This window comes from Coenobita brevimanus, chromosome 26, assembly GCF_032717465.1.
Source record: "Coenobita brevimanus isolate Jiangsu-jjx chromosome 26, ASM3271746v2, whole genome shotgun sequence".
Classification (NCBI taxonomy): domain Eukaryota; kingdom Metazoa; phylum Arthropoda; class Malacostraca; order Decapoda; family Coenobitidae; genus Coenobita; species Coenobita brevimanus.
In genome coordinates, this window is record NC_136979.1 from 5290001 (window position 1) to 5355000 (window position 65000).

The 65000-nt window shown below is 43.5% G+C and overlaps 2 protein-coding genes across 2 annotated transcripts; both read right to left on the bottom strand.

Annotated features, from left to right (window-relative positions):
• Nucleotides 1-10485: 10485 nt before the first annotated feature.
• LOC145394168 (myosin heavy chain, muscle-like) lies at nucleotides 10486-24129 on the bottom strand. Its single transcript, XM_080268148.1, has 22 exons — nucleotides 24051-24129; nucleotides 22223-22792; nucleotides 22059-22086; nucleotides 21793-21895; nucleotides 21426-21515; nucleotides 21071-21233; nucleotides 20849-20952; nucleotides 20138-20275; nucleotides 19753-20022; nucleotides 19452-19622; nucleotides 19003-19330; nucleotides 18303-18352; nucleotides 17354-17441; nucleotides 17013-17130; nucleotides 15627-15744; nucleotides 14905-15378; nucleotides 13899-14785; nucleotides 13697-13775; nucleotides 13128-13373; nucleotides 12219-13006; nucleotides 11579-12032; nucleotides 10486-11457 (listed from the first exon to the last, which is right to left on the bottom strand). Exons 2-22 carry the CDS (start codon nucleotides 22728-22730, stop codon nucleotides 10945-10947), a joined length of 5718 nt encoding a protein of 1905 aa, XP_080124274.1. The 5' UTR covers nucleotides 22731-22792; nucleotides 24051-24129; the 3' UTR covers nucleotides 10486-10944.
• Nucleotides 24130-35311: 11182 nt separating this feature from the next.
• LOC145394164 (myosin heavy chain, muscle-like) lies at nucleotides 35312-49283 on the bottom strand. Its single transcript, XM_080268143.1, has 22 exons — nucleotides 49228-49283; nucleotides 47138-47716; nucleotides 46968-46995; nucleotides 46686-46794; nucleotides 46466-46555; nucleotides 46178-46340; nucleotides 45932-46035; nucleotides 44301-44438; nucleotides 43781-44050; nucleotides 43393-43563; nucleotides 42790-43117; nucleotides 42161-42213; nucleotides 41519-41606; nucleotides 41056-41173; nucleotides 40315-40432; nucleotides 39662-40135; nucleotides 38649-39535; nucleotides 38269-38347; nucleotides 37736-37981; nucleotides 36800-37587; nucleotides 36222-36675; nucleotides 35312-36078 (listed from the first exon to the last, which is right to left on the bottom strand). Exons 2-22 carry the CDS (start codon nucleotides 47643-47645, stop codon nucleotides 35566-35568), a joined length of 5727 nt encoding a protein of 1908 aa, XP_080124269.1. The 5' UTR covers nucleotides 47646-47716; nucleotides 49228-49283; the 3' UTR covers nucleotides 35312-35565.
• Between the last annotated feature and the right edge of the window lie 15717 nt (nucleotides 49284-65000).

Consider the following 65000-nt stretch of genomic DNA (forward strand, 5'->3'; position numbering starts at 1 on the left):
TATATATATATATATAGATATCGACAGCTGTCCTGTGTTATCGCCATATGTGTGAATGCAACTACAGTACTTTCTTTGATGACAATTCACACACACCTCTATCATGGTATAATCTGAAATGAATAGCTACTGTAACTACAAATTAAGTATTACATCATAAATCAAATATCTGCAAAAGGAAAGTTGAATTCTAAGCCGTGATTTGGTGGAAGGTGGTGGAGACCATCATCTGCTAACTTGTTGTAGTTCTACCTACTTCGTCCTTCACCTTAATCATTCTTTTTCTGTGTCTTCCCTCCTCGCTTTCTTTTTCTCCCATCTTTCCTGTCACGTTTTAATACTCCTCTTTCCTTTTCAGTTGGCTTTACATTGAGTGACAAGCCCACTTCTATGTTCGCTATTGTTTGGTCACGTTCGCTCGCCTAGTGCAGTGGTTCTTAGACTGGGGATAATTACACGCAAAGGGATAATTTTCCTGTTAGTTAGGAAACCATTTTATAACGCTGGGTGGTTACCATATAACCAACCCATACATGTTCCCTGCGTGTCAGCAAGTGGGTTGACAGAGAGTTAGTGCCCCTTTCCATAAAACAGAATTATGGAATCTGGCTATAGATAGATAGATAGATATTCTTAGAATAACTCCAGTGTGGATAAATAAATTCATTCGTCCATCCATACATTATCAAATCATTCAGTTCCCCATCAGGAATGTAGAGGCACGGGGCTAGATTATTTACTCCTGCCATTTACGGCTGGGATAACCGTTCAGCTTTTTTCAGCTAGGTGAAGTCAGTGGCGTTTTGTCTCTAATTCTCCTTCTCTTACCAGCTCCATGGCGTGACGAAGAGAAGAGAGTTAACGAGTTTAATTAAATTTTCGGTCGTTTAATATTAACAGTAAAGATGTATTGCTATTTTTATTCAGGAAGTTTTTATCAACTATTCAGCTAATTCTGTATGGAATGTATTAATGGTATACGTAAGGGTCGTGAACAGTGCCGAGTGAGCCGTCACAAACGTTCGCTTTTATGATCATATACCCTCCCGTAAGCATTCGTTCTTGTTCTGGAACTTCTAGCAGGTGAAGGCTTCAGTATTCCCACTGCAGTCGCGTACATATCATAATGTCAAGAGAAGAAAGGTAGTTGGATGTGCAGGAATTGTTCTCATTTTCATGGGCTCTTGAAAAAAATAAAAAATAAATAACGATGTACTGACACTCATTCGATCTTTCACACAAGCTCGTTCCAGTTCGATTATGCTCACCAGATCGGCCGAGCATGCCCACTTCCATGTTCGTTAATGTTTGTTCACGTTCGTTCAGCTAGTGCAGTGGTTCTTAGACAGGGGGTAATTCATTGAGCTGTATAACATCAGTGGGGTATTTCCACCCAAAGGGATAATATTGCCTTTTCAAGGGGGTAATATTGGTAAAACATTGCATGGCGATTTTTCTTTTCTCCTTTTTATAAGGCAGTAAAAGAGATTATCATAAGCTAGATCTGGCTACTTTCTAGATAAAGCTTGGTAGAGAATACACCATTCTATCGTAGCACACAAGATCCTGATGCCTTTCGCAACTGCATACCGATGTGAATTGGGCTTTTATGCTATGCTTAAAAAAAAAGAAAAAAGCAGGTTTTCTATTGACTTTGATATGCGATGTGTATTGTCTGTAACTGAGCCGCGCATAGAAAGACTGATTCAAGAAACAAACTGCTTCACCCATCACATTAGTAGCCTACCCAATCTAATGTTCTGAAAACAGAGTATGGAGGAAATCGGAAGAGACGGGGAGAATATTGAACCAAAACAATTTTCCTTAATAAATCTCCATTGTTTCCCTGGTGGTCAAGTGGTTAAAACACCCTGGTCGGAGTGACGGGCTTGTATAATTTCGGTTCCCCAAGAAGCGATCAAAGGTTTTCCTATCATATATTGTAACCAAAGCCAAAGGGAGTTGGCTGATCACCTACTTTTAAATATACCGGCCTACGCGTCAAATGAGGTAAACTGTGATTGGCTGATAAGCGCTGTGTTATGTATTGCCATTCAGAACATGCCCCGATATTCTAAAAAACGATGTCGCTGAAGGCCGAGTAGAATGGGTAGAAAGCCAACTTTTAGAAAATTTAGCTCCTTTATTTATCATTCAGTACTATGGGGAACGTTGTCACTGCGGGCCAGGCAGTATGGATATAAGTTCAAAGGGATACAATGACTCATACATGGGGCAAGAAGATCATACTGGACGCACTTACAGGCACAAGAAACACCGTACGTCATGGCAGAATAGAAGACAAATGCAACAGCAAAACATATAACACATACATTCTCAAAAATTTTAGTCTTTAGTTACCGCTCAGTACAAGCCCCGACTCTATGGGGAACGTTGTTGCTGAAGGCCAAGCAGGGAAAGGGCATGAAAGCAAAGGGATAGAAAACCAACTTTGTCAGAAAAGTGAAGTTATCCCTTCCTTGTAATCAGAGAGAGCGGAACTTAACCTGTACACTGCCATGGTCGGACTTGGATATTTTACTCTGCTTAACTTCTTGATTATCATGCTATCCCTTTCTCTCTTGTCCCCCCCAGCACAGTTCCGACCACTTGAAATGTACAGAATCGGGCGATGCGCCTCATTCTTCGCTGCCCCAGGTCTGCCAGAGTAGTCAACATGCTCCACGAACTCAATCTGTGTCCCATCACCGATTGCATCCATATGCTCGGAGTCTGCTTTGCCACACAGTGTCTGACCACAACTCCGTCTCCTGCTTCATCCTTTTCCTCCCGACTGGTTGACATTCTCTCAGATTCCACTCACCTAGATCGGTTCCGGCATACTCACGTGCCAGGCCTGGCATCCTGCCTAAAAAGAATTCGTTCGGCATTCACCTGTCCTCTCCAGCTTTCTGGTCGTGATCCCGCCAGTATCCGTGTTGATCTTGTTACTCCCATCCCTACTGACCCTTTGCCCCCTACCTGGACACGTACGACCCCTGCTGTGCACTGCACACCTTCTGCCAATGCTTCTGACCGCTCACCAATCCTCTCACAGCTCTCCATCATTGAAACCCTAACTCCAGAGCCGGTACCTACCCTTCCCATCCTATTCACGTCTACACTGATGGTTCTGTCCTCGCTAACAGCCGGGCGGGAGCTGCTTTGCATTGCCATTACTGACTCTGCTTTCCCCGTCTTCTCCACCTCCCAACGCCTTCCCAACTGGGCCAGCAGGACCCAGTGTGAACTATCTGCTATACGCTCTGCCCTTGACTTCCTTATCTCTCATCACTTACCAAGTCTCATCATCAGCGATTCCCAAGCTGCCCTTGCCCTAATTCGCAATCCCTCTCCCCACTCCCCCTCTCTTCGCCTCCCTCTACTCCAGCCTTCATCAGGCTCGTGCTCTTGGGCTCAGGGAGTCAGGGTGTCTCTTACTTGGATCCCAGCCCATGTTGGTCACATCCGCCATGACCAGGCAGATCGCCTGGCCCGAGCCGCCTGTAACCTCCCCCTAGCTGCCATCCGCCTCCCTATGTCCACGACAACTGTCCGGAGAATCCTTCTCGAGGAGTCCAGGGAGGACCTAGCCTTGCGTACCGATGTTGAACGTGCCACTAGTGTCACCATCCAGCACTATGACACCTACCGTGGCGTGAGACACACCTATGGCAAGCACCCCACCCACACCCGCCGCTGTGATGTGGCCGTCGCCCGCATTCGCCCGGTGTATCGCTTCCCAGGGGAAATCACCGGACGACCGATCGCCAACAGGCCATGTAAACTCTGTCACAGTCCCATGGATGAAACATTACCGGGGTATCCCATCACATCGTTAACTACCTAGTTATTGCCCCCTTCAGACCCCCTGGACTCATGTTTTCTGCTTTGTAAACCTACTCCACCACACATCTTGATGTACTTGAAGACATTCTCACCCTTCACCCCGACTTCCTTTCATTGTAATGCCCTGGCGCTAGGACAATGATGGGACATTTTGATATATATATATATATATATATATATATATATATATATATATATATATATATATATATATATATATCTATATATACAGCATATACCTTATCACACCACTCGCTACCTTCTCACACCACACGATTCACTGCCTCACCTCACCACACCATGCTACACTACACCAGAACGTACCACACCACACCCTCCAACTCACTGCCCCACTACACCACACCACATCACACCACACCACACCAAGCTAAATCACATCGCACTACCCACAGGCTTTTTTTGTGTTATTTTGTTGCATATACTTAAGCATTTTTTAAAATTTAAGTTGAAACCCCAAACTATGTGGTTAATTATGCCCTCCAAATGATTACGACATTTTAGGCACACACATCTGGTGGAATTTATTATTTTATACATGCTATCTCAGGACGACTTTCCTTTCTCATTTTTCAGGAGGTCTCTCTAGCATTGAAGGGGTCAATAAAGGCTAAATCTTGCTTCCCAATGATAATGAAAATTGGCTGAAGGAATTAATGTTTTTTTATATCGAGAAAGTCACTGCATAAGCTTCTCCTTAACCTTTGACTGTTTGATGTTTTTCTTTGCTGAATAAAATCGTCTCGAGCTTATTTTAGTTTTTATTCAGGTCCTTTATTACCATTCAGTTGAGGAGCAAAATAGTTAAGTGTATCCGTCAGAGTGAAAGGGTAAAGTGTCGTTTTCTGTGGCAGGGAAACAATGACGTCACCTGTCTTGCGTCCCTGTGGCGTGCCGTGTGATTGGTTATATATTTTACTGAAAGCGATAATAATTCTGTGGACACTAGAGCAGTTGGTTCTTCCGTAATCGCTGCTTTTTTTTTTTTTTATTTAATATACCAAGCAGCGAGACCTTCATTCCTCTACTTCTCCCACTGCATTTAAGTGATGTAGGTGAGTACGTGAACCATCACCCCTCTCATGATGGGACAACTCTAGTGTTTAGTTCTGGCTAATATCTGATGATTCTTGTCAGCTAAGTATGAATCACAGGAACTGGAGTGATTTAAGTGTTGGCATATGCAGTCTTAGAGACTTAGAGTGGGTGCCATGGAATCCTCGTGAACTCTATACCTCCCCATCAAAGCTCACCTTAATGGGGATTGTATTCGTTAAGATCAAAAGGAGTGTCCCTATAAAGTCAAGTTCTAATATTATAACTGAGTGTGACCTTGTGTATAAACTGGCCAAACAGATCAGCACTGGCTTCGTATTTAACTACGTCACTCTGAGGAAATATATGTAAATCTAATTCTTCTTGCTCCCAGACGATTTCATTCAGCTGAAGAGAGCACCTGAATAGAAAAAGGTTAATGAGGGTTATTATACTGAGCCCTGAACACCTTGGTAATGAGAGGGTTAATGAAGATGATTTTATTCAATTTAGGAGAGTAGTCCAGTAATGAAATAATTAATGAAGGATGTAACAAGCTATCATGTAAAATGTGACCTCTCTCTCTCTCTCTCTCTCTCTCTCTCTCTCTCTCTCGTGTTTATTTAAGTCTAACTTCACGATATTTAGCCAAACTACGAGACATCAATCAAAGACCTCAAACACCATCTCGATTAACCCTTTTGTTACAAATACACCTGGAAATTTTATTCAGGCAAACACCTGACGATTTTGTGCAGTTTAGCAAAATCCTACCTGTCAGTTCTGAATTATTACCTATCGTAGTAAATCCTTCACTTCGGTGACAGATTTTAAGTTTATATATGCAGTTTCAAGACGAGTTCCTTAAGCAGTGGAGGGACATCTCAGTATTCATGAAAGGGTTGATGAAGGCATCTTTTTTTTTTCTTTATGTGACCGACTCTGGGCATAGGCTTCACAGCCTGCTTTCAAGGCCCATTAGTCCTCTTACGTACCGCACACCTCTGCATGTCACCACTTCGGCTCTAACACCCACCGTCCATATTGAATACATGCTAGGGCTGTCTCATACAGGACTGGTGTACTGGTATTGGTGGGGGTATTTTTACATGTAGACGGGTCTTCTGGTAGATCAGTAAAGTTTGATATTTATGAAATTCAAATCCTTAAACTGTTCCTTGCCCCAGCCGGATTTGAACCCGGGTCCTTTAGGACTGCAGGCCAACTCTCTACCGATTGAGCCACCGCCTACCCCATAAATTTTACTGAAGCATCAAAAGTCTCTTCGAAGCTGAGTACTGTTGCTTAATTCTGGTTTGTGTGGCCGAGCAAACCCGTCGACCACCGGTAAACAACTGCTTCTGTGGGGCCCACCTACAGGTACAATACTGTATATACACCATGCAGGCAACCGACGCCTCCTTGTGATATAAAGTGCCTCCCCAGGGTCGGATCAGGGTCCTTCCCACGGCGAGGTGCGAGAAAATCATGAAGACACCACGTATAGGCTCGTCTGTAAGTTGCAAGAATAAACTGGCATACTGGATAGGGATGCCTACACGTGGTGGCATCAATATAACCGGGCGGCTCCTCTGTCCCGCTGTATAAACGTCCCTCATCTTCCTCCCTATCCCCCCGAAAGGAGGATGGACTACAAGAGCAGTTTCAGCCTTCAGTCCACCAGGATCATGTTCAGAAGAGCCACAGTGACAGCAACAGCAAAAACGACAACAACAACAACAACAACAAGATTACAGAAAATTAAATACCTCATAGGACTGAAGGGGTTAACTCAAATTTCTTGTAGGCCTACTAATTGATCTGTCATATTAACCTCTTAAGTACGGTGGCGTCTCTCTCTCTCCCTCTCTCTCTCTCTCTCTCTCTCTCTCTCTCTCTCTCTCTCTCTCTCTCTCATCGAACCACCATCAGACGATTTTGTCCAGATTAACGAAGATATCCAGTAATGAAGGAGTTGATGAAGTCTGTTTCTAATCTTTTCAGTGGACTGTAGGAAACGAGTCACTCCAACCGGTCGCCCCCAAAGTTTTTTTTAGTGTTTTTGTGTTTTGTTGAACGGCTGAATGAGTTGTGGTTGTGTGATGCTTGAGATGGGTAAGTGTGTCGTGGCGTCGCGTCGGGGGTTGGATTGTTGAGTGGACATAGTGGATTGTTTGTGAGCTGTATTTTGTGTTGTAGCAAATAAGGATGATAACCATATCGCAGTCTGGCTAGGTGTTCTCTTGTATCTACTGGTTAGGTAATTTCTGAATAGTGTACTGTACTCGTGTGTCAGGTGATACCTCGAGAAAGTGCTATTTGACTGAAGGTTTGGAGTGGCAGTGGTTGTTATGAGTTATATGTGGGCTTATAAACTGTCGTAGTTGGTGGAGAAGAAGGGATGTTGCTGAGGTACTGTACATGTGTAGTGCTGGACGGTAGAGTGTTTTCTGTTACATAATGGATGGAAGTGATGCTGCATATAGTTACAAGGATGGGATGGGTCATGAAGCGATGCACTATGTACCAGTACCTTTCATATTCATAAGGTCTTTGTAAGTATTTTTGTTTCTTGATGTAGGTGATCCATGTTTGTGGTCTTATTGCATGCGGTTATTACACTTAAGACTTTGTATTGTGCATTTTCAGGCTTATCCATGTTTTTCTTGATTAGTGTTGGGGCACAGCGTGGGCTAGCGTAATTCAATTTTTTTTTTTTTTTAATGAATTATTTTGCGACGGTTTTCAGGGATTCTTTCTGTTGTCCAGAGATTTTGCCTGTGAGTGCTTTCAAGGCGTCGAGTTTTCGTGAATCCTTTGCACTGATGTTATTTGCATGCTGGGTAACGGTCACGTGTGTGTTCAAAATAAGTCCAATTTGTAAAACCTGTCTTTCCAGTGAGGGTTGTTGGGTAAAAAAGGAAACCTGAAGGGATATCTAAGACTCATATCTGTCGGACGTGAAGAGGGTATTGGTTGATTTCTGTTTTGTCCAAGCCAGTTTTCTAGTGAGTGTAGGCACAGATGGAGCTGGGTTGCTGCTTGCTGAGTTTTGAGATGTTGTCAAGATGTCGGCGGGGGTTGGTAAGCCATGGAGGAAAAATTTAAAAAGTGAAGGTGAAAAGACTGAACCCTGTGGAACACCATTGCGCAGTATTTTGAATCTGTCACTCTGGCTTGGGTAGCGCACCTGGGCTTGTCAGCCTCAGAGGAAGTTGGCCAGCCATTTCTTATTATTTTCTTCCCGTTTGTGTCTAAGATTTTACTTACTAGGAAGTGTCTTAATGCGATGTCAAAAGCTTCGTTTATGTTTATTGGTACTAAGATGGTTCATGATGGTGGCTGTCTCACACTAAAGCCATATAGGATGAACTGAGTCAGCCTGGAGAAGTAGGTGGTGGCAGAGTGTTTAGGTCAGATTCTATGCTTGGAGTTAGGCAGAGAGATTTGTGCTCTGATGTAGTTTAAAAAGACGGGGATATGCTTGGAAAGACTGAAATGAGAAGGCTTTTATGGATGTTGGGCGTTCTTCTGGGAGATAGGCTTAGACATTAGGAAGTGAGAAGGAGAGCAGGCTGATGTGTATCACTGAGATCAGAATAGCAAGGTTGAGATGATAGGTCGAGTGGTCAGAAAAGAGGAACAAGAAGCAAACAAGAGAACATCGAGAAAGCCAGTGGAAGGAAGAAGGTCGAAAGGAAGGCAACGGAGTAGATGTGGTTCAATGAGATCTGAGAAACGGTGTGCACGTGGAGGTTGATGCCATGGAGGGACAGATAAGGAGATTGCCCTTTGTAGATGTTAACTCTGACAATAAGAAATGAGTACTGAGGAAGAAGGCGAAAAAAAGAAAAAGATGTGCAGAGCAGGGATAGTGATTTTGTATAATATGGAACTATTTTTTTTTTTCCTGTTTTGAGTAGGGGGATAATTGTTGCTTCCATATATCGAGTACATGACTGTCTTCTGGATAATTTGAATATATAGGTAAGGGCATTTATTGTTATAGGGCCGGGGTGTTTTAAATGGATGTTTGGAATATGATCTGGTCCTATTGCTTTGGATTTTTTTTTTGTGTGTGTGGTTTCGATAATTTGCTGTGCCTGTGAAGTGAATGGAGGTGGTGTCTGTGTTTCCCTTGATTTTTTTTTTTTTTTTTTTAATGCTTCTCATTGGAGGATTCGTGTTTTTGTGGCTTACTGATGCATAATACGGTAGGTTATTAGGTTGTCTGCTTGGTCTTTCATGCTAGAGAATTGTTTGTAGGCCCTCGTGAGTTGGGGAGGGTGAGGTTTTGGATGTGTGAATAATAATGACTGTTTTCCCGAATTTGCTGTTGTTCGTTCTGTGATCAAGGGTGTCCACAAAGATTTCCCAGCTTTCTTGCCTGAGTGTTTTGGTACGCTCATTTGTGGTGTTGTTCAGGTCGTACAAGGCCCAGTTTCTGATAAGGTGAGTCATATTCTACCGTTTAATCTGTTTATGTCCTTGTTAAGATGTTTTATTTGAAGGAAAAGTTTTAGGGCTGAAGTTTTGGGTGCTGTCTTTAGGGATCTGACATTTGCTGGATTTTGTAGTGTTTCTGTTAAAGGTGTAAAGTTGGTGAGTGCTTTGTCAAGGTTTGGAAAAGAATCTGTATTGAAGGTTTCTAATGCTTAGTTTGTCTAGAGTGAACCGTGCCCGATTTGTCTTCTTGTAACTGATGACGGTTTTCCTTGCTATGTCCGTGTTGCTGTTATTGTGTGTGATACAATAATGGGAAGGTGGTTTGTTGTGAGATTATGCATTGCTTTCCAAAAAGTTTCGAATGGCTAGTGTGGGGGTACGTAAGGTGATGCCACAGGAGGAGGCCGTCTCATTTAGTCTGTGTGGAGGTGGTGTTGGGACATGGTGGTTGTTTGAGATGTTTAAGTGTTCAAGCTCGTCTGCATTAAGGATCCTATTGACGAAGATTTGTACGATATTGTTTTAATACAGACTATCTTAATGTATATGTATAATTTTCTGTTACTGTAATAAAATTTTAAATGCAAGATTTTCGTCACTGGATAAAATAGGAAAAAGTGTTGGAACTCCAATTTTAGCAAATCTTGGATTCGCCCCTGGGACAGACACTAGAATATGATGCTATAGTTCTTTCACCTTAACATGGCTCATATCATCATTCTTTTGTAGCTTATTTCACGTCGTTCAGTGGCAGAAAAACACAATCCAAAGCCTCCACAGCTTTTCCACAACACGTCTTGGTGAGCAGCATCATATTGTGTTCATGTTTTGTTGCAACTGAGCTTTCAAGGTGGAGAGACGACAGTTTCAGACGAAGTTAGAGTAAGAATAATATAGTCAAAAAGAACTGCTATGAGAAGGGTAAAAGCTAATGTATTGAGGTTTTTGCCATTGAACTATGGGAAATAAGTCGAATGAAGACGGCAGTGTCAGCCAAGTTGAGAAGGGAAAATTGTAGTAATGTGCAGATTCACGTTTTCTCATCAACACATTCTTGACGGAATACATAAACGCAAAAGAGGAATGTAGAGACAGATGTTTTATTTATCTTTTGTCACCTGCATCCGAATGTTAATGGTTAGATGAACAAATGTGCATTGTGAAAAATGAACAAGGACTTCTGGGGAGAGCAACTTTTAATACCTTTCAGATCTTGGTTATTATGTTGGATTGTCATACTCATTATGCCTCGATCTTGGTGACAACAGTCTTCGAAGTGCGGACAACTGAGCTACTTTGGGTTACAGATGATACAGTTGTCACTCCTGCAAGATGGAGAGGTTGCTATCAGGTCCCAACTGTTACACCCCCCTCTTGGACCTGACGTGACACTAACAAGTTACATTTTCAACAGTAGGAAGGTAGCTTTTTTTTTTTTTTTTCTTATAATTCATTATTTGTACACTAAGCTTTGTTTATATTAAAGGCTATTAATATCAACGTACTCCCAAGGAGTGGGAAAAATTACACCCATCCTACGAATATTTAGGGACCGTAGCTTTCATGATAAAGTATAGGATATTTACTTGGTGTATTTTACGCAGTACCTTCTTCCAGCTCCTGCTGGGCCTTGCGGTACTTGGCCAGGTTGAGGGCAGCGATCTCCTCAGCCTCCTCGATCTGCCTCTTGTAGGTCTTGATCTTCTGCTGCAGCTTGTCCACCAGGTCCTGCATCCTCTCGTGGTTCTTCTTGTCCTCGTCTGACTGGAAGGTCAGCTCCTTGATGCGCCTCTCACACTTCCTCAGGTTCTTCTGGGCGTCGGAGTGGCGACGAGCTTCGTCATCCAGCTGACCCTCCAGCTCACGGATGCGGCCCTCCATCTTGGCAACAGCCTTCTTGACAGTCTTCTGAGCGTTTCCTTCGCATTCCTCGAATTTAACCTGGAGGTCCTTGTAAGAAACCTCGAGACCCTTACGTAGTTTCTCCTGGGTCTGGGCGTGCTCCTGCTCAGCACGGAGTTCGTCAGCCAGACGAGCGGCGTCCACCATGGCCTTCTTGGCCTTCTCCTCAGAGTTCTTGGTCTCGTTCAGCATCTCGTCCAGGTCGGCCTGTGGGAGTGTGTGGTTAAATAATGTTCTGTACTTTTATGTGAATTTTGTCATCAATTGCTGTGCTTATTCTGTGTGAATCACGTTAAAAATGTAAAGCCTCTACATCTAATAAACTTACCTGAAGAGTCTGCATTTCACCTTCCAGCTTCCTCTTAGCAAGAGTGAGTGTGTTGTACTCAGAGTTGAGGTTGGTGTACTGGTCATGGGATTCAGCGAGGTCATTCTCAGCCTGGCGGCGTCCACGGTCAGACTGCTCCAGGAGGGTGCGTGACTCCTCCAGTTCACCCTGCAGGGCGTTGGAGCGGCGCTCAGAGATACCATACTGTTCACGGTACTCGCTGGCGATACGGTGCTGTTCCTCCACCTTCAGCTCCATGTCCTTGTATTCCATCTGCATCTTCTTGTAGCCCTTCTGCAGGTCGGCATAGGCCTTGTTGGAGTGGTCAAGAGCAATCTCAAGCTCGTTGATGTCAGACTCAAGCTTCTTCTTCAGGCGCATAGCCTCTGCCTTAGCCTTGGCCTCAGCTTCAAGAGAAGCCTGCATGGAGTCCATGGCTTGCTGGTGGCACTTCCTATAAAAAAAATTGTGAAAACAGTATAATGGAGCTTTATAGTTGCAAGTAAGGCAAGAAAGAGCGCTTTATAACATCTGTAACATACTAGTATTGTTAGTTTCTAACATATAATGATCAGAATGAACTACATTGATGTGCTAATATTTTATAGCTGCAGAATGGTTGCATTAATGATAAACCCACCTGGTATTTTCGAACTCCTCTTCTTTCTCCTGGATGCGCCTGTCGATCTCCTGCCTGACCTGGCTCAGCTCCAGCTGGCCACGGAGCACCTTGTTCTCCTCCTGCTCAAGGGCGGCCTCGGCCTCCTCCAGAGCTGCCTGCAGCTCCTCCTTCTCTACTTCAAGACGCTTCACATTCTTCTCCAGCTCGTGGTAAGAGCGACCACCCTCGCCGATCTGATCCATAAGATCCTTGATCTCATCCCCAAGGTTCTTGTTCTCACGACGAGCAGCATCGAGATGTTCCAAGTTCTCTTCATAGGCAGCCTTAATGCGGAAGTGCTCTGTAGAATAGTTACGGCACTCCTTCTGAGAGGCATCCAACTCTGCAGCCAGATCATCCACCTTCAGCTTCCATTCGCCAATGATTCGGTCGAAGTTCTTCTGCTTCTTTTCAGCAGAAGAAGCGATTGTCTGTGCACGTTCAGCAGCAATCTGGGCATCATCAATATCAGAGATGAGTCTCTGCTTGGCCTTCTCCAAGCTGAGGTTCTTGATATTAAGCTGCTCAATCTGTGATTCAGCTTCATCCAGACGGGCAGCAAGCTTCAGGCGGGCAGCCTCGATCTCTTCGGCACGGGCGACACCCTCGGCCTCATACTTAGAGCGCCACATCTGAGCGTCGGCATTGGCCTTCGACAACAGGCGCTGGACATCAGCTTTAGCTTCGCTTTCGGCCTCCAGTTGCTCACGAAGACCAGAGATATCGTGCTCCAAGTTGCGGCACTTTCCAAGGAGAGTAGCACGCTCCTGAGGGATAAGTAATGCATTCAGAATTTAGTACCTCTTCGAATCTGTGTTATTACATTTTCCTGTAAAATTTGTTCTAATAGCTGTTGACATATAAATTATATAAACAGATATAACTTACCCTGCTCTCCTCATCAGACAGCTTCTTGTTGTCGTCGAGCTGATTGGTAAGAGAGAGCTTGAGCTTGGACAGCTGACCAATTTGGGCCTCAGCCTCCTCCAGCTGGCGGATAAGGTCACCATTCTCAGCAGCCAGCTTCTTCTTGGTGGCATCGAAGTCACTCAGCGTGCGGTTAGATTCATCCAGCCTGGCAAGAACCTCAGCGATCTGCTGGTGAATCTGCTTAGCTGTTTTCTCAGCAGCAGCCTGAGAAGGAAGGGTTCAGTTAGAATACAATTATGCCATCATAAGATAAATGATGGATACGAGTATTGTCTAGTGCCACAGTTCAGGGCATCATTCTAGGTGGCATGAGAAGATTCGTTGGATCTCTTCCTTGGCCAGATTTTTTTAACAGAATACGGAATCTTAGTATTCTCTTGTAAGTCATTTAAGTTGCTTTAGTAAAGACACAGCTTGGATCAATAACTGCAACAGAATGGTGAGATAAAATCTGTAGAATAAATCGCTATGGAAGAGGTGTTACAAAATTTCCGGTCATTTATAATACGACCCAGTCATATGCTCACCTTATCACGGGCCAAACCGTCCAGAGTTGCCTTGGAGTCCTCAGCATCACGCTTCAGTGTGTCCTTGTCCTTCTCCAGCCTGTTGACATGTTTGCAATTTAATTAGCTCTCAAACCAGTATATAAAACTATGATAGATGATTGTAAAATATAAAACAGTAGTTTAATACTTCATAAGAAATCGTAGTCTCCTACAAACCCACCTGGCCTTCATCTTGTTGAGATGATCAATCTGTTCTGACAGCTCTCCGATGGCATCGTTGTGCCTCCTACGTAGGAGAGTGAGGGCGGACTCGTGCTGGATGTTGACTTCTTCCAGGTCGCGACGCAGCTTGGCCAGCTCACCCTCACGCTTCTTGTTGAGTTCGATCTGGGCAGCAGTGGCACCACCAGCCTCGTCCAGACGGTCACCCAGCTCTGACAACTCACGGGCCAGGTTGGTCTTTGCCTTCTCAGCCTTGCCGCGGGCCTGACGCTCGTTCTCAGCTTCCTGCTCGAGTTCCTCAATGCGGGCCTGCTGTTCCTTGATTTGCCTCTGAACCTTGGAGTACTGCATCTGCTCCTCTTCAATCTTAGATACCAAGGCAGCATACTCCTTATCCTTGCGGTGGATGGTGTTCTCAATGTCCTTCTGGTTACGTTCCAGATCGGAAATGGCTTCCTGAGTGAGCTTCAGGTCGCCCTCAACTTTCCTCTTGGCCTTCTCAACATCATTACGGAGCTTCTTTTCGCGCTCAAGTGAGTCCTCGAGCTCATCGAGAGTATGTTCGAGCTTTGACTTGATATTTCCGAAGTGATTGCACTTGTCTTCGAGGCTCTGCAGGTCCTCAGAGATTTTCTGGTTGCTCTCCTGCAGGTGCTTCTTCTCCTTGTTGACCTTGTTGATGAGCTCCTCCTGGTGGGCGATCTCCTCGTTAAGGTTGTGCATCTGCTGGTCCTTGGTGGCCTTGTCCTGCTCCTGCTTCTGGATGGTCATTTCGAGGTCGTCTAAATCTTTCTTGAGGTTATTGATTCCCTGCTCAGCCTTCTTCTTGGCCTGCTCCAGTTGATTACGAGCTTCCTGTTCGTTCTGGAGGCGCTCAGTGGCTTCCTGAGAATACATAGAAGTACATGAGTATTAAGCAATTGTATGCAAATAGAGCTAATATCCATTACTTATTTTTTTTTATTACTGTAGTGTGATTGATACCTGTGTACTAAAATACTCACGGCTAGCTGGCCCTCCAGTTCCGCCTTCTGTCCCTGAAGCTTAGCCTGCTTGTCGAGGAAGTCCTTCAAGCCACCCTGGGCGTTCTCCAGAGCGATTAACAGCTGGTTCTTCTCCTCCTGAAGTGTGGCATGAGTAGCCTCCAGCTCCTGGCGGACCTTGGCCTCAACCTCGTATTCCTTCTCGGCCTTTTCTGCCTTCTCCTCGAGAGCGATAAGTTCGTCCTCAGCCCTGGTGACCTTAAGTGTAGGCTTGAGGGTGATCCAGAGAGAATACCAGAGCCATGAGCGCATCTTCATGTACTTCCTGATGTTGCGCTGCACCACCAGGAGGGAGACACGCTGCTCCTGCATCTTGGCATAGTACTTCCTGCTCTTCCAGCCACGAATCCAGGACTGCAGCCAGGTGATCAGCTTACCGATGCGCTCATCACGGATGTCCTCCATGTCACCAAGTACGCCGGCACGGAAGAACACCTAGGGCAGCAGGTGAGTGCAAGTTTGAGATTCAGATATGACAAAAGATGAGTACAGGTGAGACTCAGATGGTTTTTAATTTTTGCTTTTCTCTTTAAGGTTCACTCTTCTTTGCTTGTGAAGTGTTTGGTAGCAGTGTGAATGAACAGAAACTGTTAAATATCAGTCATACACATTTCAAGCATAGAAAGTTTATAAATGCGGCCGTTCATATGCTCAAGAAAAGAATGAAGTTCACAGTAAATTACCTTAGTATTTCCAAGACGGTAGGATTCCTCATTCAACTTGCACTTGTCGAAGCAGACCTTAGCAGCAGTCTTGTCATCCTTGCAGGCACACATTTCCTTGGAGGCCAGGATCTTGTAGCTGGAAGGAGTTTGTTGCTAATTAGTGACAGTTGGTAGTTAGATAGTTACTTGGCTGTTTATATAGTTGAGGTATACCAGATGTTTACCTGAGTTTACATAGAGTCTACCGGTATGTTCTGCTAGATGTTTTACTGAATATGTTTCGTTAGAAGCTATGATTATGAATTAATTACCTCCGCCAAGGAGGTTATGTTTTCACCCCTGTCCGTTTGTTTGTTTGTTGGTTGGTTGATTTGTGAGCAAGTTTACACAAAAACTACTGGACGGATTTCCACGACACTTGGTAGAAGAATGAGCCTTGGCTCAGAATAGACTCCATTAAATTTTGGTGCGGATCCTGATAAAGGTGCGAATCCAAGAATTTTTTTCCTCAACATTGCGAGATAGGGCGTTTTTCGACACTTTCGTAAAATTGACAGTGAATATTGCATGGATCTTGATGAGAAAAAAATCAGGCAGATTTACTACGTTGTTATCTACGAATGTGTACAGTTTGGCGCGGATCCATGTAAAAATCCTGATCTAGCGGATTAAAAAATCCGGAACTAGCTGATTTAAATATGCATATTGGGCCTTGTCGGAGGTATGCGCTGTACTGAGTGTCATTCTAGTTCATTCATTTATTTGTGTATTTGAGATGAAGCTGAACTCGACTGTGGGGGTTTTATTTCTAGGTTTCTTCTGGGATTTCGTAACGTCTCAGAACAATTTACTTTGCACTTCACACCTTAATAACTTTTTTGTATGTTACTGATGCAGGCTGTGTCGATACTGAACAGATATACGTAACATACAAGGGAAAAAGTGTAAGATGAAAAATAAATCACTTAGCAAGAGACACTACGAATTAAATAGATATTCTTAACATACAAGGTGAAGTAAAGTGTACGAGGGAGATTAAATCGCTTAGAAGTCACTACGAACTGAACAGGTATAGGCTACATAACACAAGGGAAGTAAAGTGTACGATGAAGAATAAGTCACTTAGGAAGGGACACTAAGAAAAAAAACAAATACACATAAAAAACGCAAGGGAGAGCAAAGAGTAAGGCGGAAAATAAATCACTTAGGAAGAGGCACTGCGAAATCTTTGTCAACGAGAACGCGGCCAGAAGTCATAACTGTGCTTACCTGGATCCCTCCCACCTCATGTAATTAGGTAAAGGTGAAAGTGATGATGATGATGATGATGATGATAATGAATTTGATGATGATGATGATGACGATGATGTTGACGATGATGATGATGATGACGGGCAAACTCACCGGTGCTTGAAGTCAGGGTAGATCATCCTGTTGGGAAAGCCCTTTCGGCAGATACGGATGCCCTCAAGCACACCGTTGCAGGTCAGCTGGTGCATGATGAGGCCTGCGTCAGTCAGCCCTGGAGAGGAAAGAAAACGGAGAACAAGGATAAGGAGTTTTGTTTCTCTCTCTCTCTCTGCATGTATGTACGATTCTGCATGTCTATTAGTGCATATGTATCTATCTAAATCAACCTCCCTCATGAGACTGTCCCCAGGTAACGTAGCTCCTCAAGAAACACCGCTCATTCTAACCACAAGGCTAAAAGAAGCACCTGAATTTCCCTTCATCTCTCTACTTACTAGGCGTCTTGGTCTCGTTTGGCACAATGCAGCGGATGAAGTGAGGGTGGGTGGCGTTCAGGGTCCTCATCAGGTTGTTCAGCTGGTCCTATAGGGGGAAGGATAAGGGAAAAGGGCTTAGATTTTGGCCTGTCGACTCCACGAAGGTCAGTAAAGCAGACATCTAGTTTTCCTCCGTAGTAAAGCAGACATTTAATTTTTTCAAATAGTAAAGCAGACATTTTTTCCCTACAGTAAAACATACATATAATTTTTTCCCCATAATAAAGCAGACATTTAATTTTTCCCCACATAGTAAAGCAGACATTTAATTTTCCCCCATAGTAAAGTAGACATTTAATTTTTTCCCCATAATAAAGCAGACATTTCATTTTCCCCCATAGTAAAGCAGACATTTCATTTTTTTCGTGTAGTAAAGCAGACGTTTAATTTTTCCCCATAATAAAGCAGACAATTTTTTTCCACAGTCCTAATATTTCCCTCGGACCGCAACACGCGACCGTCTGCTTTACAATCCAGGTCCCTATCTCAGGTTAGGTACGAACAGGCTTAGAGAAAGAAAGACCTCGTTCAGAAGTTTTTATATCTGGAAAGCGAACCCATGTCTTCTAGGTTGCGGGAGAGGACAGGTTAGGCGCTATCAGACACTGGAGACGGCAGAAGGAAGCTACACTTTGTCTGCGATTCGTTTAAATTTTTGTAGTTATATGCAAATGACGTTTAAACTAATTCTTTTCACAAACATCTAGATTAAAGGTACAATTGTAGACAGAAATATCGATCCACTTTTGAGTCGAACAGTTATGAGACTTTTACGCAATATTTTGAGAAATTTGTTTGGTTCCGAAGCTTGCGTTACTGTGTTCCGAAACTCATCGTTCACTGTTTCGTTATTTATCGTAAGGAAGTGGATCGATATTGATGTCCACAATAACAGGCTTCAACTCACCCTGTAGCCAGAGGACACAGTCTTGAAGGATCCAGACTTGGCACCGCGACCTGTTGGAGGAGGGAGTTGGTCGATTAGGTCTTAGTGTCATGTGGTGGTCCTTAGCCCTAAATTCTGTGCTTTGAACTTACTAAAGGAATAACAGTAATAATGATAATAAAAGAACAACAACAACAACAACAACAACAACAACAACAACAACTACTACTACTACTCCTACTACTACTACTACTACTAAAAATAATGATAATAGTAATGACAACAAACTACTACTGCTACTACTACTACTACAGCACTACTAAAATAATAATAATGATAATAATCATCATCATCATCATCATCATCATCATCATCATCATCATCGTAATAATAATAATGATAATAACAATAGAAGTTTCCTTCCCCGTTTTTTTAAAGAGTGAGAAGAAATTGCTTATATTCTGCATTTGTGGCAAAGTAAATACGCATCATAGCAAGTAATCCCATGTTGGGGTGAGATAACTAAATAGGAAGAGGACCAGTTGTGATAGGAAACATGTGTATTCGTTGGATCTGATTGGAAGTGACAATAATTGGATTAAAAGTGAGAAAAATATACCAGTAAGATACCTTTATTCTACTGTGAGCTATTCTACGGTGAGCTAATGACTGGTTTATAATTTTCGTGCTTTAAGACTAAGTATAGGACTGATACACTTACCACCCTTGTCACCGCCACCAGACTGGCCGGGATGGTCAGCGAAGATGGTGACAGCCAGTTCGTTGGAGGACTTCTTCAGCAGGTCCACAAGTGTGTCGTTGAGGGGATCCTTGTTCTTCTCCAGCCACCCACTCAAGTTGTAGCTCACAGTGCCAGCGTAGTGCACAATGGCGAAGTGAGACTCAGGCTGGCCGGCCTTTGGTGGCTTTGGCTTGATGAACACGGGTGTCTTACCCAGGTGGTTGTTGTTCAGCTTCTCAGTAAATGACTTGTCGGTGGCCTTAGGGAACATAGACTCTTCCTCAAGAATGGACAGGATACCCATTTTCTGTTGGATATTAAAGTTTTAATTAGTTGGCAGCAAGTTTGGTAATACTGTAGTAATACGTCATGTTATGATCATATTTTGAAATTGATGATTTGGTCATTGGCTGGATCTCTGCTCTCACCTTCTCGAAGAGCTCGATGCAGGCCTGCAGGTCCATACCGAAGTCCACGAACTGCCAGTTGATGCCTTCCTTCTTGTACTCCTCCTGCTCCAGCACGAACATGTGGTGGTTGAAGAACTGCTGCAGCTTCTCGTTACAGAAGTTGATACAGATCTGTTCGAACCCGTTGAACTGCAAGAGAAACATGGAACATTAATTGTGATGTTAATGCTGAAAGGCATGATACTGGTACTCGTATATTGACATAAAGAAAGAAGATTCTTCTGGAGATAGCAGAACGTGCTGAACATCTACTACTTACGTCGAAGATCTCAAAACCGGCAATATCCAACACACCGATGAAGGAGGCGCGCTTGAGGCCAGTGGCGAGGGTCTCATTACACTTGGACACCAAGAACTTGAAGACGCGATCGAAGAGCGCCTTGGCCATGGCGCCCACTGAGTAGTAGCACTGGTTAACGTTCATGCCCTTGGACACAAACTCAGCACCGACCTTGATTTTAGGCTTGGTGATGGCCATGTACATGTCATTGACATCAACGCCCAGCAGGTCTGCAACTTTCTCACCGACCTGGAATCAAATGACAAAACTATGCTTTGCAAGGAGTGTTAAAGATGCGAAGTATCTCGCACTATAGCATGTATATTAGTATATAGCACCAGAAAAACATATAACCTGAGCTTACCTCAGTACCGTCGGGCTCGGCCTGCTCTTCGCGACCCCTTTGCTTGAACTTGACCTCACCAAGGTGCATGACAGAGGCGGTGATCTTGTACACGTCAAGGATTTCTTGCTTGGTGAAGCCCAAGATATCGAAAGCATCCTGAAAATAGAAACTAATTAATGAAGTAAAACACCGTTTTCAGTAATTGTCTCCCATGTTTTGATAAAGGTTTCTGCAAAAGTGTGAAATATTGATCAGGTCGCGAATTAAGCCTTATGAACTTCAACACGTCATCCGATCGTGGTAGTGCTGATCATTACCCAGCTGTACTGGAGCTGGATCAGACTCGTGTGCTTCCTGATGTCCCGGAGAGGAAGCAGAGTGAGTCGGTTTGGTGCGAGTCTCATCCGATAGACTCTTGATCACAGGTATAAGGGGAGGATGGAGTGAAGGAAGACTGCCGAAAATCATGCGTTTCATTTCTCTATTATCAGTGTAAGAGGGTAACTCTAGAAGAAAAGAGGTAAAACTACCTTTGATCCATTGTATATGTTAAGTAGTTTGCGATAGGGATTGTAAAAAGAAGAAGATAATTTTGCCATTGTCTTCAGAAAGTAGAAACCAGGAGAGAGGGAAAACATAATAAACTAAAGTCATCGATCTCTGAGTTCCATACTCCGTCAATGGCTGTTTCTTGAGGGTACAGTCTGGATGTGCCAGTCCGAGACTCACGTGGCAGAACTGCATATCCTCGCCGTCATCAATGGAGGGAACGGTGACCTTGCCCTGGGACACGTAGTGGTAGTCGTAGATGTCGTTGCTAAGGTGACACATAGCTGCCGATGACAACACATACTGTATGCAAACTTCTGTGTAAATTCATGACACTAATGATAATGAATGATCCTTATAACATTCTTTTGTAGCAATTCGTAAATATCTTCCTAAACTTACGCTTGATCTCCTTGATCTGGTCAGACATCATCTCGTAGAAGATGTGGTAGGATCGCTCAAGCGACTGCTGGGAGATGACACGAGCCTTCTCCAGCAGGTACACCTCGATGTCAGCACCGGACAGCTTGCCGTTTTGTTGGAAGTGGATGCGGATGAACTTACCCTGTGAGAGAGAACAGTAACTTTGTGGTTGGGGATACAGAGAGGAGTCAGATTCTAACAGAAATATTACTGTCATATATTTAACATTAGAATACTGGGGTTACTTATGAAGTGAGTATTGATTGTTAAGGTTATTCATATTAAAATTCTAGAGTTACTCATAAGGGGGAAAGAGAGTACTGAGGTTACTTACGAAACGGGAAGAGTTGTCGTTACGGACGGTCTTGGCGTTACCGAAGGCCTCCAGCACAGGGTTGGTCTGGATGATCTGGTCCTCCAAGTTCTGTTGAAGTTTAACATCTTTTTGTGATAAAAGAATTTGTTATGGAAATATAATTCTAAAGATTTTTATTTTTTTTTATGAAATTATTAAAATTAAAGAGAAAACAAAATTTACAGGTATTTCATGAGGGGCTGACCTCAGTCTGATAACATTCTAACGAAAGTATGGAAAGGTTGCAAAATACCCTACTGATATACATTATAAAATTGTCCATATCAACACTGGGTGACACCAATACCATTATTAACTAATGCTCTGAAGGAAGACTATAACAAACCTGCTTCTTCTCTCCACCAGATGCCTTTTCGTTGGCGCCAACGTTGGCGAAGTATGAAAGTACCTTCTTGGTGTTCTCAGTCTTGCCGGCACCAGACTCACCGCTGTTGAAGCATAAGGAAGTAAATTAGTTGCTGGAATTTCTTTTACTAATCAAGGAGAATGTAATGTGGCAGAGAACATCATATTTTTTATACTTCAGTATACAGGTATGAGGATAAACCATGACATATTTATATGTTGGAACAAGTGTGTGTGTTTACTTACGTAATCAACATCGACTGGTTGTCACCAACTGCAAAGACATGAAAAATATGATTAAAATGAGACATTTGATTCGTGGTTACATACGACTATCATATATTGTATCCAGTAGTTCATTTATAAGTAATAATTCATATACTCGGTTCTGTACAAAGCAAAGCACTCACGCTGCAGCATGTCCATGTAAGCGCCGTCAGAGATGGCGAAGAGATGGGGCGGCACCTCATTACGCCTCTTGCCCTGGTAGATCTTGACTGTACGGTTGGTGTAGATGGGGAAGCGCTTGTAGGGGTTGATCACAATACAGAAGAGGCCGGAGTAGGTGTAGATCAGATTGTTAACGTAGCGAGCCTTGAGAGTGTATAGGACAGAGGGATCGTTCAGGTAGGTCAAGTTGGACATGTCCTCGCACTTCTCGTACTTGGGAGGGTTCACCTGGTGGACCTGGTCCTTCTTCCAGTTCTTGGTCTCACCATTGGCACTGACAGTGACCAGGTCACCTTTGGTGCCCTGGATCAAACCTTCAACAAAACCCTCCTTGGGGTCAGGGACCCAGCAGGACTTCTTCGAATCGTAAGGCTTGGTCTGGTCCTTCAGCCTCATTTCCTGAGAAATGAACAACCATTCGGAGGGGTCGGGGTCGGGACCCGTGCTCTTCTTGACGTGGCCAGGCATGTTGGTGGTGGGTGCCTAAAGCTGTCTTAAGTCTCAATCAGGAGTTCTCGGTTTCGACGATCCTGTAATGAAAATAATATTTTAACTTTACAAAACCTACTAAAAAATCGATGCCGTTGAAAAAGCCAGCATCCGTGTATGTTGTTGTTTTAAGGTACAGTCATTTCTGCCACTTTTATTAGTATAAAACGAGTGGATGTGATCTGATTTGTCAGTAAATCTACCATTATATTTAAGGACTGAGGGTTGGCTTTGCAAGTTATACACACGCCGAAGCACCACCAACATCACTTTGATCGAGTACAAACTGTAAATCTAAGTTCAAAGATGTGGCAAGCATTGAGCGGATGGAAAAAGTCGTCTTAGCACCGCACGTTCTTACGCATTATAGGTATAATTCATGCTTATTTGAAAGTTCGTATTTATGATGAAAATTTTAGTAGTTATCAGTATTTCAGGGAATTATCACTTGACTGCCATATACAGTCTCTATGTCGCCGTACAACTTGCAAGATCACATAATCGGCAAAGGCCATTTCAGTCATTTAGCTGTACTTCATGACAAGACAGGCATGTATCAAACTATATCGAAACTTGCCATACGGAGTAGTGAATGTTTACTGAAGGTTGAGGAATTGCATATATCAAACTGTTTCATTTTGAGATATTGGGGTATTTTATGTTCAGTAAAGTTGCAGAATTTGCGATACGCTCTTGTCACATTATGTCAGTAAATCGAGCTGTCACTTAGTTCCTCCAGCAATGACATACGACACGCTTACATCAAATTGTGTCGGTAAATCAAGTTATGCCATGTAGTTACTACAGAAGTAACTTAGGACACGCCACTATCAGACTATCAGTATGATTATGAAGCTGTCAGTTAGTTACTACAGCGATGACCAACAAGTTTACTGTGTACCAAACTATATCACTATTTGCTGTTGTAACATTTCACGTATACTGAAGTTGAACTCTCACGACACGCGTATATTAAGCTACATCACTATTTGCTTCCAGTGTACAATAACTGATGCACACTGAAGTACAATGACTTAGGACACACTAATATCATACTCGTACAATAGCACTATTTTCAGTTGGAATACTTCGTGTATAGTGAAGAGGCGATGACTTGAAACACGCTCATGTCAAACCGCGTCAGAATAATTTGTGCCACTTAGTTACTATAGCGATGACTTATTACACGCTTATATCAAACTATGTCAGTATATCAGACATCAATTACACGCTTATATCAAAGTATATCACAATTTGCAGTTGGAGTATTTCATGTATAGTGAAGGGGTGATGACTTACGACACGCTTCACTGCACCACAACGAGCACACCACCGCTCGGAGCACCCACCGGAGCGCGTCTGAGGCAGCTTCTTTCCCTGGCCTGCCTGGTCGACTCAGGGGCGGGGCCAGCCTGTAAGATGAGACCCAGACCAGAATAGATCCTCACCGAACAACGCACACACGCACGCACATCCTACCACTGACCCCGGGGCATTTTTCCTTCTTGGCACACCTGAGGGAGGGAAGAAGGGGAAAGGGGAGAGGGGAAAGAGGAGGGTAACTTCCCCAAATTCACTGTATCGTGTATAGGAGCCCGGCTATTTTTGAAGAAACTCTGGCCTTCTCTTGGGACGTGGATTCTTTGGTAACTCCTTGCCAGCGGCCGTATTTATAAAGGATCTTAGACAGTTTCTGCGACACACAAGTCTTCAATGCAGTTAAATGCTACAAGGGACAGCTTTGTCCTGTCACAATTTCCACTTCAAAAATCACTTTCATTTGGTTGTGAAGTGTTTGGCAGCGTAGGGGTGAAAATAAAATCATAAACAAGCAGTCTTATGCATGCCAACTGAAGAGTTTGGGATTACTGTCATGGTCTCTCTTCTCTTGATTTTTTCTTTCATTTATGTAAAGAAGAAAGAACCAGAACGCCGAAACCCTACAGAGCCATTGAACACTCCAGTTGAACAAAAGAGAGCCTAATTCAGACACAGAACATTGCATTTAAAAGCCTGGAAGTCAAAGGCAGAGGGAAATACAAAATGAGGGAGACAGTTCCAAAGTTGACCTGTTACATGTTTGAAGGAGTGAGAGTTTCAGTTAATTAGTTACCTGTAGTCTTCATTAACCTGAGCGCTAAAGGTTATTAATAAGATACATTTACTAATCTCTTCGTTAACAGGAAGAAAGAAAGAAAGAAAAAAATAGCAAAACACGGCAATGGCGACACATAACGAAGATTTTACTTAGTTAATATGATTTATCTTTAAAAAAATGATTATCTGTATATATTTTGTATTCTCTCTCTCTCTCTCTCTCTCTCTCCCTCTCTCTCAGGTAAGCCACAGGTGCGGGAAATAACACTACCCGCTCCTAGCACTGAGTCATAGGGTGTGCTGAGCTGTATTCGAGGTGCTGAGCTGTGTTGTTGGTGCTGGACTATGCTGCTAAGATGTGTTGAGAGTTACTGATCTGTGCTGGGATGTGCTGAGTTGTGTTGAGAAGTGCTGAGTTACGTTGCAGAGCAGGGCTGAAAGGTGCTGATATGTTGTGAGAGATGCTGAGCTTTGTTGAGAGGTGCTGAGATTTATCGCTGAGCTGAGTTTAGAGGTGCTTAGCTGCTTTGATGAGCTGTGCTGAGTCTCTGAGCTGTGTTGCTTAGCTGTGCTGATAAACGCTGAGCAGTGTTGAGAGGTGCTTGGCTATATTACCGAGCTGTGTTGAGAGTTGCTGAGCAGTGCTGAGAGGTTCTGATCTGTGCTGCTGGCCTGTGTTGGGATGCTAAGCAGTGATAATAGGTGCTGAGCTGTATTGCTGAGCTGTGTTTCTGGGCTGTGTTGCTGAGTTGTGTTGCCGAGCTGTGTTTTTGAGTTGTTTTTGAGCTGTTTTGCTGAGCTGTTACTGATCTGTGTTGCTGAAGTGTGTTGGAATGTGTCTAGCTATGCTAAGAAATGCTGAGCTGTGTTGAAATGCTGAGTTTGTTGAAGTGTGCTGAGTTGTTTTGCGGTGTGCTGAGCTAGGTTGAGAGATGATGAGTTGTGCTTAGAGGTGCTGAGCTGTCTGGAGAGGTGATGACCTGTGTTGCTGAGCTGTATTGAGAGGTGCTGTGTTGAGATGCGCTGAGGCTTGCTAAGCCGTGTTCAGGTGTACTGAGTTATGCTGAACTGTGCTGAAGTATGCCGAGATGCGTTGTGGTGTGGTAAAATATGTTGAGGTGTGCTGAGAAGTGCTGAGGGCTGCTGAGGTCCCTTGAGGTGTGGTGAGCTGTACTGAGGTTTGCTGAGCTGTTCTAATCTGTGATGAGAGGTGCTGAATTGCAATGAGGTATGCTGAGCTGTGCTTAACTGTGTTGAGTTGTGGTGAGCTGTATTGGGGTGTGATGAACTGTACTGAGAGATGCTGAGCTGTGTTGAGGTGTACTGAGCTGTTCTGAGCTGTGCTGAAAGGTGCTGAGTTGTGCTGAGGTGTGACGAACTTTGTTGAGGTGTACTGAACTGTGTTGATGAATGTTGGGCTCTTCTGTGAAGTATTGTGCTGCTGAGCGCCTTCAGAGGAGCTGTGTTGTGTTGCTATGTTGAGAAACTGAACTATGCTGAGAGCTGTTGAAATGTGTTGAGGGGAACTGAGCTCTGCTGACTGATGCTGAGCCGTGTTCCTGAGCAGTACTGAGAGATGCTAAGAACTTATGAGAGAGAGGAGAAGAGGGTGATGCATGATAATGTCAGCAGTGATTTACTTCGAGAGGCTCGCACTCACTCACATACGAAGAGAAAGTTCAATCCCTACTCCTCCTCCTCTTCCGCTTCCTGCTCCTGCTCTTGCTTCTCCTCCTCCTCCTCCTCTTCCTCCTCCTCCTCCTCCTCCTCTTCCTCCTCCTCTTCCTCCTCTTCCTCCTCCTCCTCCTCCTCCTCCTCCTCCTCCTCCTCTCTTTATATCTTATTCTTCTCACATATCGGACTTCATAAAGACTGATAAAAACACAGATCAGTAGCCTCATTATACCTACTCTCATTGATATGTCGTTTTTGTGATGCCAAGGTGTTGAAATATAGGTCCTTTTTCTAGTTGGTATTAGGATTATCAGCATCTTTTCTTCTTTGCAAATTATTATGCCTTTTTCACCTTCATATTCTCCTACATGTTATTCATATCCTTTTTATATCGACATAATGTGCCTCAGTAACGTACAACAAGAGAGAGAGAGAGAGAGAGAGAGAGAGAGGTGCTACGAAGCCTCCCAAGCCAGGTAAAATCTTTTTCCTGGTGTCAGCTCCGAGGCCTGGGATGAAGAAATTACTTGTGATAGGCTACACCTGTGAGAGATCCTAGACACACACACACACACACACACACACACACACACACACACACACACACACACACACACACACACACACACACACACACACACACACACACACACACACACACACACACACACACGTATCGGAAAAGGTAAACGTTTGGCCTTATTATTTAGCTCCGATTTTCCGACACCAATTTGTTACCCCCATAAAGATAGTGTTTTTCTCTTTTTTCTTTTCTTTTTTTTAAGTTCTCTGCCTTGATGTTTGGTGCAAGAGAGGGACGCCTTCATGTGGTGGCACAATTGTAACCGAGTGGCTCCGCTGCCCTGTTCTACAAACGTCCCTTACTCCCTCCCTAAACCCTGAAAGGAAGATGATGGTGGACTGCAGGAGAAAGACAACTTCAGCCAGCAGTCCACCGGGTTCACGTTCAGATGAGCCTGGGACAACACCACCACCACCACCACCACCAACAACAACAACAACAACAACAACAACAACAACAACAACAACAACAGCGTATTAATCTCTTCAGTACGATTACCTCTTTCAGTTTTAGAGAGAATTTTACGGAGAATTCTCGAACTTTGGGGGGGTTAGGTGTATTCTTCATTGACCCCTTCACTACGAGGAAGACTTTAAAGGCAGGATTTAAAAAAAACATTGAAGTTGCAAGAATAAACTAAAAGAAAAAAGCAATTTGATTCAGTGGTTCAATGGCTTTCCTGTAGTCGATAAGTATTACCCTGAGCATCCATTTATTTTTTGTCTTTCTTCTGCTTTTCCTTCTCCTCCTTTCTTCTTCCTCCTCCTCCTCCTCGTCCTCCTCCTCCACCTCCTCCTCCTCCTCGTACTTTTCATTTTGGGGTGCGTCTTTCCGTAGAGTTTTTCCCCCACGACGTTGCTTGATGCACTTAGTCTTCTCATTTTCGCTTCTACTCCACTATTTTCTTCCAGCGACGGCCAAACGATTTTACTCGAGTGAGGATGGACGTAGAAGCCTGAGAGTGTTAATACTGCCTCTGTTAAGTCCAGTATGGTTTGATCTCTCCTGTTTCATTCCATTCAACGCCTTACGATTGAAAGTGAATATAAGAGTTTGTGAGATGAACAGTTTTTGTGTGACAACCCTTTCAGTCCGTGGGCGTTTTTATTCTGCGTTTTCCTGTGGTCAGATTATTTCATTTAGCTGCTACCAGACGATTTTATTCAGCTTAAAATAGCACGGTGATACTGAAGTGGTGATTGAAAGCTTTAGCCAATCCATCCACTTCGAAAAGCCCCTGGAATTGAATGAAATCGTCTGAAGATAGAAGAGGGTGAAGGTGGTTAATACAGGTGATATTTAACCCCTCCATGTCGAAAAATCTCTCCTGAACTGAACAAAATCGTCTGGATATGGTGAATAAGTGAAAAAGGCCGTTGTGGCGCTGAGGGCATAACACTGATAGATCTCAAGCATAAAATATTGTACCTAAAGCAGCATCGGCCCGTCAGCCAATATATCTATCTATCTGCCTATCCATCTATTATCCAATCCTTTACTATCCTATCAAATTCGTAGGGGCCCGAGGTTAGGCTAATTTAAGCTAACTGATCATGATGTTTAAAGCCAGAGTGACCGGTCGCTTTTCTCTGAGCGGCAGTATGTAAAGAGACACGAACCATTCCTCGGATGCAAACCCTAATGGGCCACATCCTGCTAGAGCGCCCTAACCCACTAAACCACCAGTCACTTTTTCTTGGGTGGGGTCATTTTTTTTTTATATTCTGTAATTGTTTGTCGTTTATGTTTTCTGCGTTAAAATTAATAAAGGTTACAGTATTTAGCCGGTGCTTGAGAGGAACGCCTTCACGTGGTAGCACTGATCTGAATCCGGGCAGGTCTGCTACCCGGCTAGGCAAATGTCTCTGAGTTCCAGTCCTTTCCCCAAAAAAAGATGATGGATTGTAGGGGAAGGGTAATTATTTTAAGCCTGCAGTTCACTGGGATCACGTCAAGGTGAGCCTTTGACCACAACAATAAGAGTACTAATGGAGGTTGAGTAAAATTGTCTGTCGGGAGAGAGAGAGAGAGAGAGAGAGAGAGAGAGAGAGAGAGAGAGAGACTAGGACTGAAGGGGTTAAGCACTTGAATCGTATAATGTACTTTTTAATTTATTCCATCTGGCTCTAGACGTAGTAGAAGTAGTAGTAGTGGTAGTAGTCGTAGTAATGGTCCAGGTCCATCTGAAACGTGTACCTGGTGGACTGCAGGCTGAAGTTGCCCATCTCTGACAGTCCACTATCCTCATCTCGGGGGATAGGGAGGTGAGGAGTGTTTTTACAAGTAGGCAGCTCCACCACCTAGGTTTATCAGTGCCACCACATGAAGGCACCAACAGTAAGAATGAAGAAAAAAGCTCTCGCGCTGAAGAGGTAAAAATCATCTTGAAATATCAGATGATCTTTTAATTCCACCATTAGTCTTGAGGTAAACACTGTCTGACTCCCATAACTCAGTTTCAGGTGTGAAGTGATGTGGCGTCAGCTGGGGGAGAATACTAAAGTTATCCCTACCATGAGAGGGTTAGTGGTACTTATATTAACACTGTCAACCTCGTGTTTCTCTCTCTCTCTCTCTCTCTCTCTCTCTCTCTCTCTCTCTCTCATCTTGAAAGCGTTCGAAGTCTCTCCAAATTGAGTTTTTGCCTCGTAAATCTGAGTCCTGGAGGCAATGGTTACGTGGTTGAGAAATTATTATTATTATTATTATTATTATTATTATTATTATTATTGTTGTTGTTGTTGTTTTCAAAGAGTTCGATCCTTTTTATTTTGTGCAAGAAAGAAGGAACTAAAATTTAGGAACCCTCAAGCTTGTCCTCTCCAGTGTATAAAAATAAGAGCCAAATTCAAGATCCTTTCATTCCAAGATGCCTTGATACATTGGGTTTTAAAGTCTGGAGGTCATAGGCAGAAGGAAATACAGACACACACAAAGACAGTTCCAGAGTTGACCTGTTGTACTGTATACATGAAGGAGGCTGGGGCAGGGAAATTTGATAACTAGAATTTCATCAAAACAGACTTTATTAATCTTACACACACACACACACACACACACACACACACACACACACACACACACACACACACACACACACACACACACACACACACACACACAAAACTAATACCATCACACCAGTCCTGAATGAGACAGCCCAAGCGTGTACTTAAAAGGGAGGGTGGGTATTGGCGTTAAAGTGGTGATATGTAAAGGTGTGTAATACGAAAGGGAACCACTGGACCTCAGGGAAGGGAGTATCATACCTATGGCCAGAATCAGACACATAGAAAATAAAGTATGGCCTATAATGCTTGTGACCTCCGCAACGTAGGTGATAATTTCGGCTTGGCGTGCTTGTTTGTCTGTCTGTCTGTCTGTCCATCAGCCTGTTAGCAGAGAGAGAGAGAGAGAGAGAGAGAGAGAGAGAGAGAGAATTGCAGCAAATTTTGAATAATTATTGCAGATCACAGGAGGACATGTGCTTAAATTTGGACAAAAGAAATCAAAGGTCAAAGTCAAAGAAGGAGATGGTGCTGCCTTGAAGGAGGTATGCCCTCTGGAAGTGCACTTGTTTTTAGGATAGACTCGTCCTTTGCATCCCAGGCTTCTCAAACTGTTATGTAAAGCACCCCATCCAAGCAAGAACGTCCGCCATCGCCAAAGTCTTCGCTATTCACGCCAAAAAAAATGCGCCAAAGAAGGGAGCTGAGACGTTGTTCATAGATTTGGCGACCGTACGCGAAACGAAAGAGCATAAAATAACACTCGGCTGGCAAGATTATACATTTCTTGTTGGGCAGAGGGAAGACGATGCTGATATATCTCACCGGCGAGCGTCATGGTGTATTCATAAAGCTTCCTTGTGTGTGTGTGTGTGTGTGTGTGTGTGTGTGTGTGTGTGTTTAATTGATGGTTTATAATTTTCGGGTGTGTATACTATTGTTTGTTTATTGATGACTTTATTTTCATTCATACGGCTACTAAACATTTCACAGTCGAGTCAGAACTTTTTTTTTTTTTTTTTTTTTTTTTTTATGTGTCCGACTCTGAGCATAGGCTTCACAGCCTGCTCTCAAGGCCCAGTAGTCCTCCTACATACCATACACCTCTACACATGTAGGGAAGAAATACGGCCGAACACTGTCATTTTTCTAGTAACTCACTTTTACGATGGTTCTTCAGTGTAAAAAAAAATAAAAAAAATAAAAAACTTACACAAAACGAAACTAAATGCCTAAGATTTTTTATAAATAGAGATCCACCATGAGCACCTTACACTGAGGGGAATTCTTTACCCTCTGGCAACAGCGGTAGGGGGTAGGAAGGGGGAGAGGGAAGGAGTGTAGGGGGAGAAGGGGTGGGGGCATTTGGGAGTAAGGGGGTTGAGGTATGGTGGTAGGGTTTGGGGTGTGAGGGAGATGGGGCATAAGAGTAGGGGGAGTCGGTATAAGGGTAATGGGGATAGGGGAATGAGGTATGGGGAGCAGCGGGCAGGGGGTCTAAGGGCAAAGGGAGATGGGGTATGAGGGGTGAGGGGAATGGGGGTATGAGGGGGCAGACGGGAAGGGGGGGAGAAGGTGCGACAGAATTTACGGGAAATCCCACAGGAGTCTAGATTGGTTGGCAGAGAGAGAGAGAGTTCCCCTTTCTTTCTCCCCCCCCCCCATTCTTTTCTCTCAGTCTCTCTCTCTCTCTCTTCCCTTCCCCTCCGTCTTTCTCCCTCCTTCCCCCCTCCTCCACCTTTCTTCTCCCTCTGCCTTCCCGTTCTATCTCCCCCTTTCTCCTCGCTCCTCCTCTCTTTTCTCATCCTTCTCTCCCCTCCCCTTTATCTCTCTCCCCTTTCTTCTCCCCTTCTCTCTATCTTCTTCCCTCTCCTTTCTCTCTACTTCTCCTCCCTCCTCCCGCCTCTCTCTCCTTCTTCTCCTCCCTCCTCCTCCCCTTCTCCATCTTTTCTCCTTCGCTGCTTCCCTCTCCCTCCTTCCTGTGTAATGTAACCCTGAACTAATACGGTAAGGTGGAAGGGGCGTCTTTCCGTGGTGGGGGGGGGTAAGGAGGGGTGGAGGGGACTTGAGGGGAGGGGTAGATGCGTACAAGACAGAGGAAGAAGAGGGGTGAAGGAAAGAGGGAGAAGTACAATGATGAGTACAGTAAGAAGTACAGTAAATGGCACCTTAAGATGTACAAAGGAATATCCATCCATTCACCTAGTTCATTTGCTGTGGTGGCCAGGTGGTTAGCATAATTTCGTGTCTGAGTCTAGGGTTCGAGCCCCAACGTGGCGGCCATTTTAGTTGGATGCTTGTAGTATGTCCTTCCATATGGCACCCTGGAGGTTCTATTGATGACATATATAGATTCTGACTAAAATACACTTAGCTAATATAACAGCTTGAATTTTGTAGGTATCACTCTTCGACAGACACACTTTCACCATTCGTACCTCGCCAGTATGGTAAAATGTTAATTCTGACCATCACTCTCCTTCCTGTGAGATGGCAAAGTAGATACTGATACACCCAGTCCTGCGCAGCCCCCTCAGGATCACGGGGGCCCAGCGCAAAGGTACCAGTCACACTTCCATGAGCGGTGTTATGTGAGCAATATACCTCATCCCCCACGACTAATCCCTCCTAGGGCAAATCCAGTTGGGGAAACGTAACCCACTAGACCACCAGGCGTCTCTACATGCATAATATTGGCAAGGAGAGAGAAATTATCCTGTTATTACCATATTTAAATTGAGACTATTAATCCCCTCAGCTTAGTGACGTAGTATTTAGTGACGTAGTATTTAGTGACGTATTAAGTGACGTATTTAGTGACGTAGTATTTTTGAGAGGATTGATGTACAGAAAGGCTGCATTTAAACCTCTCTTGTTTGGAAAATTGGTCCCTTCGCGTGGTGGGACCGATATAACTGAGCGGCTCCACTGCCTGGTTATACAAAACATCTCCAACTGCTTCCCTATCCCCCGAAAGGAAGACGGTGGACTGCAGGAGAAAGGGAGTTTTTTTCAGCCTGCGGTCCACTGGGTTCACATTTCAGATGAACCTGGGGATACAAGAAGAACAGCAACAACAACAACGACAACAACAACAGCTCGAAAAAGTCTCTCCTACACAAATACAGTAAATAAATAAATAAATAAAAAATAAATAAACATTCGTGTGGACAGCAAGATTAACAAAACTTCGTCCTTGGGCTGAAGGGGTAAAATTTCTTCATTACCTCCCTCGTATCTTCTTATAATTCTTATCTCCAGGTGCTTATCTCCAGGCGCTCCAGGTGCTTAGCTCCAGGTGCTCCAGGTGCATATCTCCAGGTGTTTATCTCCAGGTGCTCCAGGTGTTTATTTCCAGGTGCGTGGTAAGATGCACCTTTGTCCACTGCGTCTTATTCAAGTGTCTTTAATTCCAGTGATGAGAGGCAGGAGAGGGAAATTGACTCTCTCTCTCTCTCTCTCTCTCTCTCTCTCTCTCTTAGCTGACTGTACAATAAAAAACTTGTTCTCTTCACTACGTTCATTTTTTTTTTGTATTGTGTGACGGTTGTATTATTATTGTTATTATTATTATTATTATTATTATTATTTGTATTATTATTATTTGTATTATTATTATTATTATTATTATTATTATTTGTATTATTATTATTATTATTATTATTTGTATTATTATTATTATTTTTATTATTATTATTATCATTACTATCATCATAGCTATTATATTGCTGTTATTATTATTATTATTATTATTATTATTACAATCATTATTATTATAGCTTAAGAAGGGGAGTTCAGAAACGTCTCACATTCATCTTATCAATCCTGTAACTTGTTTTCTTTTTTCATACTCTCTCATTTTTAGATCAGAAGAACATTTACAAACTGGATGGATAAATACAGCCTTCATTAACCCCATTACTATCAGAGACCCATCCTAAGTTGAACAGAATAATTTGAAGGCAGAAAAAAAATATGTAAATGATTTGAGGTTAGTATTATTTTCTTCCGATAAAGAGTTGAATTCCTTAAGCCCAAAGACGCCGTACCCTTTTTAATTTGTGCTGCCACCTGTCGATTTTATTTATTTTCTATTTCATTTTTTTAGGGGGAGTACCTTTAACATTGAGGAAGTTTATTGGATTTGGTTTCTTTACGTCATACTGTTCTTTATTGGGAAGTCGATTTTATTTTGCCTTGGGTAGAGCTGTGACAGTGGTAGAATTCAGTTGAGTGATTCAGATTGCCACTGAGAGAGGTGTCTGTCTATCGATCATCTCATCCAGCTTTAGGAAGACTTTTAATTCCCTGACTATAAATTCATGAGCCTTATTCTCTGCTCACTCCTTACCCCTCTGTCCCTTCCCCTATCCTAGAGAAAGACGTAGCCCAGATTTCTCACTCAACGAAGACCTTTTGCTGGTGGTTCGAAGTTTTTCTGGACTGCACGAGTAAAAATGTCATCGTGAGCTATTCCTCGTGCACTCAAACGCAACGTCCAAGTGCCACCTTGACGCTGAATAAGGTCTTCGTTCGGTGTTACACTGTGGCTCCGATATTCCCTCAAGCTTTTGGTAAGATTACAGGGCAAACATGAACTCTGGGATAATATTTAGCAAGAACCACAGCTAGAATTCAAGCGCTATATAAGTCTTTTCCGTTTATATCCCATTTGCAAACACTTTTCTTGTAGGACAGTCACAATTGGCCCCTGTAGGTGACCCCAAGAGGAAGAAGAGTCAACTTGCGAAAAAAGTGTCATAGAAGAAAAGTGTCAGCAAATGGTGACATAAACAAAAACCACTTCAAAATACTTAAATTCTACTTGTGGCTTCTGCTAAACATTTACACACGACTGTAAGCTTTGAATGGTCGCGTTGGAGGCCTCTGTAAAGGTCCCTCTCAGAACTTCATAGACTTTATACGCTTTTATTTTTATGGATAAGATGTCTGCTGGTGTAACTTTTTTTTTAATGTCTGTTGTATTAGTCATTTATTACAGTTAGCTTTAATAACTTCGTCTATTTACTCATTGGGTACCTTTATATCTTACTTCCTTTGATACTCTCAGCAATTAGAGAATATGGTATACTGGTAAATAATACTCCCGTATATAATGTACTCGTATATGGATTTATTTTTTGCACGAATATTTCAGTTCTAAAATGAACAAGAAAATTAATATGTAAATACGATGAAGGATGTGTTGGTCTCAGTTTGTGGAAGTGCATGATCCTGACCGACAGTGAACTTGACTTTGCAAGGGAGAGTCTGTGAAGTTCGGATATCAGTAGAAGCAGTTGTGAATGTGTCTCAGCCTATGAAGAAATTATTGCCGGCAGCTCTCGTGAACTTGAACTTATGGAAACTTAGCTTGTTCCATTTCCCTGGCTGAGAGATTTATCCTCTATGCTGTTTCCTCCCTCTCAGTAGATATTAAGGAGCATCTGCCTTAAGCATGAGTCTCCTCCAGCTCATTCTGGGCCTTGCGGAACTTGGCCAGGTTGAGGGCAGCGATCTCCTCAGCCTCCTCGATCTGCCTCTTGTAGGTCTTGATCTTCTGCTGCAGCTTGTCCACCAGGTCCTGCATCCTCTCGTGGTTCTTCTTGTCCTCGTCAGCGCTGAAGGTGAGTTCCTTGATCTTCCTCTCGCACTTCCTCAGGTTCTTCTGGGCGTCGGAGTGGCGGCGAGCTTCGTCATCCAGCTGACCCTCCAGCTCGCGCACGCGAACCTCCAGCTTGCCGAGGGCCTTCTTGCCAGTCTTTGTGACATAGCTCTCGCTGTCCTCAAGTTTCAATTGAAGCTCCTTAACAGAGGTTTCCAGACTCTTGCGCATCTTCTCCTGGGTCTGGGCGTGCTCCTGCTCACCACGCAGTTCGTCAGCCAGGCGAGCGGCGTCCACCATGGCCTTCTTGGCCTTATCCTCGGAGTTCTTGGCCTCGTTCAGCATCTCCTCATAATCAGACTGTAGAGAAATAAATTTAATGGTTGTCATTAGTTCCATAGTCATAATGTCTTTGAAATTCATCCTGTTTTACAATGTAAAAAAGGAAAGTGGTAATAATGAATATTTATCAATACTGCAAGACTTTGTACAGATATACTTACGTGAAGTGTCTGCCACTCGCCATCAAGCTTCCTCTTGGCGATTGTGAGGGCACTGAACTGGTTGTTTAGGTTACCATACTGTTCTCTAATATCTGCCAGTTCAGATTCTGCGTGTCTGCGGCCGCGGTCAGACTGCTCCAGGAGGGTCCTGGCCTCCTCCAGTTCGCTGTGCAGACCATTGGCGCGGCGATCTGACACACTGAACTGTTCACGATACTCAGACGCCAGACGCTGCTCCTCCTCGTACTTGTTCTGCAGGTCTTTGTACTCGTTCTGCAGCTTCTTGTAGGTCTTCTGCATGTCAGCATAGGCCTTGCTAGAGTGGTCAAGAGAAATTTCCAGCTCGTTGATGTCAGACTCAAGCTTCTTTTTCAGGCGGAGAGCCTCAGCCTTGCCCTTGGCCTCGGCCTCCAGGGAAGCCTGCATGGACTCCAGAGCACGGATGTGGCATTTCCTGATGAGAGAAACAGAATAACCAACATGAGAGAATAATTTCTGTGATATATATATATATATTTGCATGTAAGGAACTTTTATCCAATACATAATAAACAAATATATATATATTTTTTTCATACCTAGTGTTGTCGAACTCTTCTTCCTTCTCCTGGATGCGCTTGTCAATCTCCTGCCTAACCTGGCTAAGCTCCAGCTGGCTGCGAAGAACCTTATTCTCTTCATTCTCCAGGGCTGCCTCAGCCTCCTCAAGAGCTGCCTGCAGCTCCTCCTTCTCGATCTCAAGGCGCTTGGAGGTCTTCTGAAGGTCATGGTATGAGCGGCCACCCTCACCAATCTGGTCCATGAGGTCCTTGATTTCATCAGCAAGATTCTTGTTTTCACGGCGGACAGAATCCAGCTGGTCGAGGTTCTCGTCATAGGCAGCCTTCACACGGAAGAGTTCCGTGGAGTAGTTGCGGCACTCCTTCTGGGAGGAGTCCAACTCAGCTGCCAGATCATCAACCTTCAGCTTCCACTCGCCGATAATCCTGTCAAAGTTCTTCTGCTTCTTCTCAGCAGCCATGGCCAAGGCCTCATTGCGCTCAACAGCAACATGGATCTCGTCCAGCTCAGAGCCAAGCTTCTCCTTTGTCTTCAGAAGGCTCAGGTTCTTGACATTGAGCTGCTCAATCTGGGACTCGGCTTCGTCAAGTCGAGCCGCCACCTTCATGCGGGAAGCCTCCAACTCCTCAGCACGGGCCACACCCTCAGACTCGTACTTGGAGCGCCACATCTGAGCCTCGTTGTTGGCCTTGGTGTACAGACGCTGGAGATCAGCCTTGCTCTCGCTTTCCTCGTCCAGCTGCTCCCGCAGACCATCAATGTCATGCTCCAGGTTGCGGTACTTGCCCAAGAGAGTTGCACGATCCTATAGAAAGGTAACATAAGGCATCCATCAGTTATTATCTATGAAAGCACATGCTAGTTCTTCATGATACATAATGATTATATACAGTTATGTATACAACAGGTGACTAAAGACTGAAAAGTGTAGGCAAATTCTCCCGAAAGCTTACCTTGCTCTCTTCCTCTGCGATCTTCTTGCACTCATCCAGTTGGTTAGACAGGTTGAATTTAACCTTGGCAAGCAGGCCAATCTGGTTCTCAGCCTCCTCCAGCTGGCGGAGAAGATCGGCATTCTCCACGGCCAGCTTCTTTTTGGCGGCATCGAAGTCATTGAGGGTACGGGTGGACTCCTCAAACTTGGCGTTGGCATCACCCAGGGCGTGCTGCTGCTGCTTGATGTTCTTCTCGGCAATGGACTGAGGGAAGAAAGGTGTGTTGTTTGTCATTATTCACAGCTTATAAATCCAGTTAGTTAAGTTTAGTATATGTTTATAATCATCTCTCTCTCTCTCTCTCTCTCTCGTGGTGTGTGTGTGTGTGTGTGTGTGTGTGTGTGTGTGTGTGTGTGTGTGTGTGTGTGTGTGTGTGTGTGTGTGTGTGTGTGTGTGTGTGTGTGTGTGTGTGTGTGTGTGTGTGTGTGTGTGTGTGTGTGAGCGACCTTATAGCAACATACAGATGAAGAGATGCAGGTTAAGACTCTCACCTTCTCGCGAGCGAGGCCGTCCAGGGCAGACTTGGCATCGTCAGCATCGCGCCTCAGAGTGTCCTTTTCCTTCTCAATCCTGTAAAAAAAAGGACAGTTGTTAAACTCATCAGTCTGGTGACGTAGTTTTTACTTTATTCTTGCTACCTCCAGATGATGTTTCGCGACTTCGGAAGAGGAATCAGGATGTGAAGCAGTTAATGATTGTTTAAAGACAATACTAAGGCTGTTTACTCTTTCCATAGCACTTTTTCGTGACTAACTTTCTACTGTTAATCTCTTGTTATAGCACGACATTCAAGATGAAGAGATAGCAGTATTAAGCCAAGTTAAAGTAAACATAGTATAGTTAATTTGAAATGCATCTTAATTCCATGTACCTCTGCTTCATTTTGGTGAGATGATCAACCTGCTCAGACATCTCTGCCACGGCATCGTTGTGCTTCTTGCGCAGGAGGTTGAGGGCAGACTCGTGCTGGATGTTGGTCTCCTCCAGGTCGCGACGCAGCTTGGCCAGCTCTGACTCACGCTTCTTGTTGAGTTCAATCTGGGCAGCAGTGGCACCACCAGCCTCGTCAAGGCGGTCACCCAGCTCCTCGAGTTCACGGGCTAGGTGGGACTTGGCTTTTTCGGCCTTAGCGCGAGCTTGGCGTTCGTGTTCTACCTCGGACTCCAGCTCCTCGATGCGTGACTGCTGCTCGCGGATGGCCCTCTGCACTTTTGAGTAATGACCCTGCTCGTCTTCCAGTTTGCTGGCCATTGCAGCGTATTCCTTGTCCTTACGGTGGATGGTGCTCTCAATGTCCTTGTAGTTGCGCTCCAGGTCACCCACGGCCTCCTGGGCAAGCTTCAGGTCTCCCTCGACTTTCCTCTTGCTCTTCTCAATGTCGTTGCGCAGCTTCTTCTCGCGCTCCAAGGAATCCTCGAGCTCATCCAGGGTCTGCTCGAGCTTGACCTTGATGTTGTTCAGGTGGCTGCACTTGTCCTCAACGCCCTGGTAGTCCTCAGACAGCTTCTGGCCAACTTCCTGGAGCTGCTTCTTCTCCTTGTTGACCTTGGCAATGATCTCCTCCTGGTGAGCAATTTCTTCTGTCAGGTTGTGGATCTGGTGGTCCTTGGCGGCCTTATCTTGCTCACCCTTCTGGACAGTCAGTTCCATGTCCTCAATATCCTTCTTTACGTTTGTGGCGTCCTGCTCAACAACCTTCTTGCTCTGGAATACATCCTTGCGAGCTTCCTCCTCCTTGTTCAGGCGTTCAGTGATGTCCTGCGGTATAAAAGAAATACCTCAGTTTACTCTGTATTAGTGTTATCTACTGTACTGTATACATATAACCATAAACATTATATTCTATGAGAAAATGTGTTACTTTAACATCCACCTAAAACTTACATTGAGCTGACTCTCCAGCTCGGTCTTCTGGGCAGCCAGCTTGGCCTGAGCCTCCAGGTGTTCTGCCATGTTGCCCTGCTTTGACTCAATCTCGGCCAGGAGGCCATTCTTCTCTTCCAAGAGAGCAGCGTTGGTAATCTCCAGTTCTCCGCGGATCTTCAGTTCGTTATCCAGAGCCTCAACAGCCTTGTCAGCTCTGTCCTTCAGAGCACGGATCTCGTCCTCAATGCGTGGCTGGTTGAGGAGAGGCTTGACCTTTTGCCACAGGTTGAACCAAGACCAGTTCTTGAGGGCCATGAACTTCCTCAGGTTGCGCTGCACCACCACCAGGGCAACGCGCTGTTCCTGCAGCCTCAGGTATTCCCTGCGGCCGATCCAGCCACGAATCCAAGCCTGCAGCCAGGCAATGATCTTGCCCAGACGCTCGTCACGCAGTTCCTCCATGTCACCAAGCACACCAGCGCGGAAGAACACCTGTCACCGAGAAAAAACATTATCTTTAGAATGACAGTAGAAACAGAAATTAACTATCACTTGGAGTTATCTTAAAACCAGTAAAAATGGGAATTAATTATAACTTGCGGTTATCTTAAGACATTTTCACCACCACTAACATTTTATGATTAAGTATGAAAAACTTAAGATGTACTCACCTTAGTGTTGCCCAGACGGTAGGACTCAGGGTTCAGGCCAGACTTATCGAAGCAAGCCTTGGCTGCAGTCTTGTCGTCCTTGATCTCGGTCATCTCCTTTGAAGCAAGGATCTTGTAGCTGAGGTTAAAAACATGGTCCAGGTTAGTCAGGTTTTGATAAACAAATTCATCTGTTTAATAAGCAGCGAAACTATCGTCAGAGGATGATACCTCTATTTTCCTTATTCCTAGTTTATTGTCAGCCTACTGCAGAGGCGTTTAGGATAGTCTCTTGATGTTGATTATATTTGCAGCAAAACATTTTTAGGCATGCTATCTGCATATCAACAAAAATCACTATGATTATAAGAATGACATCTAAACTGGCCACCCTTGCTTGAGAAGCTAAAGTATATTTTATAAATATTAGCTGCTTGTTATTTGCATCATTATTTTTTTAACAAATGATACTGTGTTTGGTAGACTTTTCCTGAGTAATTTCATATACATATTCAACGGGATGGCTCTATTCCACAGCCATTGTGAAGCCGAGATATGTGTGGAATGTTTGACCTGTGAGATGGAATCAAGAACTTCGAGGACTTGAATAATGAGTGGTTGGAAGTGTGACCTGTTTGTGCTGAACACTCTATTGATAGTTCTAATTTTTATGCTTTCCTGGATCCCTCCCACCTCATGTAAGTAGGTAAAAGTTAAAACGATGATGATGATGATGATGATGATGATGATGAACAAACTTACCGGTGCTTGAAGTCAGGGTAGATCATCCTGTTGGGGAAGCCCTTTCGGCAGATTCGGATGCCCTCAAGTACACCGTTACAGGTCAGCTGATGCATGACCAGGCCAGCGTCCACAACACCTACAGGAGAATGAGAGGAAAGGGAAAACTTAAGTACAATCAGGGACAAAAGATCACCCACAATTCCACTACTTCTGCTTCACACGTAGGGCATATCCTGCAATTTCCTCTCCAGCACACAAACACTCAGCAGTTATAATTATATGCTTCATGAGGAAAGGGTTAGAGTGTATGCCTTTAGTGGTCTGTCGTCTAGTCTGTATGCCTTTAGTGATCTGTCGTCTAGTTTGTATGCCTTTAGTGATCTGTAGTCTAGTTTGTATGCCTTTAGTGATCTGTCGTCTAGTTTGTATGCCTTTATTGTTTTGTCCTTTTATTTGTATGCATTTAGTGACTCGTTCTCACCTGGGGACTTGGTTTCGTTGGGCACAATGCAGCGGATGAAGTGGGGGTGGGTGGAGTTCAGGGTCCTCATCAGGTTGTTCAACTGGTCCTGGGGAACAGAAAAATGACGTATCCATGAATTCCAGTGATAAGGTGCACTCATATGCAGAAGTTCGTTCATCTTTCCTGCCTCTGTTTCATCACTTCACTCATAGACGCTTGACTCTGACGTGCACATTTGTCCACTGCTTCTCATTCAAGCATCTATGACTCCAGCAATGAGAGAGGCAGAGGAGGTGAACGGACTTATATATTTGATCGCACAGTCCCCTTCAGTGCCAAGTTTACAGGCAGAGTTCAGGTTTCAGCAGTAAAATAATATCCAGATACTTTATTCAGAATTTTCTTGGTTATTTAGGCTCCACAGTATGTCCCCAGTAATAAGGACCATCCTGTTTAATATAGACAAACACATCGCTGCCACATTACTCGAAGCCTTAAGCCTGGCTGTGAACTCGGTATTGGAGAGAACTGTACCTACACAGTAGGATTAATAACTTGGCGAAGCAATACAAAGTATAACTTTTTCTTTCTCATTCCATGCTATTTTCTCTCAGGACTGAAGTAATAATTCACGTGACACAAAAATTTTTAAGTACTTGCCCTGTAGCCAGATGACACAGTCTTGAAGGAGCCAGACTTGGCACCACGGCCACCTGAAATTACAAATGCGTATCATTATTTATCTCTCGTTTTTTCTTGAAAGCTATATATCACACAGCACTGAGTTTCAGGAATATTGGCTGTGAAAAAGTTGGATCTTTGGCACCATATTTTAGGTGCTTTTCGAGAAGTCATAGCTCCTCTTCCGTAGCGATTGACTTTGCAGTCTACACTTAATAATCCCACTGTATGCTATTTATACAAAATATGTTGATGCTAGGAAGGTATGAGTTGCAGTCAACAGAATATTAAGATGTAAAATGCAAAATACATCACTAAGGAAGAGGTGCCACCAAATCCAGTACAGTACGATGATCAAGTTTGTCTTCACATGACGTTATTGGACCACTCTCACTTGAATACTAATTCGTGGTCGCATGGTATTCAGTGAGCCTTAGATATGATGAAGCTGTGGCTCTCCTTGGTTAGTACTTTAAGTGGACTTCCAGCCAGACTACATTTGGCCACTGACTAAGATGAAATAGGTTAGGGATGTTTGTCAAATTAGAACATACGCATTATAGCAACAGTAGGCTACGGGACATAATATTTATGCTCACCCTTGCCGCCGCCACTCTCAGCAGGGGCAGACTGTCCGGGGTGATCAGCGAAGATGGTGACGCACAGCTCATTGGGGGATTTTTTAAGCTGGTCTACCACAGTGTCGTTGAGGGGATCCTTGTTCTTTTCCAGCCACCCACTCAGGTTGTAGCTCACGGTGCCGGCGTAGTGCACGATGGCGAAGTGGGACTCCTCCTGACCTGGCTTGGGGGGCTTGGGCTTCTGGAAGACAGGGGACTTGCCCAAGTGGTTAGCATTTAGCTTCTCCTGGAAGGATTTGTCGGTGGCCTTGGGGAACATGGACTCTTCCTCCAGGATGGACAGGATACCCATTTTCTGTCGAGGAAGTCAATATGATAATCCTCTCGTGGTCCGGACAACTATTTTATTCTTATCCAGCAGTCATTAGACGATTTTATACAACGGAGTAAATCGTAAAAGCCTGAGATTGGAAGCACTGTCATCAGTAACTATTATGAGAAAGGTAACTATACCCTTCTCTTTACTTCAGCTGAGAGTGTTCGTTTAATCGATGGTGGTATTAAACTAAAGATATTAAGAACGAGTATGTTTCAGTCACATGCTCATATTTGAGTATCGTATTTAAGTACCTTTTCAAAGAGCTCAATGCAGGCCTGCAGGTCCATACCGAAGTCCACAAACACCCAGTCAATACCTTCCTTCTTGTACTCCTCCTGCTCCAGCACGAACATGTGGTGGTTGAAGAACTGCTGCAGCTTCTCGTTACAGAAGTTGATACAGATCTGCTCGAACCCGTTGAACTGCAAGCAGATAATAGTGAGTTCTAAGCTGTTCATCAGGGCAAACATACTGTGGTTTTTATATAGCTGACCTCTTTATATAATATCTTTGCATTGTGCGTCTTTACACATTCTTACGTTATCTCTCTACAGACCTCCTTACATTACACAATTCTGCCAAAAATTTTATAGACTGAATGTGGCCGATGAAGTGGAACCTGCTTAAGGAGAAACTTACGTCGAAGATTTCAAAGCCGGCGATATCCAGCACACCAATGAAGGTAGCGCGCTTCTGACCGGTGGCAAGGGTTTGGTTACACTTGGTCACCAGCCACTTGAAGATACGATCGAACAACGCCTTGGCCAGAGCACCGATGGAGTAGTAGCACTGGTTCACGTTCATACCCTTGGCCACGAACTCAGCACCGACCTTGATCTTGGGCTTGGTGATGTTCTTGTACAGGTCCACGCCGTCCACACCCAGCAGCTTGCCCACCCTTTCTCCCACCTTGAGAGAGAGAGAGAGGGCGGAAGGATTAAGGTGAAATGAGTCTTGAGACAGGGAGGGATTGAAGAGGATATAGTTGAGATCCTGGAGCCATGATAATTGTTTTCTGAGCAAATTTATGTAATGTTTGTATGTAGCCTTGCAAATTGTTGTGAAGTTTTCTTTTTTCTCAAATCGACAGCATCTTCTGTACCTAATTCTGTCAAAGAGAGAGAGAGAGAGAGAGAGAGAGAGAGAGACGACAACTCACCTCAGTACCGTCGGGTTCGGCCTGCTCCTCGCGACCCCTCTGCTTGAACTTCATCTCACCCATGTGCATGACGGCAGCGGTGATCTTGTACACGTTCCCGATCTCCTCCTTATTGAAGCCCAGCACGTCGAAGGCATCCTGTGGGAGATGGTAACATAGCGCTGTGTTGAGGAGGATGGTGAGGCTGGGACACTGTAGGAGGGTGACGCAGAGGAACAATACAATATCAACATCTTCAGAACGGTGGCATATATTTCTATTTTATCCATACTAGCTGGTGATGATATTTTTCAAGTTAGGAATGATCCATAGCAGTGAAGTTTTTTTTAAGGCTATATCGATCCCATCCAAAATCAAGAAGTCTCCCCTGATCTGAAAAATATCACCTGGACATAGCAAGAATAAACTAGAAAAAATATGTCGCCGGGATCATGGAGTCAGAATCCCGATTGATTTCGCGTCTGAAGGAGCTCATTGGTGAAGCTTTGTCCCATCTCGTTCTTTTCCATGTCACACTTGTAATATAGTTAACACACACTTCCCGATGTAATATGGCTCGTGGAAAGGCGCGCTGTGTGGCCGATATCATTTGTACTCGTATAGGAAAGCAAACAGGGTACTAAGGAAAGCATACTGCATCAGGCCTAATGTTGACACTCGTTCAGTCAGGGAAGAAAGTTTGCCTGCTGATCCTCTGCGTCCACGTCACACCTAGGGCATGTCCATCACTTCCCTCCCTGACGCAGCATAACAGGGAGAATATTATCTATAAAAAGAGAATGTGCAAAATCTCTCTCGGGAATATTAGCCAACAGATGAAAACGAGAAAAACTAGAAATGTAATGTTAGGTGAGAGCTAAAGAACCGCGAAAAAATTTTAAGTTCCCTTCCTTATGCCACCTTTAATTAACAATGCAAGCACCAAAATAAAGAAACAGCAGAGCGCTTAGCTTCTCATCTCCCACGTTGGTCTTGTGTCCGTGAGAGGAAGGAAGCAAGAGGAGAGAAAGACTGCGGGAAAGAGCAAGATGAACACAGGGGAATAAAAGAAGAAGAACGTACGAAAGATTACTGTCCTGTTCAGCTGTCTCAGATCTGAACAAGATGAATGAAAAAAGGTAAGAGAATATGATACTCCGCTGAAAGGGAAGGGTTAGGTTTGTGCCTCTCAGTTATACGGAGGTTGTTAAGGGAATCATTTTTTGCAATATTTCAATCTTCGGTCACTTATATATATATGGGTACCGAACAAGATTTTTTTTTTTTTTACGCTGAAATTCTCCTGTTTAGTGTTGGAGTGAAGTATCGGTACCGCAGGGTTATCTCTTCTCGGTATCAAAGTCCCATCCGAGATACCGACGAAGAGCATTGTATATATGGGTTGCATTCTCGGTGGCTTTGGAGATTAAATAGCACCTCTTCCTTGGCGATAAATTCTACACATTACGCCGCAGTATCCTCTTGTATGTTAGCGATGCAAACTATGTCGATATACAGAGGATTTCAGTAACATACAAGAAAGCGTTAAGAATACTAGGAGGAGGTGCTAGAAAGCCTCCTACGCCACCCAACGAGAAAAGGGAAGTCTTGTGGGCGGAGGAACTCTTGGCACGGGTAGCCGAGCGACTCACGTGACAGAACTGCATGTCCTCGCCGTCATCGATGGAGGGAACGGTGACCTTGCCCTGAGACACGTAGTGGTAGTCGTAGATGTCGTCGCTAAGGAGACAGAGAGCTGCAGAACCACAGGTAAGAGAGATTTAGGCCAAGTAGACAGTGAGGAATATTGTGCTTCTTAACAATCTCTACTTCTGTTGTCTGCTTTACTACTGAACCGTGAAATGTTATGGAATCATGGTTAGTTCGAGTATACTTACGCTTGATCTCCTTGACCTGGTCGGACATTATCTCGTAGAAGATGTGGTAGGAGCGCTCAAGCGGCTGCTGGGAGATGACACGAGCCTTCTCCAGCAGGTACACCTCGATGTCAGCACCGGACAGCTTGCCGTTGGGTTGGAAGTGGATGCGGATGAATTTACCCTGTGAAAAAATAACGTTATCACTCTTAGGAAAAAGGGATTGGAATACGTAATTTTTATAAATACATTTTGTCTATAATATCGCAAATCCCAATATGACGTACTTAGAAAAGCACAGCAACTTACGAAGCGGGAAGAGTTGTCATTACGGGTGGTCTTGGCGTTACCGAAGGCCTCCAGCACAGGGTTGGTCTGCACGATCTGATCCTCAAGGTTCTGGGGGCACAGAAAATACACTTAGCATCTACACATACAACAACTTAGTCCAGGATATGAACAAAATTAATTCTTCACATATAAGTACATCAGGGAACACATATATTCCTATAAACATATTTCTACTCACAGGCTTTTCCTTCTCTCCAGGCTTCTTCTTGGTGGTGGTGGCGCCGACATTAGCGAAGTAGGAGAGTACCTTCTTGGTGTTCTCAGTCTTGCCGGCACCAGACTCACCGCTGGGGATGCATAGGTACAATTTAATCACATATGCAACACAACTAGGAACTAACAGCTGCAAGAATAAAACAGAGATCAGTGTCTCTTTTTTTCCAAGAAATAATACTATGCTTTACTGTTATGTCTCGCAGAGAAATGTTTAACAGTATATTCGTTTTCAGTGTATGCTTACGTGATCAACATGGACTGGTTCTCCTGAACTGTAAAGAAAACAAAAAAGAACATTGTTAGCATCACTGTGTAACAAAGGATATTATAGTAAGTATGCCATAAGATATTCAGATACCGTATATACCATTATCTCACCCCAAACATTACTCATAGCAGATCATAAGAACTCACGCTGCAGCATGTCCATGTAAGCTCCGTCGGAGATGGCGAAAAGATGGGGCGGCACCTCATTACGCCTCTTGCCCTGGTAGATCTTGACTGTACGGTTGGTGTAGATGGGGTAGCGCTTGTAGGGGTTGATCACAATACAGAAGAGACCAGAGTAGGTGTAAATCAGCCTGTTGACGTAGCGAGACTTCAGGTTGTACAGGACAGAGGGGTCGTTCAGGTAGGTCAAGTTGGACATGTCCTCGCACTTCTCGTACTTGGGTGGGTTCACCTGGTGGACCTGGTCCTTCTTCCAGTTCTTGGTCTCACCAGCAGCGTAGACAGTGACCAGGTCGCCCTTGGTGCCCTGGATTTCGCCCTCAACAAAGCCCTCCTTGGGGTCGGGGACCCAGCATGACTTCTTTGAGTCATAAGGCTTGGTGGCATCTTGCATCTTCATTTCCATGGAGATGAACAAGAACTCGGTGGGGTCGGGGTCGGGACCCGTGCTCTTCTTGACGTGGCCAGGCATGTTGGTGGTGGGTGCCTAAAGCTGTCGAAGTCGATGGCAGTAATTCGATGGTATAGTGTGCTACAGCTGTCCTGTGGAAGAATACAAAACGAGTTAGTCAAAGACCTCTCTCCCCTTGAATTCGGCATTGTCACCGCTTGTCACTTTACAGTAAGCGTTTGTTGGTGGTGGACAACTTCACGATCGGCTCCGACTGAACAATCCTGCGGTAACAACTCAGTCAACCGACTGCAATAGGTTAGATCACAGTTGATGTGTGGTTTATCTTGACTATATGACTACCCGACAGTTTTACTGTGTGGTGTTAACATAGCATACATTTTATCGTAAATAATATTAATTAGTCTGCATTTCTGTGAATGTATAGATGATGAGTGGTGTCCCTACTACAGTCTAGGTAGATCTACCCTATCCGTCAGTAAAAATACAGCTAGACATTGAACTAAGATAATCTATAAACTTTCCAGTAATCTGTAACTCTTCACTTCTCACACCTCAACATCCCACTTCAGTACCACCCATCACCAACCCACCCATAGGCCTCACACTAGGCACAATAAGATTCACATTACCAGTGTTCTCAGCTGCCAGTTAGTTGCATCACTTCCATATCATTTAATCATTAAGCAAACGTTGGTGCTAGTTTTCAGTCAGGCCATTAGCTCGGATGCATAACTTATACTTTTGTGGTGTAAACTGTCATTGTTTCCCAACATTATAGAATTTAGACTTATAGAAAAGTGCGTGCATTTTGTCTCACAGCACCAACTATAACAGACTTATTTTTCAGTATTTATCTTGCATCACTTCATTTCTAGACAATGCACTTTCGTTTTGCGCTTCCAGCTACTCAGTAAACATAACTTTCTCTTCACTTGACGTCAGATGCAGTACTTCTCAAATCTGAAGCTTCGCACAAGTACAAGAGAGCTATAGTAAGGCTGCAATGAATGACAGTAGAATCTGGGTGGTTTTCGTCAGGGCTGGTTGAGAGCTGAACTAGGTTGAGATGTGGCGAGACCAACCTACTGTGATTTAGAATAACGCGAGAGAAGACTACTGAACGACTGTGGTTTGCTGGACTAGGGATGTGATAGGACACTGCAGTACTGTCTTGAAGTGGAGTGGGATTGGATGAGGATGGATATTGCAAGATTTCTGAATTGTGGTTACTTCAGAGCTATGGAAAGTTGGAGTATGGGTGTGTTGGCGGCTGCATGACTACAATAAACATGATGGGTAAGGCTATGAAGAGCTGTTGCAGGAGTATCAAGAGGTAGAAGGAGTTGCCTGTGAAGAGGTGGAGTGTGCAGAGTTGGAGTATGATTGTGTCGAGCTAAAATAGGACTATAATGAGTGGTGTCGAGGTACTATAGGACTATAATGAGTTAGATGACTTCGAAGTATGAAGAGTAACTGTAGGACGGCCATGTCTAGGGTGACTTAGGAGTATGAAAGTCTAAGTATGATTGTGAGTTACTGCAGGACTATAATGGGTAGGATGGTGTGGGACTGTTGAAAAGCTACTCGAGGACCGTAGGATGGGGTGTGGTAGAGCACAGCACGCTTGGGTTTGACTTACGACACGCTTCACTGCACTCCCCACAGGCACGCACACCACCTTCTCCGACACCTAGCGGAGCGCGTCTGGTGCCCGGCCGCATCGGTACCTCGCCTGGTCAGCTCACGAAGGGGGGGAGGCGGAGACGGGGGCTTTGGCATGGGGGACAGTGAAGGGAAGGGGTCGAGGGGTGAGGGAAAGTGAGGGAAGGTGAAAGGGGGGGGGGGAGTTACGGAAAGGGGAGAGCGAATGGGAGCTTGGTAGAGGCGCAAGGGGTGAGAATAGTAGAGAGAAGGAAAGAATAGATGTGAGCCCCAAAAGGGGAGGACTAGGGAGGGGAAATGGGGATAGATTTACTGAAATAGCGATTCCCCTGCCACCGCTCGCTGTTGCCGCCACTGAGAGAGAGAGAGAGAGAGAGAGAGAGAGAGAGCATCCTACCTTATCATCCGGGTAGAAAGCCGTGTCGTTTGAAGACACACTAAAAATAATGAAAAATCATGAAAATTTGATGATAGATATTTATTCCACTATAACTGTTCACACCATAGCTTTCTCTTTCAACTCAAGCGACTTAAATATAAATGTATCTCATGAAAATTACAAATATTTATCATCCGGCCACCATCCCGTCCTTCATTCCTCTATCAGAAGCGTAGGCGCCCTGGGCTAAGTTACTCATTCCTGACATTAAAAGAGTGACCAGTCGCCCATCCCTGAGTGGCATTATGTGAGGAACTAACCCCAACCACGCCTTGGATTTAGGTTATATAACGTAAAATTTCTTGTTACACCAGTTTTCAAGCAAGTATCATGAATATTGAAACAGACGAGATACCACGCTAAAAAGAGCCATGCTTCATCCTGCCTCCAAACAGGTGCTTCAGAGGCTAACACTCTCAGTTTCGTTTGACTCCCTCTCAGATGAACAAAATCGTCTGATGCTGGATGGACTAACGGTAAGAGTTGTCCTGACCATGAATGCGTTGACGTTCTCCGTGCATTGATGTCTTGTATTTTATTCCTGCTATCTCCAGACGATTTTATTCGGCTTAGGAGGGATTTTTCGAACTGGAGGGGCCAGATGTAACATTCATTGGCCAGTATGTTGCTAGGTATCATTCCGAAGTTGAGTAACGTCGTTTGTAATAATAATAATAATAATAATAATAATAATAATAATGGTAGAAGAGGGCGCTCATAGTCCACGCACTCGATGTAGTGCTGCTCTCAGGTGTCTGCCCATTCCTCTCCTCCATCCTTCTTTCCTTCCATCCTCTTCTGTCTTTCTTTCCTTCGGTCTTTCCTCGTCCTTCTTCCTACGGGTGACTTTACACTCCCTCTTCTGTCTTTCTTTCCTTCATACCTTCCTCTTCCTTCTGCCTGTGGGTGGCTCTACACTGAGCGACAAGCCAGTGGTTTCCTATACACCAGAAAACCATTTACTACGCTGGATGGTAACCATATAACCAAATTTTGTCACCTGGTGGTTTAGTGGGTAATTACGGCGCTCCAGTCGGATTGAGCTGGTGAAGGTTTATATGCAAAGGGTGGCTGGGGTTTATTGCTCACGTAATGCCACTCAGGGATGAGTGAGGCTGGTCACTCTCATCTTAAATGTCAGGACCAACTTGCCCAGCCCCGGGCTTCTACGCTCCTCATGAGGCAACGTAGGATTGGATGATGGATGGATGGATAATAATAATAATAATAATAATAATAATAATAATAATAATAATAATAATACCTCAGCACAGTGAAATGGAAAAAGACAGGGGCTGAATCATGACAGGACTGCATGGAGATTTTTTTCCCCTCCCCACTTTCAATGAGATGCCTTGCTATGACGCTGCCAAGGGGAAACCACCAACACCTTAGCTTCATAGTATCGCTTGACCTTAGTTTCACATTATTTAGTTTCACAAAGAGTAGTTCCTGTTTCATTTTTATAAGATTGGCTCTTGTTTCATATGCCTGGCTCCCGTTTTAGTTTCATAAGTGTTTTTAGTTTCATTTCCACAAGATTGGCTTTTGTTTTACCTTTATAAAAGTGGACATTACATGTTTTTCATGACTAGCCTCATTCATATTCTGGCTAGTGTTTCATAAGTCAGGCTAGTGTTTCATAAGTCAGGCTATTGTTTCATAAGTCAGTCTACTGTTTCATAAGTCAGGCTATTGTTTCAAAAGTCAGGCTATTGTTCCAGAAGTCAGGCTGTTGTTTCATAAGTCAGGCTATTGTTTCGTAAGTCAGGCTATTGTTTCATAAGTCAGGCTAGTGTTTCATAAGTCAGTCTACTGTTTCATAAGTCAGGCTATTGTTTCATAAGACTGGCTATTGTTTCAGAGGACTGGCTAACCCCCCCCCCCAGGCTGAGTGTCGTAGGGGGGGGGCGATGGTGTAATGGTACGCACACTAGACCCGCAATCAAGAGGTCCTGGGTCCGATTCCTGGGCCGGCTGACTTCTCTCCTCAAGCCTGTACGTGCCTAGGACTGAAATAGGGAGCTGGAATGTAAACTCGACGGTGGCATGTTGTAGTCTTGGGAGAGATTTGTGTTCTGGACAAATTTAGTGTCTGTCATAAAGGATGGGATCTCTCAAGCGTCAGACGGACAGGAGGAGGTGGTCAAGTGGCACAGGAGAGATGTGTTTGTTGGCCGTAAAGCCTCGTGGTTCGTTCTCTCTCTCTCTCTCTCTCTCTCTCTCTCTCTCTCTCTCTCTCTCTCTCTCTCTCTCTCTCTCTCTCTCTCTCTCTCTCTCTCTCTCTCTCTCTCTCTCTCGTGTACCTATCTGAGAATGTAAATTAAAGTAGAACAGGCTTTTCAGACTGGAGAGGCCAACTGCTACAAAAAATCACTCCTATACTATAAATCTTTCCTAAGTTAAATAAACCTAGAAGTAGCAAGACTAAATAAAACGAGAAGAATTACTCAGACAGTGCAACACCCGGGCTAGGCTGCACCATCTGTCTAAAGTCCCGTCCACACCACCAGTAGACCCCTGTGGCTTTGGTGTATGGTGCTGGAAAAATGCTTGAAAATAATGATGTAAATAATGATGAACTGAAACACCTTCCCCGCTTCTGATCTACTGTTTTTAGCGCCATTCGTCACGTGCTTTGAAACTGATGAGCACCGTGAAGACCAACATTTGACCCTGCCCCGTGTCCTTGATCTTTGACAGGTTGCTCTTCAAATCGAATTACCTTATCCTTTCCTGCCCCTCAACCCGTCCACCAGGGTTGGTTTAAATCGGATCATAGTTGAAGTTGACCTTACTCTGTGACCTTGACCCTGACCTTTTGTCCTGAAAATAGAATAATCTCATCCTTAGCTAACCTCAAACTATTCCAACAAGTCTGACCCACATCCAGCCCAGCCAGTCTGAGTTACAGGGCCTGACCTTCGACCTTGCCCTGTTGCTATTGCTTTTGACCAACTGTTCTCAAAAGTGGCTCACGTTACCCTCTCGTGTCCCTCAACCCTTACACCTGATTTGGCCAAAATTGGATAAAAAATATTTGTGTTGACCTTGTCCTTGACCTATGAACTATGACCTTCTGGAGCCAAAATTTAATCACATATTTCTCTAATGGTCCACAGTTATTATTTCAAATTCAGTGCAGTTATATCCAGTAATTTCTCCATAATCTTGATAACAGACAGAAAGACATACCGGAGGACAGACAGACAGACAGACAAACCAGACCAAACACATGACCCCCTCGCTCTCCCACGTGCGGGTGTAAACAGACCACCGGAATCCATGGGTTAAAGGAAGAAACAAGCACTAAATGTAAACGTAAAGGACACTAACATCAACTGAATCAAATGATGTGAATGGTTTAAGGAGTTTGTTGGGAAAAAGAGCGTGATCGTTGGACATGGATTTGTGAGAGAGAGAGAGAGAGAGAGAGAGAGAGAGAGAGAGACGCACACACACACACACACACACACACACACACACACACACACACACACACACACACACACACACACACACACACACACACACACACACACACGTATCTTCTGACATCAAATCCTAATCCCAAAACTTTTCCGGAGTAAACGTGACACACCACCTTCCATTTACACCTGTCAGCTCCATCTTCCCATACAACTCACTGTCTCATAGTCCACCAGGTCATTTATTTATCATCTGTCTACCTAATTCTCTGCCTACCTACCTATATATCCTTAGCTTTTTATTTGCCTATATCTGTGTCTCTACGTTCCTACTTACCTATTTTTCTGTGTAGCAATTTATCTATCAGCCTACCTACCCATCTGTCTATCAATCTGTCTATCCATGTATCTCTCTATCTATCTTTCTGTCTGTCTTTCTATCTGTCTGTATATCTAATCTCATTATATGCCTGCCTGCCTATCAAAACGTGTATTTGTATGGGGTTAAGAAGCATTGTATCACCTCATGCTTAATTCATCTTTTTTTTCATGCTACGCCTAACAGTTGCTTGGTATCCTTTTCAGCCACTCTAATTTGGACGCCTTTTGTATTTTATTTCTGCTGTCGCTACGATTGTATTCACCTTAGTTTTTTTTTTACTTGGTAGATTACACGTGTTACCTAAACCCTTTCGCTTCAAGAATACTTCCCCTGTGCTAAGTAGAATTGTGAGGCGGAATTCAGAATACCTTGCAGTAACAGGTAATCGAACTGAAGAGGTTAATTGTTTTTTTTCTCTTTATTGCAATTAGTCATTCGCTAATGTATTATTAATGACATGATATCGATGTTGCTTGCTTCAATAACGTGCAATAGATCAGTAACCACTTACATTGCACTCTACAGTTAAATAACGTCTAAGATGCTATTTAATCCCTTCAGTTGTTTACTTCTTGAAATCTCCAGGCGATTTTATTAAGCTAGGATTGACTTATGTTTAGTGTGAGGATTTGTCTGTAATATGCAAAATAAATCGCTAAGAAAAAAATCCAACGAAGAATTCTAGGGACACAAGAATATGCCTCCAAGTCCCCCTCCCTCATATTCTCCCCTTCCTCCACTCTACACACACACACACACACACACACACACACACACAAATAATAAAGCATGGAGAGAGAGAGAGAGAGAGAGAGAGAGAGAGAGAGAGAGAGAGAGAGAGAGAGTTGCACAAGGGAGCAGTAATCTGGCCAAGAAATTACTCACATTCTGGGCCCCTCGTCTCCTCACTCTGACCACACGTGAACATTGAAACCCTAGCTGCTCTGTGTGTGTGTGTGTGTGTGTGTGTGTGTGTGTGTGTGTGTGTGTGTGTGTGTGTGTGTGTGTGTGTGTGTGTGTGTGTGAACAGTATCATTCAAACAGTTTTCAAGCGATTTTAGCCAAACTTGGTGGAGGGGTAGAGGGACAGCCAAGGGGTTTTTTATCGTTTTTTTTTTTTATAACAATAGATCAGAGGCAAAGATCACTGGGCTAGGTCAAAGTTTACGTACCAATTTAAAATGATTTTTTTTAAGTCAATTTAAATCAAACTTAGTGGAAGGGTTGAGGCTAATGCAAGAAAGAATGTGATCGATTTTAAGAACAATCGGTCAAAGGTCAAGGTCACAGGACTAGGTCAAAGCTCGACCGTGCATATACGTGCGAACAAAACAGCTAAAACAGTTTGGCTTGATTTCGACCAAACTTGATGGAAGGAATGAGGATCAGCCAAGAGGGTGACGACCTGAACAGTTTTTATTCGATTTGCACCAGGATCTGTAAAAGGGTTCATGGTCAGGCAAGGATAAAGATATCGAATTTGAATCAGTATTGGTGGAAGGGTTAAGGGTCAGACAAAAATGAAATAATTCGATTTAGAGATCAATCGACTGAAGATAAAGGCCACAGAACAATGATATATCTAGGCCATAGAATACTGGTGATTTTTTAAGTATTCTGTTTTGCCTTTACTTTCCTTCCATCCTCCTTTCTGGCTTTCATCTCTCGTCGCTCCAACCCCCTCCTCTCTCTCTCTCTCTCTCTCTCTCTCTCTCTCTCTCTCTCTCTCTGACACACTGTTGGAGGAGAGAGACTGAAGGGAGATGGAAGGTAGGAAGAGAGAGAGGAAAAGGAGATGAAGGAGTGAAACAGAATCTGATGGAAGGAGGTAAATTAATAAGAGACAAGGAAGAAGGGAGTAGGAAGGACTGAAGAAAGAAAGAAAGAAAGGATGAGAGTGGGAGGAAAGGAATGAATGAAATAACTAGGAGGGAAGGAAGGTAGGAGAGGAGTAGGAGGGAAAGAAGAAAGGAGAAATATAGGCAATGAATAAAAAGTAAAGAGGAAGAAGGAAAAGCAGAAAGGGAATGATGTGTGTTGACAGGGAAGGAAGAAGGAAGTATGGAAGGATGGGACTAAGAGGGAAGGAAGGAAGGAAGGAAGAGAGGGAAGGAAAAAATGAAAGAATGCAGGCGAAGGATATAAAGCAATATAAATTAAGAGATGTGAATGAAGGAAGAGGTAGAGACAAAATAGCAGAGAGACAGAAGAGATTGACATGATGTAGCATACGAAGACAGAGAAATTGAGAGTTAGAGACAGCTTTTATGACAGCTGTGAAGGAAGTAGTGTAAGATAGAGAGCTGGAAAACAACTCGATTTACAAAAAACACTCCTTAACACACACACACACACACACACACACACACACACACACACACACACACACACACACACACACACACACACACACACACACACACACACACACACACACACACACACACACACACTATAAACAAAAACAACAGCATCAATACATGGACCTATATGTTTATTTCTCTGTGGAATTGCCTGCAAAAAAAAAAAGAAAGAAAGAAAGAGAAAAAGAAACCAAGAAGCAGCCTCAAACCCACCTGTCCCATCTTTCAAGGTCGCCGTTATTTAGTGAGGGGGAGTACAATGCATAATAAGGTGGTATTACATAGATATATAAACCCTAGACCCGCAAAATTGTCGCTAGCGTAAATAAACATGGTAATATTGTAAGCAGGTGTCCTTTCCTATGGGGTATAAGGAGTGCATGGGCCCGTGGACATGCCTACGGGAGATAAATGAGTCAAATAAATGCTTCAAGCTCACGTTATGGAAGAAGAATATAGTGACAAAACCTACACTTATCGTACATGGCTAAATTTGTGTAAGATTAATTTCTCATGGTCGGAACAACTCAAGTATTCTATTCAGGATAACGCTAGATGAGTGTTCAGCTGAGTGAGTCATGGGAGCCTGAAAGTGCTAATACTGTCACCACTATCATGATCGGGACAAGTCCAATATTCCGTTCCAGCTAATGGCAGATTACTTTATTCAGTTTCACAATGACTCAACTGTGTCTGAGAGTGTTGGCAAGTAGTAGTAATAGTACGGTATTATTATTATTATTATTATTAGTAGTAGTAGTAGTAGTAGTAGTAGTAAGTAGTAGTAGTAGTAGTAGTAGTAATAGCAGTAGCGGTAGTTACAATCCCAGGCTCATCTGACTATAAACCCACTGGACTACAGGTTCAAGTTGCCCCTCGCCCGCAATCCACCATCCTTCTTTCGGGGGATAGGGAGGGAGCTGAGGGACGTTTTCATAATGGCGTAGTGGAGCAGCTCTGTCATATCGGTACCACCACAGGAAGGCGTCCCTCTCCGGTACTATGTGAGTGTGAAAAAGATACTTCCTAATATATAGTATTTTCACTGGGCTCATTTTTTTCGTCTGTTCTGCGTGGTCACTAGATAACGTGGCATGGTTGTGCAAAACATTTTTCTAGGTCTTCACACACGTTTTGTTTATGTATCAGTCTTCCGCATTGGACGTGTGTGATTAGAGGAACACGTGCATCCACCTTGCGTGAAAGGTGCCCGATTAAAATAAGGTCTGATTTATTTTATTCATGCTATCTGTACATGATTTTATTTAGCACAGTTCTTGGACGGGGGAAGGTTAGATATAGCCTTCATTGTCGCCTTCACTGCTAAGATTGTCTCCTTGGCTGAATGAAGTTGCCTGGTAGTAATGATAACATGCTAAAAATAAGCCACTGTGTTACAGATATCAATTCCTTCAATAAAGGGGCGTCTTTTTCTCTTTTATCAGGCCACGAACAGACGCATTTATTATGTTCTCCACATTATGATGGAAACGGTATTGCATTTGATGAGTTTCTTCCTTTTATTCATTCATTCTTTCTTTCTTTCTTTCTGTCTGTCTGTCTGAGTCTTTTTTCTTTCCGTCTGTCTGGGCCTTTTTTCTTTGTCTCTGAGTTATTTTTCATTCTTTCTGTCTTCCCTTCTTTTTCTTCATTCTTTTTTCTTTCGTTTCTTCATCAGTTCCAATAAGACTTGGTACACTCATTGTTCCTTTGGCAAATAACCCGAGAAACCCTTTTCATTTTATTTATTTGTCTTTTAAAGGGTTTTGTTGGGTCAAAGTCACATTAACACAAATTTTGGGATCCGATATTCTTGTAAGTTCATTAATTACCCTGGAAATTTGCAAAGTAATTAGTGTAATTAAGATGTGTGGAGACCATCTTGCATTCCCCTGGAGATGGTGACAGTCTTTTAATTTTCGGGATATATCTAATCTCTTCAGTACGAATAATCTCTCCTAAGCTGAATAAAAATCGTCTGGAGATACGATGAGTGAGCGGCAGAAGAGATGACTTTGCTCTAGGGGTATCAGTGGCTTTGGCGAAAATGAAGTTGAAAGAGAGAGAGAGAGAGAGAGAGAGAGAGAGAGAGAGAGAGAGAGAGAATCCTGAGTGTTTCCAATGAGTCAGGTCCTCTTTTACACCCACTCTCGTTCCATCCTCATTCTTTTCGTCCTTAACTCCTCTCCGTCAGATTTATAACGCATTTTTTTTTTCATTTTTGCTGTCTCCATACGATATTATGCAGCTTGGGATAAATATTTTGAATCTCTTAAACATGTGATGTCTCTCCAAAGTTAAGTAAAATCGTCTGGAAGTAAAAAAGAATAAACTAAACTAATCCATCCATCTATTCTTCCATTCATTCATCCATCCATCCATCCATCCGACCATCTATCCTTCCATCCATCCATCATCCAATAATTTTCTCTATCTGGAGCGTAGGTACCTCGAGAGCTACTCAACACCAACATTCAAGATGAGGGTGACCAGCCTCACTGTCCCCTGAGTGACATTAAGTGGGCAATAAACTGCAACCACTCCTCAGAGGAAAATCCCCACAGGCTTCAACCGGTGGGATCGCCTTAGTCCACCAAACCACCAGGCATCATTTGATTATATGGTTACCACTCAAAGTAGTAAATGGCTTCCTGGTTTACAAGAAACTATTTGACTAGTCATTCAGTGTAAAAGTTACCAAAAGGCAGCACCACATCAAGTGAGTGGATGGTACCCACCCCACCTACCTCAAGAACTAAACTAATAACCCTTCTAATTCCTTCCACCCCCCTCCCCTTCTTCACTTCTCTGTTCCACAACTCGTCCTTTCCAGCCCCCTTTACTTTCCTCCATTCTTCCATCTCCCCCCTCCTCAGTCCCTCCACCTCTCTTCCTACTCCCTTCATATCTTTACATCCCCTCCACTTCCTTTCCTATCCCATACACTTCACTCCTTCCCTCAGCCTCTCTTCCTACCTCATCCACCTCTCCCCTTACCCCTACCTCTTTTCCTCCTCCACTTTCTTACATCCCTACCATTTCCCTTCCAGCTCTCCTTTTACTCCCTACCCCTCTCCCCTTCTACCTCCCTTTCCCCCCCTGTCTTTCCCTCCATCCCTCCACCTTCCTCCCAACCCCCGCCACTTCCCTCTACCCTCCTCCACTTCCCTTCATCCCTCCCCTCCCCCCCTCTCTCCTATACGTCTCTCCCCCACTCCCCCCTTACCTAACCTGCGGCTTTCCCATTTTAGGTTGGACTCTATGTGATACCCAGCAGGAGCGAGCCAAGAGGGAGAGAGGGAGAGAGGGAGAGGAAGGAGGGAGAGAGAGACAACAGGGAGGGAATGAGAGAGAGAGAGAGAGAGAGAGAGAGAGAGAGAGACAACATGGAGGGAGGGAAGGAAGGGAGAGTACAGAGAGAGAGGGAGACAAGAAGAGAGGGAAAGAGGAAGACAACAGGAAGGGAGGAAGGAGGGAGATAACAGGAGGGAGAGGGAGAGAAAAAAGAATGAGAGAAAAGTAAATGGAAGGAGGGAAAAAGAAATGAGAAATAGAAGAGAAAGAGAGAAAAAAGAGAGAAGAAATTAAGAAGAAGAGAGAGGGAAAAAAGGAAATCGACAGGGGAAATAAAAAGTGTAAGAGTGATAGCAATACCTCACATTAGGGAAGGAAGACAGTTAGCTTATGTAGTGCATCCGTGTGCCAGATGTCAAGGAGTTTTTATTTTATTTTATTTATTCATTTTTTTGAGGCTAAGTTTGAAATGTTATGGGTAATTTTGATAATAAATGATACACCAGCATAGGCTCAATTTTCAACCATTACCGATCTACATTTTCTGATAACCTTATGGCCAAAAATGGTCTCCCTCATAAATAATCCACGACATCAGTAACTGTAGTTCTATAAAGGTTGAGAACTGGAATCATTATTGTACAGCCCAGCACTTATTCCTCAAAATTAGTCCCAGAACAGCCTCCTAAAGTTGACACAATTTTCCTGGAGCATAAAATTTTAAAGTCAAGGTTGATGGAAGAAAAGGCAGAATGACAACAAGGTGGAAGAGATGATGGAAGAAAAGGCAGCATAAGAACAACGTGGAAGAGGGTGTGGAGGTGTACATGTTGGAGGGTGGCTTGGAGTGGCACTGAGCGGCGACAGAGAGGCTTGGAGGAGCTCTGGTCGCGGCACATGGGATGAACTGGGGCTTAAGCATCTGGCGGTGGATGGGGAGAGGCAGGCGAAAGACTTGAGCCCTCTAGTTTACGAAATAGTAGTAGTAGTAGTAGTGGTATTAGTATTAGTAGTAGTAGAAGTAGTAGTAGTAGTAGTGGTATTAGTAGTAGTAGTAGTAGAAGTAGTAGTAGTAGTAGTGGGACGGATTTATATTCAGCCCTTTTTAACAACCTTAGATCCTCCATGGTAATTACAGGTGCCTTCCTAGGACCCCTCAAGGTGATTCCCAAAGAGCTGAGTCGTAATTACAAAGATACTTAAGTTGATACTTTTTATAAATGCTTTACGAATCTTTGTGAACGAAACTTAGTCAAATGTATGATGGTCTCTTAGGCCTTTCTTACCTAGTGCCAATATTCATAAAGATTGTTTTATAAATGTGGCTTAAATTATTTCATGAAGATTCTTAAATTGAAAATGTTTATGAATATGTTAAGAATTGTTTTAAATATTAAGTTACATCCAGAAAATTGCCCTTAATGCTTTTTAAATGCCCTTTTTTTTTGGGGGGGGGTAGGGTGGGTTGAGGGTCAGCCTTTTGAGTCTAGAGTTCTTAAGATTCGGCAAGGAAACAGCTTCGTTGTTGTAGTTACCAGAGGGTACTTGGTGATGGTAAGTTTATTTTTACAGTTATATGTGTATGAATGTAATCTAATGAACGAAGTACAAAAGTCTTTATATTTTACAAAGGACACACTCCAGTGATCGCCTTCTTGGAACTGAATTATACTTATGTCTTATAATGACTTTTTTTTTTTCTCATGTATAGCTCATGGTAATTGATCATTTTTTTTTTTTATGTTTCTATGCTTGCTGCTGTTTTGTCCAGACAGGCTGTTTCCTATCACCGGTATCAGAACATCTACAGATTCAGAAATGATAGAAATTTAGATGATAATAATAATAATAATAATAATAATAATAATAATAATAATAATAATAATAATAACAATAATAATAATAATAATGATAATAATAATAATAATAATAATAACAATAATAATAATAATAATAACAACAATAATATGCTCAGTTTACCTGCTTAGTAATTAACACCCGACAGCAGGAGAAAGCCACCCCATTGACGCACATTCAGTCGTTCAGTGGATAACAATGCTCTCCACGAAAGCAGTTATCAACCTCCAAACTCAGTCTCTCTGAATAACCCACCCATTAGCTCCAATCTCTTCCGTTCTTGCTTGTCATACATCACTGAGGCTTCCCCCATTTTAAATCATTTTATTTTTCTCTCTTCAAACCATCTGTCATCCCAGATATCTTTCTTGCTCTTCATCCACATCCTACTTGGCCTTTCCTTTCCTCTCACTCCCTCAGCTCCCAATCCATATATATCTTCTTTATCAATTTCTCATCCCCTGCTCTCTCCCTATGGACATAACGCTCTGTGGCCATCCCTTTCCGTCATGACACATCTGCCTCCACACTTCTCTCCTTCTGTGTCATATTTCATTGTCATACCATCTCACCCTCACTTAGACACTTCAATTTCAACGCTTCCACTTCATTTACACTTCATTTTCAACGCCTCCACTTCATTTACGCTTCATTTTCAGCGCATCCACTTTATTTACGCCTCATTTTCAACGCCTTCACTTTATTTACACTTCATTTTCAACACTTCCATATTATTTACACTTCATTTTCAACGCATCCACTTTATTTACACTTCATTTTCAACGCATCCACTTTATTTACACTTCATTTTCAACGCATCCACTTTATTTACACTTCATTTTCAACGCATCCATATTATTTACACTTCATTTTCAACGCATCCATATTATTTACACTTCATTTTCAACGCTTTCACTTTATTTACACTTCATTTTCAACGCTTCCAGTTTATTTACACTTCATTCTCAACACTTCCACTCCTTTCCTGCCCATAGCCATCAGAGTCCATATCTTGCATCTGTACAGCAAAGTTAGCATTATTTTATCTTCACACATATACTCTTGTCACTTAAGCTTGGTCTAAAATTGCCATCTCTTCATTCTGGCTGCTGACTTGCTGAGTGGTAACAATATATTAACGCTAGACTATGCTGTATATGGTCGAAAAGTGCTATGGAAAGGCGGTGGAGGCGTATTATTATTATTATTATTATTATTATTATTATTATTATATTTACTTATCTATTTATTCTTGCCGCTGAGCTACGTGAAATGAGTTGCACAAGTATGAAAAACTGGACTAAAGTTAAGGTGAAAGAAATGTAGTGTATCCATGTTCACTTCCTCATTCTAATTTTTCTTTCCAAGCACTCCTCCAGGTCCCTAGTACTTTTAAATATTCTTTTATGATAAGGACTTTCTCGCCATAACGCCATGCTCTGTCCGTCTTCGTCATCTCATCACTGCTTCTCATATTCACTGTCAGTTTCCTCCTGTCACAAACTCCTCCAGACTTAGTTACCAACCAGTGTTGAACTATATGCGCACAGAAGCTGGTTTACTTCGTCATTCCATCTCCCGGCATCCCTTAAATGACAATGAAAATAGCAATCATCATCATCATCATCATCATCATCATCATCATCAACAACATGACCACTGTGCCTTTCCACACGAACAAGTGCTCCCGTCATCAAAAATCCTCTCGCGTCTTCTTTTCTCTCCATATACTCTAAAACTAAATAAATCCAAGGCAACAGACTCTGATGACACTGATCTGTGGCAAAACAAATTAATCAGTGTCGGTTGTTGTGGAATCGTAAGGCTGAATTATAAAAGTCCATGGAGAGAGAATCAGGAGAGGCGACAGTATTTTTGCTGCCTACTGTACGTCTTGATACATCCCAGCTTCGAGTCACAGCTGGTCTTCCCCAACATTCCTCAGGTAGGCAGGCAGGTAGGGGAAGGTAGGAGGGAAGTGGGGTTGGCAGGAAGGTAGGCAGAAGAGGGAGGGGAAGAAAGGAAGGAAGGGAGGGAGGTGGGTATGGGAAGAAGGGGATGTTGGGAGGTAGATGAAGGGGGAGGCAGGAAAGCGGATAGGGAGGGAAGGAGAAGGTAAGAGGGAGGTGAAGGGGGGAGAGAGAAATAGGTAGGGGAGGAAGGGGAAGATAGAGGGGAAAGGGGGGTATGGAGCGTGGCAGGGGATGGAGGGAAGGTAGAAGGGAGGGGGAGGGGAGAGGAAAGCAGGGAAGGTGACAGGAAGGACGGGAAACAGAAGGGGAGGCAAAGTGAGGGAAGGGGGGGAGGGGGCTGTGTCAGAGGGTTGTAAACATTGACCTTTCCCTTCCCTGTCTCGATAAGTTGCCCGTTAAATTTTAGTGGACAGGTCAGTATCGAGAAAAGGAAGAATTCAAGGCTGAGATTCTGGGTACGTGTAAGGTAGGGTGTGTGTAGTAGTACATGTAATGGTAATAGTAATCGTGGCAACCCCAAGCTCACCCGAAACGTGAACCCGGTGGACTGCAGGCTGAATTTCCACTGTTAATGGTTCTTGCATGAAGGACAAGGAGAGCGTAGAATCTTCCCGTGTTTATTTTTCCCTCTACAAAAAAAAAAAAAAAAAAAAAAAAAAAGGCAGTTATGAGGGAAAAGTTATTATTATTATTTTCAGGAAGAACAAAAATGCAAGTGCAGAAACTATCCGCGTTTGTTTGTTCTTTCTGCCGATGAAAATGTAAAATACGAGAGATAATTGACCGTAAGCTTGTGTGTGCATCCAGGTACAGGGCATCCAGTGGTCGTGCGCTATCGAGGGAGTTGGAAGACTGGGTTTCTCGATTCATTAATGACGCTGAAGATGAATGTATAGTGATGTAGTCGTTGTATATGTATGTATGTATGTATGTATGTATTTATGTATGTTAATAAAATATCTCAAGAACGATTGATATTATCTGGTTAAAAATTTGCACAGAAAATTGCGTGTTTGGATGGAAGGGAGTGAATCGAATTTAGTACGTATAGCAAGGTCAAGGTAAGGGTCACGGATCAAGGTCAAGGTCACGGATCAAGGTCAAAGATCAGGCGTGTCTACTCTAATTTGTTCTGTGGCCCTGTTTTATTGCTCTACGGTTTTAATAGTATAAATGTGTGTGTTTGTTTGTGTGCGTGCCTTCCTGTGTGTGTGTGTGTGTGTGTGTGTGTGTGTGTGTGTGTGTGTGTGTGTCTGTCTGTCTGTCTGTCTGTCTTTTTGTCTGTCTGTCTGTCTCTGTCTGTCTGTCTCTTTGTCTCTGTGTGTGTCTGTCTTTTTGTCTGTCTGTCTGTCTTTTTGTCTGTCTGTCTGTCTCTGTCTGTCTGTCTGTCTGTCTCTCTCTCTCTCTCTCTCTCTCTCTCTCTCTCTCTCTCTCTCTCTCTCTCTCTCTCTCTCTCTCTCTCTCCCTCACACAAACACACAGCATAAAACAATATTAGACAATTGTGAAACTCTGCCTACCCACCATGCCCTCCTCCTTTCCTCCGCCATAGTATTCTTAGACGGGCCTTTGAAGTCTCCCCCCCCCCACTAGGTGAGTCGACAGGTGAGGAGGGAGGCCCAGGTGAGGCTGGTGGCTGAGGTAAAAAAAAAAAATAATAAAGTGAGAGAAGTGAGATTGTAAGTGGAGAAGGGGAGAGAGAGAGAGAGAAAGAGAGAGAGAGGCGTTGGACAGGTGAATTATGACACCTGAGCCTCGTCTTATTAGCTTATTTTACCTCTCTCTCTCTCTCTCTCTCTCTCTCTCTCTCTCTCTCTGTCTATTAGACACAGACAATATTTTAGAATATATATAATAGATAAAAATTCTATTCATATTTTGATTTAAAAAAATCGCATGCATAGAGTAAGTATGTGGCTGTATGCCCAAATTTTCCTTTTCCATATTATTCTACTTTCTGCCGATCCTATAAAATTCCTTCAGGTTTTTCATTCCTGCAAGGTATTATTTCCTC

Excerpts from the sequence above, each read along its gene's own strand:
- LOC145394168 (XM_080268148.1), bottom strand. The coding sequence starts at position 22,730 with ATGCCTGGCCACGTCAAGAAGAGCACGGGTCCCGACCCCGACCCCTCC. Across the intron at positions 21,896-22,058 it reads AACCAGTCGATGTTGATTAC|CGGTGAGTCTGGTGCCGGCA; the intron begins GTAAGTAAACAC and ends ATGCTTCAACAG. Across the intron at positions 20,023-20,137 it reads CCGAGCCCGACGGTACTGAG|GTCGGTGAGAAAGTTGCAGA; the intron begins GTAAGCTCAGGT and ends ATTTGATTCCAG.
- LOC145394164 (XM_080268143.1), bottom strand. The coding sequence starts at position 47,645 with ATGCCTGGCCACGTCAAGAAGAGCACGGGTCCCGACCCCGACCCCACC. Across the intron at positions 46,341-46,465 it reads ATGACAACTCTTCCCGCTTC|GGTAAATTCATCCGCATCCA; the intron begins GTAAGTTGCTGT and ends ATTTTTTCACAG. Across the intron at positions 46,036-46,177 it reads CCAGGTCAAGGAGATCAAGC|CTCTCTGTCTCCTTAGCGAC; the intron begins GTAAGTATACTC and ends GTGGTTCTGCAG.